The sequence below is a fragment of the Carassius auratus genome, unplaced genomic scaffold, assembly GCF_003368295.1.
Source record: "Carassius auratus strain Wakin unplaced genomic scaffold, ASM336829v1 scaf_tig00216901, whole genome shotgun sequence".
NCBI lineage: Eukaryota > Metazoa > Chordata > Actinopteri > Cypriniformes > Cyprinidae > Carassius > Carassius auratus.
Window position 1 is genome coordinate 330,072 of NW_020528794.1, and position 72,089 is coordinate 402,160.

General features: G+C 39.9%; 1 protein-coding gene across 1 annotated transcript; it reads left to right on the forward strand.

The window, feature by feature from the left end:
- The first annotated feature begins 50,557 nt into the window (after positions 1–50,557).
- Positions 50,558–51,496, forward strand: LOC113099327 (olfactory receptor 7C1-like). Its single transcript, XM_026264345.1, has one exon. It carries the CDS (start codon positions 50,558–50,560, stop codon positions 51,494–51,496), a length of 939 nt encoding a protein of 312 aa, XP_026120130.1.
- Positions 51,497–72,089: the final 20,593 nt, after the last annotated feature.

Genomic DNA, 72,089 nt, shown 5'->3' on the forward strand with positions numbered 1-72,089 from the left:
TTGTTAAATGCTGGTTTGTAAATGATATTTTTATTACTCCGTTAGATTTAGTCATCGTGTTCGGATAGCCGATGACACAATTCACATTTTTTATTTTAAAGACTCCTGTAAGTCCATGCTAACTCTCGCGTGGGAAAGAAAGCGGGGTGAGCGCATTCTATTCATTTAAGAAAAATTATTAAACATTTGACCCAACTTTTTTTTTTAATTATTTTGACAAAACACGACACGACGACATTAAAGAATGTTATCAGTTCCTACGGCCATCTTCTTCAATTCAAATAAAGCAAAATCTCTAGTGTACGTGTGTATGTGCTAAACATCTTTGCTTCTCCACTTCTCCAGATTTGTTAGATGGGCTACCGTTGTAATACAAACACATTTGAGAACTACGACGTTCTCACTTTTGTAACGGTTATAGAAAAATGCCGTACACACTTTTGCATTTCATATTTCGGTGATTTTAGCTGTAATGAGCACATAAGACAAAAATTGTCAACGTGTGACTCGTAAACATGTATCATTTTATTTATTCATTTATTTTTACCAGAGATAGTCGACCGATCTGTTGACACGTTGTTTTGCAGTTTTCCCTGACTGCGGTCAAACATACACTGCCTGTTCATAGTAATTTTACATCTAGAGCTCTTGTTCATATAGCCGATGACCGTATTCGCATTGTTTCAGCATTTGCCGCTTGACATTAAAGAGCAGGCCTATGCGTACTCCCCTTCGGTCGTAAGCATAATCATCTACCGTGCGCTGAGATTTTTCTGATTTGTCCACTTTTGACGGATTTGCTAGAGGGACTAGGTCACCTCGTTGTAACGTGATTACGTTTAAGATCCATAAGACTGAACTACATTCACCTGAAAAGGTTATAGATATAGACTTTTATACAGGAAATGTGTATCAGAATAACAATTACCTAATAGTGAAATCCACTCTTCTAAACTATTGTGAAAACTTTTAATGTTGATCCGGCCCACCAGCCGTGTATCTTTTTCATTGTTTTTTAGATAAAGACTATTCTCAGAGTATGTTCAAACAGACAAAAACATTAACAAAATAGAGTACAAGATGATTAAATGATTGTCAAGAGAGTGTTTAAACTGAGATTGTGATGCACTTTAGAGCTTTTTCTGGTCTACCTGTGTCACACAGACAAATAATAGCCACTACCTCGACTTTTAAAATGAGCCTTACCATCTTCTGTTATGACTCTTATACTTAATACAAACCCATCTACAACACTAAAGTTAGACATTAAAAGTCATTGATGTCATGGATGTGGTATTTTCATCGTATGCATCTCTAAACAGTACTTCAATAAATAAACCGCTGTTGATAAGTCGTTCATTTAAGTGAGAGGCGGGATGATTTTGACCGTTTTAGTCATTGATCGTGCTTAAGGTCTGATCCGGAAAACGCGCTACAACTGTAACTGCGCTGTCACGTCTACATAACCCGCTCTTCTTTAAGAAAACCGCGAGGCGAGCAGTTTCTGACATCTATTAATTCACTTCATTTTTTTCACCACCGCAAATGTTTTGTTTAGCATACATGTTAGTTTTAGTCATTTACATAGGTGTCACGCATGAAGTTTATAGTTATTTTAAATAATTATGATAGAGTTACAGGTTTAGGTAAGTGGGGTGCCTGTAAGCGGTGACAACTTCGAGCATCGGAGACGACGGTGCTACTCAAACAGCCCATATCTTTTAACAAAAACTATTGTATTCCATGTTACTAAGACAAAATCTGTAACAGCGTTCATCAATATGTTGAAATGAAAATAAACATACAAAACTTTATAATGACCGTGAGTTCAATATAGCCTAACACCGCATAGACAAATGTTTGTTCTAACGCTTTCGCCCTAAAATTGCGAGAGTTCTTTACTTCGCCGTGTTTAACGGACGCTAGAGCGAACTGTAAACCACACACTTCCTCATCGCATTACGCTAAGAAACTGCACATGGTTAAAGCTATTACACCATAAACTGTCTAAAGTTGTTAATGTACAAGCACAGTAAACTATTTCTACAAAAAATATCATTGCACTACTGTTTTTGCATATAATACATCGTTCAACAATACTTTTGCACACTCATTCGACTTTATTTATTACCGCCGTTCTCACGTTCCTGCTGTTCATAATGTATATATAATCCTTCATTGCTCGGTTCATCATGTACATACGATTCCTACATTGCATTCATATTTATATTCTGTATATACTCTGATCAATATCGTATATAGCAACTACACTGTATAGTCTGTATAGCTTTACTTACTCTGCACTTTTATGTATATAAAACACTATATTCTTGCACTTCTGGTTAGATGCTAACTGCATTTCATTAGCTCTGTACTTGTACTCTGCATAATGACAATAAAGTTGAATCTAATCTAAACAAGTACAATCGTACGCTTCCAAGACTCTGCTCATTCTTTCTGTTTCAATTTGTTTAAACAGACTTTCGCATTCTTATCTTATTTTCACCAACTAAGCGTTATTCCTAGGCCTCGCGGATTGTTTTCTAGTTTTGGCCTTCAACCTCTTTGTTCATACGTCGCTATATCTCTGTGAATTTGCTCGATTTCATAAAATATATTTTACGTTATATCATTATACTATCCTAGTTTATATCAGATACAAGTTTGTTTCTTCATATTTCTCGCAAGTCAAACCCCTAACCACGGCCCTTCACCCTCCTCCGCATTTTGAGCGCAACACCCACAACCTATTTTTTGGTAGAATGTACAGAAGATCCACCGCTACTTCCTCGTGACTATGGCTAGTCTTTATCCCCTGTGAGCAGGTGACCTCATAAACTCTGCAGTTATCGCAGGTTTTCTTATGATCTGCGAACAAGGGTTTTACAGCGCGGTCGATGGAGCTACTGCCAACATCTTGTGAATCAAAACACTAACTACGTGGACTGACAGAATCGGCTTCAACGATCAAATTTGTCTGAAACTGACGCACTCTCAAATTTTCAAATAATAAGGCTTCGACGGATCTGAACGCTTTGAAAAAAAAACACTGGATCGTCGTGGATTTAAAAAAAACACTGGATCGTAGATGCGTCTGATCCGAATCTTGATTGTACGACGGATTCCAAGCGCGTAACAAATCTCAAGAAAGAAATGGACGTTGTAAGAAGACTGAAAAATAATCCGTGGCCCGATTTGACGAGCTTGTATACGACCAGCAAGGCGCCGATTTGTGTAACGACCAGAAAAATTCTGTATGTGACGGCCGAATGTAGCGGCGAGATGTACATTAACGAGACTCTCTGTCTGTGTACGTGCATAACGGATTTGTGTGTGATGTTAGTCGCTAAACATTATGGTTTCGCCATACCTGAAATTATTGAAACCGTCGTCGATTTCATAGTAGAACAAAACTTGAGGGCCTGCCGAGATTTTCTTTTCTGGCTAGATAACTTGTGATGTCATGTCATCCCTATTGTTTGTAATAACAATTTGATCACTTTCTTCATTACTTCATTGTAAATTCAACACTGTTTTGTTGAAATAAAAGTTTGAATCCTCTCATCGGATATTCTTTCTCAGAGTTCATTTTTTGGATTTTAATGATTTAGCACATTACAATGAGTATACTGTCGCGGATACTCTAACGGGAGTAGATGTAAGAGAAATATGAAGAAACAAACTTGTATCTGATATAAACTAGGATAGTATAATGATATAACGTAAAAGATATTTTATGAAATCGAGCAAATTCACAGAGATATAGCGACGTATGAACAAAGAGGTTGAAGGCCAAAACTAGAAAACAATCCGCGAGGCCTAGGAATAACGCTTAGTTGGTGAAAATAAGATAAGAATGCGAAAGTCCGTTTAAACAAATTGAAACAGAAAGAATGAGCAGAGTCCTGGAAGCGTACGATTGTACTTGTTTAGATTAGATTCAACTTTATTGTCATTATGCAGAGTACAAGTACAGAGCTAATGAAATGCAGTTAGCATCTAACCAGAAGTGCAAGAATATAGTGTTTTATATACATAAAAGTGCAGACTAAGTTCCTTGCCGCTGTCGCCTCTGGCTTGCTTAGTTGGGGTCACTTCATCTACAGCGATATCATTGACTTGATTGCAAATTAAAACAGACACTATTTCAACTGAACAGAGATGACATAACTGAATTCAATGATGAACAGCCTTTAACTATCATTTTGCATTATTGAGACACTGTTTTCCAAATGAATGTTGTTCAGTGCTTTGGCGCAATGTATTTTGTTTAAAGCACTATATAAATAAAGGTGATTGATTGAGTAAGTAAAGCTATACAGAATATACAGTGTAGTTGCTATATACGATATTGATCAGAGTATATACAGAATATAAATATGAATGCAATGTAGGAATCGTATGTACATGATGAACCGAGCAATGAAGGATTATATATACATTATGAACAGCAGGAACGTGAGAACGGCGGTAATAAATAAAGTCGAATGAGTGTGCAAAAGTATTGTTGAACGATGTATTATATGCAAAAACAGTAGTGCAATGATATTTTTTGTAGAAATAGTTTACTGTGCTTGTACATTAACAACTTTAGACAGTTTATGGTGTAATAGCTTTAACCATGTGCAGTTTCTTAGCATAATGCGATGAGGAAGTGTGTGGTTTACAGTTCGCTCTAGCGTCCGTTAAACACGGCGAAGTAAAGAAATCTCGCAATTTTAGGGCGAAAGCGTTAGAACAAACATTTGTCTATGCGGTGTTAGGCTATATTGAACTCACGGTCATTATAAAGTTTTGTATGTTTATTTTCATTTCAACATATTGATGAACGCTGTTACAGATTTTGTCTTAGTAACATGGAATACAATAGTTTTTGTTAAAAGATATGGGCTGTTTGAGTAGCACCGTCGTCTCCGATGCTCGAAGTTGTCACCGCTTACAGGCACCCCACTTACCTAAACCTGTAACTCTATCATAATTATTTAAAATAACTATAAACTTCATGCGTGACACCTATGTAAATGACTAAAACTAACATGTATGCTAAACAAAACATTTGGTTCGGTTTTCTTAAAGAAGAGCGGGTTATGTAGACGTGACAGCGCAGTTACAGTTGTAGCGCGTTTTCCGGATCAGACCTTAAGCACGATCAATGACTAAAACGGTCAAAATCATCCCGCCTCTCACTTAAATGAACGACTTATCAACAGCGGTTTATTTATTGAAGTACTGTTTAGAGATGCATACGATGAAAATACCACATCAATGACATCAATGACTTTTAATGTCTAACTTTAGTGTTGTAGATGGGTTTGTATTAAGTATAAGAGTCATAACAGAAGATGGTAAGGCTCATTTTAAAAGTCGAGGTAGTGGCTATTATTTGTCTTTGTGACACAGGTAGACCAGAAAAAGCTCTAAAGTGCATCACAATCTCAGTTTAAACACTCTCTTGACAATCATTTAATCATATGTACTCATACTTGTACTCTATTTTGTTAATGTTTTTGTCTGTTTGAACATACTCTGAGAATAGTCTTTATCTAAAAAACAATGAAAAAGATACACGGCTGGTGGGCCGGATCAACATTAAAAGTTTTCACAATAGTTTAGAAGAGTGGATTTCACTATTAGGTAATTGTTATTCTGATACACATTTCCTGTATAAAAGTCTATATCTATAACCTTTTCAGGTGAATGTAGTTCAGTCTTATGGATCTTAAACGTAATCACGTTACAACGAGGTGACATAGTCCCTCTAGCAAATCCGTCAAAAGTGGACAAATCAGAAAAATCTCAGCGCACGGTAGATGATTATGCTTACGACCGAAGGGGAGTACGCATAGGCCTGCTCTTTAATGTCAAGCGGCAAATGTTGAAACAATGCGAATACGGTCATCGGCTATATGAACAAGAGCTCTAGATGTAAAATTACTATGAACAGGCAGTGTATGTTTGACCGCAGTCAGGGAAAACTGCAAAACAACGTGTCAACAGATCGGTCGACTATCTCTGGTAAAAATAAATGAATAAATAAAATGATACATGTTTACGAGTCACACGTTGACAATTTTTGTCTTATGTGCTCATTACAGCTAAAATCACCGAAATATGAAATGCAAAAGTGTGTACGGCATTTTTCTATAACCGTTACAAAAGTGAGAACGTCGTAGTTCTCAAATGTGTTTGTATTACAACGGTAGCCCATCTAACAAATCTGGAGAAGTGGAGAAGCAAAGATGTTTAGCACATACACACGTACACTAGAGATTTTGCTTTATTTGAATTGAAGAAGATGGCCGTAGGAACTGATAACATTCTTTAATGTCGTCGTGTCGTGTTTTGTCAAAATAATTTAAAAAAAAAGTTGGGTCAAATGTTTAATATTTTTTCTTAAATGAATAGAATGCGCTCACCCCGCTTTCTTTCCCACGCGAGAGTTAGCATGGACTTACAGGAGTCTTTAAAATAAAAAATGTGAATTGTGTCATCGGCTATCCGAACACGATGACTAATTCTAACGGAGTAATAAAAATATCATTTACAAACCAACATTTAACAAAAAAAATAAAAAATACTTTAACAATTGTATTCTGAATTCTATATGCGTTGTAAACGCATTTCTCACTATACTCTCTTTCTTAGTGATTTGGTCGCTCGAATACACGAAAGGTTATGGATAAAATGTATATCACAAGAGTGTGGAAACTGTAACACACTCAAACTTAAACGAGTGTACCGTTTGATTTGTTTAGGTTGAAATAGTTTTAAGGGTAAAACAGCTAGACTTCATTTTTGCGTCGATGCTTCATGCGATCACACTTTTGGACAGACACAAAGTTGAGCTAAAATAAATATCTCAAAGAGAAAAACTGTAACTTAATTTCTTAATTTTCATTTATTCCTATTACGATGACGCCGTACAAAGATCGCATAAAAACGTACGGTCCGACAAACAAATTGCGAACGTCCGTCCAAAATCTTGATACGGCTAAATCTCGAAGTGTAAGAAAAATGTCATTTACAAAACATTGGGATTCTTAGATGTGAAACACCCTTGACACGATCTGCTGGCCTGCGCAAAAAATAGTCATAAATGTTTTAGCACAGCTATTTACACAAATAGTATGAGAACTGTATATTGTTTCACTAGCTTAGAAAATTAATTACCGCTTTATCCGGGTCAAAGGGAAATGACGATAATAGTTGAAACATCCTTAGCTCGTACATTTCTTTCTTTTTGAAAAATCACAGCTGCTGGTGATTACTGTTTTTTAGTAAACCATTTAACATTACACGATGCCTACAAAATAGTCAAAGCCTATGTTTTCTGTTCTAGGTAAGAACATTTACACCGAGTGTTATAGGCCGGGTAAATAATTTGAAAATAGTATTTCTGTCGAATGAGAAAAGTTCAGTCGTACATTTAAAAAAAATTTCTGATGTAGAAATTATGTTTCTGCCAAACATATCCAAAGAGAAAGGGTTTTCCTCTCTGGAGAGAAAAGCACTCGGGTGCATAAATTATATGAAGAGACGATGCCGGTCATCGCGTTATTAAAAAAAATAAGACGATAGACGGTGTGCCTTGCTTTAGTGACACACAACGTGTTTAAACACGTTTCAAATTGTAGGTGTAATTATTTGACTGACTATAAGCAAGATGTATATTTGTTATTTTACAGTACGCATACAATCTACAGGATAGAAGGATGGGGATATAGTAAAATACAACTATAAACTTTTAAGAAAAGTTAACTTTCATTACACTGTTGTAAAGGGATCTTACAGTAGGCTAAATGAAAAGCACTACGTAATAAGCCTGAAGGGCAAACAACTGATGGAAAACACACATTGGGGGGGGGGGGGGGATACTGTCGGTTAAATACATTGTTTTAAATAAGGAATATAATATGGATAGTACTTTTAATACAAAACATATAAAATAGAACTACAGCCTGTTAGATGTACAGGCGGTCATTTTAATATTTTTGCTTTTAAATGGAGGTATTTTGGGACGGCTAAGCAGAGGGCCTGCAAATGTCTTTCCTGCTCTGTGTCTGAAAGTACCGTAGATATGTGAAAGGTTTACGACCGTAGCAACGCACATAAATTACATCTCTAGGACGCGTGGGTCTTTCCTGAACCATCTTTAATGGTTGAATACGATCGAGGGTCTTTCTTCTAAAAGATAAAGCAACTTCATCTAAACTTCACAGTCTATACTGTGACAAACAAACGAGCTCCTCAGCATAGATTTAAAGCTAAATCAATATTTTTTATTTTTTATTTTTAAAACATACAGAAAGACTTTGGCATCATGTTTCATATTGTGTGTGTGTGTGTGTGTGTGTGTGTGAGAGAGAGAGAGAGATAGAGAGATAGAGAGAGAGAGAGAGTGTGTGTGTGAGAGAGAGGGGGAGAGTGTGTGTGTGTGTGGGGGGGGGGGGGTGTGAGGGGGAGAGAGAGAGAGATGGTATGAAAACTTTGAAGATGGTGCTAAAAATAAGAACTTTAAAGAATCTAAAGTGATTAATGCATGACGCATCTGATATAATATGATCATATATATGATATGATATAATATGATATAAATAATTTTTTATTATATAATATTATATAAAAATATAAAATATTTTAGGTAATATATATCATCATTTTGTTGAATTAAGAATCAACGGACATCAGATGTACTGGGGGTACTGATTATTAAAAAGCATTACATTAATGTTAGCTTTGAAATAATGTATACCATTGACTTAGATCATGCGGTCTGGAACTCCACCCTCGCCTGCGCGGGGTGTGTGTGAAGCAGCCCCTCAGTTCTCACATACATTTCACTACGAGGACCTGTGAGATTCTGTTTATGATTTAATCATTTTTATTTTATTTTTTAAGTCGTATTATTTTATTTTGGGGATATTTCATTCATGTTTGGACATCTCTCACCGGTCTAAAACTGTAAGGGATAATTTTTTATATGTATCATCAGAAATGTTTATTGTATATACTATGCTATCACATTTAAAATAAGTTATCTTTTTTAAAAAAGAGGAGTATGGTGTGTTTTATAAGTTTGATTAACTTAAATGTTGAATACTTTTTTTGTTTAATGAATTGCTTTAGGATGATGATGTCATTATATAATTATTTATTTCCATATTCTTTAACCCCTGGAGTCTGAGTGGGTTTTGGGGGGACTGGAGATATTTTGACACCCCTCAGACGTTGGTGTTTTTCATTATCCTAAAACGTATTAATGGCTAGAAGTCTAAATATCCATAATATGTGATCAGCATGATTGTACATGTCTGTAATTTTGAGAAGGCTGCGTTTATGATTAGTTTTTGTTTAAAATATGTTTAAAATGTGTTTGTATATGTTGTATAAGTATTGATTGAATACATGATTAAAAAAAATGTATGATAAAATTATTTGTTTTGGTTTAGTAACATGTCTGTTACTGCGATGTGTTTTATAAAAACGATGAATACTTGTTTAAAATGTATGTTCCGGTTTAGTTACATGCCGTCATATATAATTTAATATTGTTTAAAATAGAGATAAGTCTCTTTTTAACTTGATATGTCCACGCGTATGTCCGCTTGTTTATATGGTTTATCAGAATACAAATTTGTATAGCGCCGTGGATATTATAGTGATATAACAAGGTACGTGTGGCTTATGATGAAATTTATAGGCTAGTCATAATTCAGATCGCTTAAAAGTGTACGTGCATGCAGCATTTTATTGTATGGTGGTACTGTAGGTGTACGGTTAAAATAAATAATTAAACAGCTTTTTGAAAAAGATATGATATAAAGATGGATATAAAAGGTTTTAAATATAATATAGAAAATGTCTTGCAACAAATAATGTGAAATGAATTTAACTGAATTGTGTCAATGACACGTCCGGGTTCCTCAATAGACCATATTCTTCATTCTGTTCAATTATATATTTTTTCCACGATCCTGGTAAAATGTATATTTTTAGTGATGAACAAAACTAATGTAAATGTTTTGTTTTATATTGTTTGTGAATGTATAATGTGTTTATATTCATTAAAAGAAGAAAATAAGACTTGGAGACGAATGTGTGTACACAGGCATTAGAGGGAGAGGGAGAGAGAGAGAGAGAGGTACAAGAGATGCTAGCCGCGCACCAACCGTAATTCATAGGTCAACCGTCAGAAAACTGTCAAAATCATGGTACTCCCGCGTGAGATACGTTTGGTTTTAATTAAAAAATGGCTTTGAAGATATTATGATTGGTTGGTAAATTCCGACGAGTGTGCACTGTGGCGTGCAAACGCAGACAGTGGGGACACAGAGGGTCAGGATCAAAGGTGTGTGAAAACATCTCTTTTCTGCTCTCTAAAAAGAAAAAAAAATTGCATCTTGTTTTATCTGAAACAGTCGGTTTCAGTATATTTTTTATACAGTTTAATTTATAAACTTTTTTAAAAGAACAGAATGTTTTTTCAACCTTAGTTAAATTGTTTTTAGATTATGTATATTATATAAACTATATAATGTTTTATATATAAATGTGAAATAACTAAAATGTGTTTTAGATTATATAAATTATAAAATGTTTTATATATAAATGTGAAATAACTAAAATGTGTTTTAGATTATATAAATTATATAATGTTTTATATATATATAAATGTGAAATAATTAAAATGTGTTTTAGATTATATGAATTATATAAATGTGAAATAACTGAATGTCACATATATGATAAAGTTCAAACAAGCTAACTGACAGAAAAGTTCAAACAAGCTAACTGGCACAAACTTCAAACAAGCTAACTGACACAAACTTCAAACAACCTAACTAACACAAAGTTCAAACAGATTCTGTCAAAACCACATGATCGATGTGTGGGGAGTCTTTCATGTTCCGTTTAAACTAGCTGTCAAAAAATATAATTTAGAACTAACTAGGTCAATAGGGTAAAACTTTCTGTCAAAACCGCATGATCGATGCGTGAGGAGTCTTTCATCTTCCGTTTAAACTAGCCGTCAAAACCCTGATTTAGAACTAATTAGGTCAATAGGGTAAAACTTTCTGTCAAAACCGCATGATCGATGCGTGGAAAGGTCATAGGTTAACCCTTGATCTCATTTGTTCCGCCCATCCATCATAAGGTTACCGGAAGTTCAACCTGTCAAAAGGTCAAAGGTCAAAGTCATAAATCATCATGACAGAAGGTATAGAATATCTACTACTTGTATGATAGATGCACCACTCAGGTGAATGGCAACAGAAAGTTTCAGATTTCCAGATGGCATGCTATCAAGGATAGCCTGGCTATTCCATTGTCTTGAAAATGTGCAATGGGGGCACAGCTGTTTCACAGACAGGAATGTCCCCAGCCTTTGGGTCCTCACATCACATGCCCGATGCAGACCGGACATAAAGTCCATGCAGTTCTTGTACACGATGTATTTTTTGCTGTTTTGCTGTTCTCTATTTCAAAACATAGAGAAAGGAAAACAAATTTTTAGTTTGATTGAGCTTCTGTCTGTACTGAACTGTTAACCACCACCCTGTTTTCAACTGGTTTAATAATTATTATGCACATAAAAAAAATCATAAAAAATGCTATAAACAACAACAGTCTCACTGAGACTAATCCTTTTTGTTAGAATGAAAGCCACACATATATTTAAACACTTAGTAACTTACGACTGTAGACTAGACGGCGGGTTTTGCTGTTGTAGTGTTTTCTCTGCTTCCTGTTGGCCTGCTGGCCTTGCTGCTGCTGATTGTAGCTCCATGTAGCTTTTTTTTCTCTAGAATCTTTATCTTACTATAAGATATAACTTAATACACCATATTTCTGATATTATTGATCAATCTTATCAGATTAATTTTGATCGTTCACGTTTATTTTATATCCTTGAGTGCAGTACACCTGCATTGTGTTAGCACTCGTTAGCTTGTCATTAGCATTTTCATTCGAACCTATCGCTATTTTCTTTTCTCCCCTCCTCTCTCCCGTCTAATTATAAAGTGAACTCGAAGTGAGGAGATGGGGTGGAGGAGGGATGCTGATTAACCGTCAATGGATAGAGGTAAATCAGCATTATTTATACTGTGGGATTGATTGTTAGATTGTTGTCCACCTGTGTTGATTAAGCTAAGTATTTGACGTGCTCCTCCCGAACCTTGTTAACAAGAACATCATTTCACAAGTTCACGCTTACATATAATTATCTGAGGTAAGGCATGCGTATTTGCCGTGCTGTCCGGGGAAGGGCTCCGAGCTCGGGAATGGCCCGAACCTAGAGTACCCCCCAAAAAGCAAATGGACAAGAGGACAGCCGCCAGATTAAGAACGCCCCCAAAAATAGTATTGAGTACTAGCGGGGATGATTTTATTTTCTGAGATGTCATCTCGTTGGCGGGCCGGAAGAGTCTACGTACTCCAATGGGAGCGACTTAAGCATTATGAAGGTAGGCCCTACCTGCTGCAGGTACTGTACTATGTGGTTAGAGGCGCCTGGTCGGTAGGACAGCGTTGGAACGGTGAGTCCTACTGGCCGATGAGGAGAAGCAGCGTGGTTGTATAGCCCGACCGGGAGGGCGCGAGTTGCCTCGACTGGAATAGGTCACGGTGTCGGCATACGGGCCCTACTGGCTGATAAGCCCCTGCTATTTAGAGGCCGAAAGGCAAATGGCTGACCGATAGGGCCCATGAATCCTCCGACTGGAAATTAAGACTCAGGACGACGAACGTCTGGGTCCTCTCATTTTGGCAGATAAAAAGGTTTTTGGGCTGACCGACAAGGAGACTCTTGCTACATCCGACGGGAGGTCGATACTCACAACATCGGATGGATGAGACTCGCTTGCGGCCAGCAAGTATGGAACCCGACCGGGAGAACTCTCGCCGACGTCTGATGGGAGCACATGCATCAGAAGGGTAAGCCTCACTGGACGGGGAGAGGAAAAGAAAACCCGTGCTGGTAGGCTCTTGCTGCATCCAATGGGGTATCAACTCAGAACATTGAACGGGTAAGCCTCGCCAGGTGGGGGGAAAAGATGTGGGGGAAGCGGAGGGTATTTTTATTTTTTTTATTTTATTTTTTGACAGTATTTGATGGGAGGTTGAGACTCGTGGCATCGGACGGTTAAGCCTCGTCTATCGTCAAATGAAAAGGTAAAGTCAAGTAGCCGGGAGACTCTCGTCGACATCTGACGGGGGCTCACATGATCGAACGGGTAAGTCTTTCAGACCATAGATTGGAAAGTAAGGTTGTCTGGCCAGGAGGCTCTCGCTGACGTTCGACGGGAGCACACACGATCGAACGGGTAAGCCTCTCTGACCATAGAAAAGGAAAAGGTAAGTTTGTCTAGCCGGGAGAATCTCGCTGACGTCCGACAGGAGCTTGTACTCATGGCATTGAATGGGTAAGCCTCTCCGGATGAAAGATGTAATTTGGTCAGGAGGCTCTCACCAGCATCCAACAGGAACTTCGTGCTTGCTGTATCGGCTGGGTCAGCATCGCAGGCCATAGGATGGAAGAGGTAAGTTTGGGTGACCGTGGGACTCTCGCCGACGTCCGATGGGAGCTTGTACTCGCAGCATCGGACGGGAAAGCCTAGACTACTGTAGAAATGGAAAAGGAGGTTTTCGCCAGCCTCCGGTGGGATCTGGAAAGTGCATGGTGGAAATGACAGTTTGCGGCTATAAGGAGAAAGGAAAGGTAGTCTGGCCAGAAGGCTCTCGCCGACATCCGATGGGAGCATACGCATCGAATGTGTAAGCCTCGCTGGCCGAAGAATGGAAAAGGCAAGTTTGTCTAGCTGGGAGGTTCTTGCCGACATCCAATGGGCACTTCCTACTCGCGGCATCGAATTGGTAAACCTCTCCGGGCATAGAAGGAAAGGTAAGTTGTGTGGCCGGGAGGCTCTCGCCGGCATTTGATGGGAGCATGCACATCGAATGGGTAAGTCTTGCTGGCCGTAGGAAGAAAAGGTAAGGTTTACCTAGCCTGGAGACTCTCGCCGACATCCGAAGGGAGCACACGCATCGAACGGGTAGCCTTATTGGCTGTAGAGTAGAAAGTATCTTAAGTTTGTTTAGCTGGGAAGTTCTCATCGACGTATGATGGGAGCGTGCGGCATCAAACGGGTAAGCCTATGCTGGCTGTAAATCGAAAAGGTAAGGTTGTCTAGCCGGAATGCTCTCACTGGCATTCGGTGGGAGATCAATGTTTGCGGCACTGAATGGGTACACCCGTCATCAGAAGTGAAGGCCAAGGATGCTTGACCAGGAGGGCTATTGCAGCCTTTGACGAGAGTTCAATATTCGCGCACGGACGTGTAAGCAAAACCGTTAGTTGTTAAAATCCACTCGACCGGGACAGCTCTTGCGGCATCTGATGGGATTTAAAAACCTGCAGCATTAGATGGGAAACTGCTCCGATAGTTTGGTCGGAAAAGGCAAGGTTTGCTCGACCGGGAGGCAATCTGACAGGAATTCAATAGTGATTGTATTGGATGGTTGAGCCTTGCCAGTAGTTGGAGAGTTTATTTATTTGTTTTATTATTATTATTATTATTATTATTATTATTTATTTATTTTTTTATATTTTTTTTATTATTATTTTTTTTTTTATTCTGGGAGCGCTTTGCAGCACCTGGCGGAGAGTTCAATACACAGAGCAATTTAAGTTGTCTAAAGGGGATGCTATGAGGGTTACTTGCGTAGTGGTTTAGCAAATCCAATAAGCTGCTTCTGATAATGTTAAAAAATCTTTGATCGGCTTGCATTCGAAGTTAAGTGTACGATGAAATGGAATTCCCTGTCCTGTCAGTATACCTCGAATAAGTGCCATGAATCTGGATGCATGGGCATAGCTTAAAGCAGAGGTGATGTCATCCTTTCCCAGCCGAGAGCTTAAGAATTATTATAAAAAGCAGACACTGTTTGCATTGATTGCGTGATCATTGTTCTATGGTTCTGAGAGAGAATTCATCGAGAGCCATCGAGGTGATTATGCTTTTAAATAGCATAAAATTGCTATTTCAATTCAAAAAATTGCTTTTGAATAGCTGAAACGTATAGCAACATTTGAGGTCACAAATTATGATTGCTGTAGCATGCCTGTTGTAAAGAATTGTCCAAAATTAAAGATGGTGTACATTTGAATTAAATGTTTAGCAGAACGAGGACTAGGGCCCTTGAAGGCTTTTGATATGATTAGCATGTACATTAGATTGTTAGCAATGCATTACGTTAAGTTGGTTCTATGGAACAGTATGATTATTATTATTTTTTTTAAGGCTCCTGCGGGAGCGCGAACTGCTACGGCAGTAAGGAAAATACAGAAAAGAGATACAGACGCTACTGCGGCAGTGGATAAATAGAGACAGAGACTCCTGCGGGAGCAGACACTGCTGTGGCGGTGGAGAAATATAGATAGAGGCTCCTGCGAGAGCAGACCCTGCTGCCGTGGAGGAGAATTATAGATAGAGGCTCCTGCGGGAGCAGTCACTGCTACGGCAGTGGGGAGATATAGATAGAGGCTCCCGCGGGAGCAGACACTGCTGCGGCAGTGGAGAAATATGGATAGAGGCTCCTGCGGGAGCAGACACTGCTGCAGCAGTGTAGAAATGTGGATAGAGGTTCCTGCGGGAGCAGACACTGCTGTGGCAGTGGGGAGATATAGATAGGGGGTTCGGTGAGCTTCTTTGATAAGGCATTGGTCTGACCGCTAATAGGTCTTGAGGATGGTTAGGGTTTGGTCGGAACATAGAAGTAAATGGGAGCATGAGAGGAGGAGAGATAGCTTCTTGAGCCGACTGTGGCTTGAGCCTGCTTCGGCTGCTGTAGTTGTTGGCTACAGGAAAAGTAGAAGGGTTAGTAACAATTGATGGAGCAAGCTAAAAAAAATAAAAATAAAAAGTGCCTGGGTAGCCTACTGTGTTGCCAGCTTAGCAATTGGTTGCCTGGTTTGATAATTCCTCAAGCCTTTTCCACATTAGTACATTCCTGCTGTTTTACACTCGTTTTGGCCTTCTGGCTTTTTTAAAAAGTCTCCAGAGTGGATAACTTTGGAATGCTGTTTTCACGTTGTAGTATGGACTGTGGAAACAGAGGCTTTGAAAACGATGAAGCATATTTATTCTTGTAAAACATTGGACCAACAGATGTGGTTATAACGGTAAAGATAATTGCAGTTATGTGCTATTCACTTTCAAGCAGATTCTAAAGATATTTACTTTGCGTGCTTTTCGTATGACAGTCCTGAAAAGACAACATAAATTTTACTCACCCTTGCTGTCTTGCGGCAAAACACGAGGGTAGTTGTGTTTTAGATAAATTGGACGCAAGTAAACGGTGAAATATGTCCCTTAATAAATTGCAGATATGTTCACTGAATATAAACCTAACAGAGCACTCAGATCACTAGGATCGAGTCAGTATGAAATACCAAAGGTTCACGCAAACAAGGGGAGTCCGCTTAATTACTATGCCGCCCGCAGTTGGAATCAGCTTCCTGAAGAGATCAGATGTGCAAATACACTAGTCACGTTTAAATCTAGACTTAAAACTGATATGTTAAGCTGTGCATTTATTGAATGAACACTTGTGCAATGTCCGAACTGATTGCACTATTTTTTGTTATTTTTTTTATTATTTTTTTTTGGCAAAATCATTTTCTGTTTCTAACGGTTTTTAAATTCATTTTAAATAAGTAATTTTTTTTAAATAATTTGAAAAGTAAAAAATGTGCTTGTTTTATTTATTATATTATTATTTTCCTTCATAATTATTTTACTTTTGTTTTATGTAAAGCATGACAGACAGACTGATTAACCGTCAATGGATAAAGGTAAGTCAGCGATATTTATACTGTGCGATTGATTACTAGAGTGTGGTCCACCTGTTTTGATTAGGCTAAGTATCTGACGCACTCCTCCCGAACCTTGTTAACGAGAACATCATGTGATAAATTCAGGGAAATAGTTAGGCTGACAGAGAAGATTTCAGAATTAGAGACACGCATCCAAACTTAAATCGAGGGCAGTAAGAATGTTTGGGCTCTAGATACAGCCTTGGATGCATCTAGATCAGGGATTCCTGTACATTGTTCGGTTCCAGCAACAGAGGTCCTGCAGCAGGGCAACTGGGTGACAGTGAGGCAGCATAGTCGTGGGTCAAAACACCGCTCTTCTGTTCTGAAGTGATGCACCCACTGAGAAACCTGATGAAAGTGCTCTAGTTATTGGCAATTCTATTGTACGGAATATAAATATAGAGAGTCCAGCCACCATAGTCAAATGTTTGCCGGGAGCCAGAGCGCCTGACATCTTGGCAGATTTAAAAGTGCTGGCTAATGCTAAATGTAAATACAGTAAGATTGTTATTCATGCCGGCGCTAGTGATGTTCGACTTTGCCAGTCGGAGATCACTAAAAATAACATTTTTAGAGGTGTGTGAACTTGCAAGCATGATGTCAAACACTGTAATATGCTCTGGTCCCCTCCCTGCTTAACATGATGACGAGATGCATACCAGATTGTCATCACTCAATGGCTGGATGTCTAAGTGGTGCCCACAGAATAACATAGGTTTCATATACAATTGGACGAGCTTTTGGGGCAGACCTGACCTGTCTTAGTGTTGATACTTGACTAACTGGGGCCCAGGTCAGGAAGCAGACAGACTGGCTAAACCGACCGTCTGCTAGCTGCCTCCCGTCACAGAGGTCAGTTAATTTATGTAATAACCTAGAACACCGTCTAAGACTTGATGGCTGCCCTGACAATTCTTCATCATCAGTTAGGAACCTAGGTGTGCTATTTGATCGCAATCTTACCTGAGAAAGCCACGTTCCTAGCATTTGTAAAACTGCAAATTTCCATCTCAAAAATATATCGAAATTATGGCCTATGCTCTCAAGGTCAAATGCAGAAATGTTAATCCATGCATTTATGACCTCAAGGTTAGATTATTGTAGTGCTTTATTGGGTGGTTGTTCTGCACGCTAAGTAAACAAACCGCTAGTCCAAAATGCAGCAAGAAGAGTTCTTACTACAACCAGGAATTTATGACCATATTAGCCCGGTCCTTTCAACACTGCACTGGCTCCTTATCAAACATTGTATAGATTTTAAAATATTGCTTATTACTTATAAAGTCATGAATGGTTTAACTCCTCAGTATTTGAATGAGCTCCTATATACAATTATAACATTGTTCGGTAGGCAGACACACTCTTGCAGTTTAAATCTACATTAAAGACCCATCTCTTTAACCTGGCTTACACATAACATACTAATATGATTTTAATATCCAAATCCCTTAAAGGATTTTTAGACTGAATTAATTAGATAAACCGGAACCGGGAACACTTCCCATAACACCTGATGTACTTGCTACATCATTAGAAGAATGGCATCTATGCATCTATCCAGACCAGATGGTGGATCAGCACCTAGAAAGGACCTCTACATCCCTGAAAGACAGCGGAGACTAGGACAACTAGAGCCCCAGATACAGATCCCCTGTGAAGACCTTGTCTCAGAATGACCACCAGGACAAGACCACAGGAAACAGATGATTCCTCTGCACAATCTGACTTTGCCGCAGCCTGAAATTGAACTGCTGGTTTCGTCTGGTCAGAGGAAAACTGATCCCCCAACTGACCCTGCTTCTCCCAAGGTTTTTTTCTCCATTCTGTCACCGATGGTGTTTTGGTTGCTTGCCGCTGTCGCCTCTGGCTTGCTTAGTTGGGATCACTTCATCTACAGTGATATCGTTGACTTGATTGCAAATAAATTCACAGAAACTATTTAAACTGAACAGAGATGACATCACTCGGTTCCTTGCCGCTGTCGCCTCTGGCTTGCTTAGTTGGGGGCACTTCATCTACAGTGATATTGTTGACTTGATTGCAAATAAATGCACAGACACTATTTAAACTGAACAGAGATGACATCACTGAATTCAATGATGAACCGCCTTTAACTGTCATTTTGCATTATTGAAACTGTTTTCCTAATGAATGTTGTTCAGTTCCTTTGACGCAATGTATTTTGTTTAAAGCGTTATATAAAAAAAAGTTGACTTGACTTGACTTGACTACACTGTTAAAAAGGTATTGTAATTTTACAGGAAATTCCTGGCAACTAATTCCCGTGAATTTACAGCAAGTAATATACAGGTAATATATTGTTTTTTAATACAATAGAGTCCTGTATTTATTCAGTAGTGCTACTGTGATTTATTACAGTAAAATGCTGTAATTTATTATAATTTACTGTATATTTACTGCAACTCAGTTGCCAGGAATTTCCTGTAATTTTACAGGAGACAATTACAATTGAATATTGTATTTCAAAATATATTGTACTCATCTTGTAATTTCTAATTGTTATAATACAATTCTGTAATCTTCCACAATTAAAATGAAAACCATGGCATCTTTTCTTTCTTTTTTTATTAACACACTATGCAACATCACATTACAAACTTATTTTATCTTATTTTATCATACAAACAATATTAGTTTCACTGATGTCCAGACAATGTATCATCAAGGGGAACATGGTGATAAATAACAAAGTGCCCAGCTAGTCTTGAACTGGGGAAGCTGTGGGGTGTGGGGGGCATCAATACTAGCCCATCAATTCAAAGTCCGGGAGTTTTCTTAAGATGGTGCAGACAGGTGCGTTGAGCCCATGTCTCTTCTCTGCTTTGCTGCCCAACTGGGAGTTGATTCCACAAAAAGCTCTGAAAACAGAGAGATTTAAAAAAGTTTTCTTATCTGTTAATGAAAAAAAAAAAAAAACAAGTAAACTATTCCTACTTGGTCGCTGAAAAATAAATGACGTTGATGTATTATTTAACATTAACACATTTAACAACTTAACATTTGCAATCACATTGGCTTTAACATTGTTTTTCTTAAATATGTAATGCCACTGTATGCACTGTAAATTGTATTTCGCTTTGGACAAAAGTGTCTGCAACGTACCTTAAAGGGGGGTCATATAACATTGCTAAAAAGAATATTATTTTGTGTATTTGGTGTAATGAAATGGGCCCTATCTTGCACCCAGCGCAATTGACTTTGTACACCGACGCATGTGTCGTTCCTATTTTGCACCAGCGCAAAGCGCCCTTTTACCTCCACAGAAGCACGTCGCTAAACTAGTGAATGAACTTGCGCTCCCTGGGCGGTTCAGCGCAAAAAAGGAGGCGTGTTCTGGTGCAAACAATCCCTGGTGCTATTTTGCTGTTCCATTAAACAATTGCGCCACTGACCGGAAAAAACCTAGTCTAAAGTCAGTGGCGCGTTGCGCGTTGTTCATTATGCTATTTTAGGGGCGCATGCTTGACCATAATGTATAGCGTGCACAACGCGCATACACTTTGCTCATGTAATCTACACAGATGCAACAGTTATTTTTGCAAATCATAAATTGTTACACTAAAAAAATATTAACACATGAGATGACGGAAATCATGACGCTATTTTGGGTGGGTTTCTCCCATCCCCATACAACACAACTTCTCTGTCTTTCACTGCTCTTACAAGAACATCAGTCTCATCGGCTGTGAACCGCTCCTGGCGTGCGCCTGGTAAATACGCCATAATATTAGCAATCCATAATGGAACTTGCGCACCTGCTTTTAAAGGGAATGTTGGATGACGCTCTGATTGGTTTATTTCACATTACGCCCAAACCACACCTATGAATAATGAAGCTACTTCAGACCAACCCATTTTAGATTTGCGCCGGGCGCAAGAGCCATTTATCCCGCCGGGAAAATAGCAAACAGCGCCGAGACCCGCCCACAAAGTTACTTTGACACTTGCGTTTCAGATCGTTAAAATAGGGCCCAATGTGTTTATGCGGTTTAAGGTTCAAAAAACACATTATTGTTTCTCCTTTATGCCCCGCCTCTCCAATTATAGGGTTTCTTTGCCAAATTTTTACGAATGTACATAAAAGACGCAAAGGAATTGGATAGTTTTTTGTCTTTTGACATAAATGAATAGAGTATATCAAAGAGCCTAACAATACTGAACAAAAAGAAAATGATTCATGGGTAGCTCCATATGAGAATGATGGTTCTATTATTTTTATTACCATATTTTCCGGACTAAAAGTCACACTTTTTTTCATAGTTTGGCTGGTCCTGCAACTTATAGTCAGGTGCGACTTATTTATCAAAATTAATTTCACATGAACCAAGAGAAATGAAATAAGAGAAATGAACCAAGAGTTCACATTGCCGTCTACAGCTGCCAAAGGGCACTCTATGCTGCTCAGTGCTCCTGTAGTCTACACTGAAAACACAGAGCGCCCTCTCGCGGCTCTAGACGGTAATGTTTTCTCTTGGTTCTAAATAAATGCGACTTATAGTCCAGTGCAAGTTATTTATTTTTTTTCCTTATCATGACGTATTTTTGGACTGGTTAGACTTATACTCAGATGCGACTTATATTTGAAAAATACGGTAGTGTGCACACAGTTTAAACATACCTTTGGAAAAAAAAGTGCTTGAGGCATCTTTAGGATAATGCAAGTTAAACACATAGTAGGCAGCAAAGGTCGCTGCCACTCCAATCAGAAGGTTGTTGTGGGGCCCCATCACAATTGTTCCTTCTATGGACATCATCCACGTGTCTGCACTTAGTGTTTCTCCTGAAATGCATTAACACAATATGATAACTAAAAGAGAACTAGAAAGCTGAACTACATCAACACATACACGCATGAGTGGTATTGTTGGCATGAGCTGACAGTCACCACTGATAACTACTAAATATTGTAGAAACTTAATTTTCTGTAAAGTTGCTTTGCAATGATTTGTATAGTAAAAAGCAATATACCAATAAACGAGAATTTAATTTAATTGAATGATGGGTGAAAGTACCAATTTTATCGGGTGGGAGACAAAGTTATTGTATGGTTTTTGCTAATTTGGAGTAGGCATTTAATGGATGCAATAGGCTTATGTTGAATTACAGTATTTCCTAACAACTATTAACAGGGCTTAAATGAAGGAAACTTTCTGTGCTTGACATATGTTCAAGGTGCAATAAAAAACAATTCAGTGTGCCTATAAATTAAAATAAAAATTACCCAGTTTAAATTTGGCTGCTATCCCCTTGTGCAGTGATTCATAGCTCTCAGTTTTCCTGGCTTGGTTGGAACACTCCCTGGAAGCCTTGCTATTTAAGCCTATCCAGCACCATGTGAGATGTGTTTTGTATCTCCTCTACTGTGTCAAAATGGTATCCCAGTTTTCATTTTTGAAAACTAGTCTCAATACTTTGATTTCATCTCACAATAATTTTTTTAATCTACAACGACCATGTGCCAGAATTCAGGCACAGTGCTGAAAAACCTTAAAGGGGTCATATGATGCTTTTTTAAAGATCATTATTTTGTGTATTTGGTGTAACAGAATATGTTGACATGCTATAATGTTCAAAAAACTGATTATTTTTCAAATTCTGTACATTATTGTAGGTCCTCTATGCACCACCTCTCTCAAACGCAAAAGTCCCTCCTTCTGACAAGCGCAGTTTGCATTTGGATTTGGTCTCGTTGAATTTGTGATAGCTGACTGTACCTCTGACGACATCTTCTCCCAGTTTATTTTAAAATTTGCAGACCATTTGGAAGAAGTCTTCCTCTGGTCTTGAATTTTCCGGGTGTACCTGGGTAACACAGGGTTGAGGAGGTTTGTGGACTTTCCAGAGAAAACAGAGCTGATGAGAGTTCTGGACCTCCTGGGGGAAATGGTGCTGAAGAGGGATCTGTAATACACATTTTGATCATTGGAACCCTATGATCCAGACACACTACAGTTGTACTTTAACACCCACTATGATATTTTCTACTTAACTCAAAATCATCTACATTTTTTTTTTTCATTTAATTCAACATTTTCAGTGCTGCTAGTCTGAACTTGGACGATAAAGTGAAATCTACAATAGAATGGTAGCTACATTATGATATTTCTAAGAAGAAAAAGCTAAAAGAAAAATGTTAATTATTTTGAAGGACAACCCTAAGATGGAATATAAAAATTTAATGCAATCATTTACATAAAATGGAGGGAATATTCTCAAAGATTGTCTGGACTTCACTCTTATGTCAATAGACCTTGCACTCTGCCACAATTTATCATTGAATAGGTAATATAACTTACTTTAAGCAGTGACCACTTGTCTTTTATTTTACTACCTTTTGTTCTTTAAGTGTAAACGGATCTCTATACTGGGAGATATTAACAGAACCATTACCTTTTGGTGTGAAGGCACAAATGAGCCTTCTGCACTGGACTGGACGGAGATAAATCATCTTTCCTCAAATAGAAGAGGTCCTCCATACTCTGCACACCAAGGCTCTCCAGGCCTGTCATCAAGGATGCCAATGTATCTGTGGGGATCTGGATCGCCGCATCACAAGGCGGGCTTGAGTCCTCGGGAGATGAGGGTTTGGCTGCGTTGCCTCCCTTGGGAGTGCCAGCATTGTCCGAGTCCAATTCCTAGCTGACGGCCGTGCTTTCCCGAGCGCTCGAGGCTGGATGATTGGTTCCTGGGGGCTGCTCATGCGGATCGCCAGCACCCCCCTCTGGTTCCTTTCTTCCCGGAAGTGCAACAGGAAGTAACCAGTTCATGGAAGGCACCTTTAACTAGAGGTCGACCGATATATCGCTCGGTGTTATTGGTGCGGTGGAAAGTGCTGCTGCAGCCACTGCATGTGAAGCACGCCGAGCCAAAACTTTTGGAAGATTCAACAACAGACATGCGAGATAAAGGTAGTCAGAGAATTTCACTCTGTAAATGGGGTGGAGAAGTTGTCAGCTCTTACAAACACTGCAGCGTGATTGAGGGCTCCGTTACTCTGCCCCGCTCACAGACAGCAGCGTGCTCTGAGAGACAGACGTCCTGGAGCTGCCCAGAACGGTGAATCACATTTGTTCAGAAGCATGGTTTGATGCAGACAATAACCATTTTTCCATCCAACTCATTTGTATTTAGGGATGTCAATATTTGATAATTTCCATGATCGATCGTCGTTTAAATTAACGATCAAGTAATAACCTTAATGCTGCAAAATGCGTCTGCAGCGGTATTATTATTATGTGCAAAAGCCACTTGGAAAAAAAGCTTTCTCACCTGAATTAAAGGGGTTTTAGTATTAATAAAATGCTAGTAGCAGGACTGTAAAATGAATAAATGTGATTATGATCGTTTGATAAAATGAAGAGAGCGCGCCATACGTTCGAGGTCATTTTACTTTGCTGAATGTTTTCTGTCAAGGAGACCGCTGAATGCGCCTCTTTAAATGGTTTCGTGGTGCTCGTTGTTGCTATAGTAGTGGTGCAACGGATCATCATTGATCCGTGATCCGTTCAGATCAATATCTTTAGTTCGGCACACGCGTGACCCGCGGATTGATTTATGAAAAAAAAAAAAAAAAAGTTGCGCATGTTCAGTCCACACTCAGTGATAATGCCGAGCGGAGGAGCTTGAACGCCCCGCGTGCCAGATCTTTATGAACAGGAGAAGAAAAAAGTTGTGGATGAGCTATCCCGAGCATCCTCTGTTGCGCTGACGACAGACGGGTGGACGTCCAGGGGGACGGAGAGCTCTGTGATGATAACTGCTCACTTCATCACAGCAGACTGGGAGATGAGAAGTCCTTATTATTATGCTAAAAAGAAGATATTATGCCATGTGCACTAAGTCCATATTTTTTGGAGGTTATTGGTCACGTCTCGTTCTGCACATATCCAAATGTTTCCATATTCGCAATGTATCTGAATGTTAAACTATAATATTTTTTTTTTATGTAAACTAGACGGAAAAAATCATCCTCTTCACATGAGCAAAAACGTCTTTTGCATAACAGCAGAGAGGACCGGTATAGGGTGTATTTAAACTGACCAGTGTAACTTTTTAAATGTTTGGTTGACTGTACTTTATTTTAATAATGAACAGACTGCGATGTAAGTTCGAAATTAGAATGCACTTTAGGTGTTCTGTGTCATTTATACCAAACACAAATGTTGCTGGTTGCTAGTGTCTTTGCAGCACCACTGTTATTTATTTTTTATATATTTATTTTTTTATATTTTTCAGTTTAATTGATTTTTATTTCTAAAATTGTATTTATTTAAATGTATATTTAAGTTTACATTTATGTTCCAACAAACTTGAAAAATTCTACTTGATGAATGTAAATGCTCTAAAACTTTTATGTAAAGGATTGACATATATATATATATATATATATATATATATATATATATATATATATATATATATATTACCTATTTTATATATTTAATACTTGGTCAGTTTATTAATTTGATTTGTTTGGTTAACTTTGGATACATTTTTTTTTTATTTTAATACAGTGCAGTGCACTAAATTAAGATGAAAAAAAAAAAAAGTGAAGTGAAAGTGAAGTGACATTCAGCCAAGTATGGTGACCCATACTCAGAATTTGTGCTCTGCATTTAACCCATCCGAAATGTACACACACACAGAGCAGTGAACACACACACACACACACTGTGAGCACACACCCAGAGCAGTGGGCAGCCATTTATGCTGCGGCGCCCGGGGAGCAGTTGGGGGTTCGATGCCTTGCTCAAGGGCACCTAAGTCGTGGTATTGAAGGTGGAGAGAGAACTGTACATGCACTCACCCCACCCACAATTCCTGCCGGCCCGAGACTAGAACCCACAACCCTTCGATCGGGAGTCCAACCCTCTAACCATTAGGCCACGACTTCCCCACAATGAAGAGATGGTTCAAGTCAGTGCTCAATAAATTATGATAGGTTTAGAAAAAATGTGTTGTGCATCCACTTATTATTAGTGTGACATTTTAGCATGCAAATCAAGAGGAAAACTCCAAGATATCGGCCCTAAAAATCGGCAGCATCGGCTATAGAAAAACCCATATCGGTCGATCTCTACCTTTAACTGCTGAAACCATTCTGGTACTTCCTCCACCTTCACTGCCCACGATGGCGGGGCGGCCTAGGGGTATGCTGGGATTCCCCTGGTGGAGCGTTCTGTTGCTATGCAACTGTGTCCACAGAGCACCTCCGCTTGGCGTGGTGGACCCAAGCTGCCCTCCAAGGCCTGTAAGTTCTCATCCAGGTTTGTGGCCAAGGCTTACAGAGCTGCAGGCCAGGCCGCTTCTGCCCTGCATGCCATGGTCTCACTTCAGGTCCAAGGCCAAGCTGATCCGGCAGCTGCACAAGGGCAGTGCTGACCCAGGGGTTTTGCAATAGGCGCGCACTGCTACCGACCTCGCTCTCCGGGTGACGAAGGTCACTGCGCGCTCCTTGGGTCAGGTGATGTCCACTTTGGTTGTCCAGGAGCGCCACCTATGGCTGAACCTGGCAGACATGAGGTAGTCTGATCAGGCTCAGCACCTCAACTCCCCGGTTTCCCAGGATGGCCTCTTCGGTGATGCGGTATAGAGCTTTGCCCAGCAGTTCTCTGCCGCCCAGAAGCAGTCTGAGGCCATCAGACACATCCTGCCGCCGGCGCAGCCGCCTCAGACTGCTCGTCGTGGAGGGCTCCCCCCTGCGGCCTCTTCCACTCCCGCTCGGCCACAGCAGCAGCCTTCACCCCGGCTGTAGCGAGGAGATGGCCGCAGAAGGGCGGCGCAACCCGTCTCTGCCCCTAAGCCTGCCAAACGCCAGGCCAAGCGGCGTTCCTGAGACCCGGCGACCCAGAGTTGGAGACGTCAGCTCATCAAGAGATGGTAGCAGGACCATTCCTTCCCCCGGAGGAGGGCCGGGGGAGAATCCTTTGTTCTCATTTTCTTTTTGTTCCGCCACTGGCCCTGCGGCCGGTGGTACCCAAACATTCACTAAAAGAGAACGACAGTCGGCGACATGCTTCCTCGCCGCTCTCGTTCTCCTCTCCCCTTGCCAGTTTCCATGCAAAGCCGGCTCAAGAACGCTTCGCTTTCTCATGCCCTCTTTGCTACTGGAGTCAGACGAGTGCCCGCACTCTGCCCCCGCTAAGGGATGCTATGCCTCGCATACCGGGGCTTTCTGCTCCACCACACTACCCCAATGTGGGTACGCCTGTAGTCCCCTTGACCCCACTGGTTCGGTTCCTGGGAGCCTGGCTAGAGCTCCCCAGGCCTTCCCGCTGGCTCATACGGACGCTCAGGCTCGGCTACACGAATCAGTTTGCCCGGCGTCCCCCCAGGTTTCGGGGTGTCCATGCGACGATGGTGGGCAAAGATGCTAATGCCCAAGCGCATTTTCGAATGCATTCGTCCAATGGATTGGTTTGCAGCGATCATCCTGAAGGACGCGTACTTTTATGTCTCCATTCTTCCTCAACACAGACCGTTTCTTCGGTTTGCTTTCGAGGGGCAGGCATATCAGTACAAGGTTCTCCCATTCGGGTTGGCCTTGTCTCCCCGCATTTTTACGAAGGTCGCAGAGGGAGCCCTGGGTCCTCTCAGGGAACAAGGTGTCCGTATCCTCAACTACCTCGACGACTGGCTGATCCTAGCTCACTCTCGAGAGCGGTTGTGCGAGCACAGGGATCTGGTGCTCAGACACCTCGCCCGACTGGGTCTTCAAGTCAACTGGGAAAAGAGCAAGCTCTCCCCTGTGCAGAGGTTCTCTTTTCTCTGTATGGAAATAGACTCGGTCGCCATGTTCGCCATATGGCGTCCGCGGCGGCGGTCATACCGCTCGGGCTACTCCATATGAGATCGCTTCAGCACTGGCTTCATGACCGAGTACCGAGATGGGCATGGCAACAGGCCATGCTCCGAGTGACCATCACTCCGGCCTGCCGCAGATACTTCACCCCGTGGTTGGACCCCTCGTTTCTATGGGCCGGCCCCTTGAACCGGTATCCAGACATGTTGTTGTGTCAACAGATGCCTCTGCCACGGGCTGGGGTGCCATGTGCAGCTGGGGTGCCCTTGCTCTGCACCGCTTCAGGGCCCTGCTGAAGGACCAGCACGTTCTGGTCCGTACGGACAACACTGCGACCGTAGCGTACATCAACCATCAGGGTGGTCTAAGCTCCCGCCGCATGTCGCAATTCGCTCGCCATCTCCTCCTCTGGAGTCACAAGTGTCTGAGGTCACTTCATGCCATTCAAATTCCGGGCAGGCTCAATTGAACAGCCGACGAGATCTCACGGCAGCAGTCTCGCCCCGGGGAATGGAGACTCCACCCCCAGTCGATTCAGCTGATTTGGGAACACTTCGGAGACGCTCAGGTAGACCTGTATGCCTCTTCAGAAAATTCCCACTGCCAGTTGTTGTACTCCCTGACCGAGGGCAGGCTGGCCGCTGGGCCTGCGCAAGTGTGCGTTTCCCCCAGTGAGCCTTCTTGCACAGATGTTGTGCAAGTTCAGGGAGGACGAGGAGCAGGACCTGGTTCCCCAAACTTGTACTCCTCGCAACAGCCCCTCCCTGGCCAATTCCTCTGAGGAAGGACCATCTTTCTCAGAGACGGGGCACCCTCTGGCACCCACGTCCCGATCTGTGGAACCTACATGTGTGGGTTCTGGACGGGTCACGGAAGGTTTAGGTACCTTGCCACAACAGGTGGTAGCTACCATCACTTCAGCTAGAGCCATGTCCACCAGACATGCCTATGCTTTGAAGTGGAACCTCTTCGTCACTTGGTGTTCTTCACGGCGTGAGGACCCCTGGAAATGTCAGATTGGGTCAGTGCTTTCCTTTCTTCAGGAGGGGTTGGAACGAAGGCTGTCTCCTTCCACCCTCAAGGTCTATGTGACCATCAGGTTCCTGAGAGGAGAAAGGAGGCTTAATCCGCCTCGCACTCAGCAAGTCCCCTCTTGGGACCTCGCAGTGGTTCTATCAGCACTGCAGAGAGCTCCCTTCGAACCCTTGCTCTCAGTAGAGCTAAAGTTTTTTTATCTTTGAAAACTGCACTCCTGACGGCTTTGGCTTCGGTGAAGAGGGTCTGGGACCTGCAGGCATTTTCAGTTGACGAAGCGTGCCTGGAATTCGGGCCGGCTAACTCTGATGTTATCTTGAGACCCCGACCTGGGTACGTGCCCAAAGTTCCCACCAATCCTTTTAGGGATCAGGTGGTGAACTTGCAAGCGCTGCCCCTGGAGGAGGCTGACCCAGCCCTGGTGCTGCTCTGTCCAGTACGTGCACTCCGCACCTACGTGGACAGAACTCGGTGCTTTAGGACCTCAGACCAGCTCTTTGTCTGTTTCCGAGGCCAGCTGAAGGGAAAGGCTGTCTCCAAGCAGAGGTTATCCCACTGGATAGTGGATGCTATTGTCCTGGCTTATCAGGCTCAAGACCTGCCATGCCCCCTAGGGGTGAAAGCTCACTCAACTAGGAGCGTAGCTTCCTCCTGGGCACTTGCGCATGGCACCTCGCTAGCAGACATCTGTAGAGCTGCGGCCTAGGCGACACCTAACACATTTGCGAGATTTTATAATCTCCGTGTAGAGCCTGTGTCCTCCCGGGCACTTGCCCCTTCAGGCCAGTAAGGACCTGCTCGGTGTCAATCCACTTGCCGCGCCATTCCACTCCACGGACTGGATGCATGCGCTATTCCCCTCAGGTAAGTTCTTCAGTCAGAACCCTGGGTTCCTCCAGCACTGTTGATGTCCAACACTTGTGTACATGCCCCTTGGTCAGCCCTGTGTGGGACTAGGTGCCTCCATGTGTCATGATTCTGGGTAATCCCACGTGTGTACGTCCACAGTAAATCTCTCCACAGCATGTCTCTTTCCCTTGGCAAGCCCCTTGCCAGCTCTGTCGTTGAAACTTCCACCCTGCGAGGCTGAATACCTCAGAGTTCTTATGTATCACCACCTTGGTAGATACCTGCCTTTTGTAAGTCCTCCCAAGGACAGGCAGCCTGCTAGCATACATCCAGCTAGAATATGCTACCCAGTGTATTCTGTGTAAGCTATAGGCCCTCACTCGTGCTGGCCTCACGACAGGGTGTTATCACTCACACGGGCCGCTGGAAGACAGCCATGTGGCATTTTGTAAGGGACCCCATTTGTAACGTCGAATGTGACCGACTGAAAGGGAACGTCTTGGTTACGTTTGTAACCCTCGTTCCCTGAAGGAGGGAACGGAGATGTTACATCCCCTTGCCACATCCTTGTTCCGCTGAATGGCCGGGTCACTGGCTCGGCTCCTCAGCGAAGACTTGAATGCGAGTTGCTTGCGTTGCTCCTTATATACCCACTCTGCGGGGCGGAGCTCGCGATGCAAATCCCGCAGACCAAGGTACTTTGTGTACCATTGGCTCGTTTTGTACCACTCGAAGGTGATTGGGCTCTCAGGCGAGATCCCATTCGTAACGTCTCCATTCCCTCCTTCAGGAAACGAGGCTTACATACGTAACCAAGACGTTCTGGGCTGCATTTCCAGTAAGTTTATTGCTACCTGGTGAAACATCAGCTGGTTTGTCATGGCCATCATTCCCCTGATACTTGAACTGATTTATGCACCTGTTGAGATGTAGATAATTCAAATGTTTATCCTTAACTAAATAAGAAATAAACAAATCAAGGTCACTCGAAACAATGCCTTCAAACAGGTCATGCCCAAGACATGGGGGTAGCCCAGGCTGACAAACATGAAAGAATGATAGTTGGTAAAATGGAGAATCTGATTTAACGCCGCACTGAGAATTTCTGCCACTGGTGCGTAATTCCTTCAGATGATTCTGATAGGACTTTTCTGTTCGTGTGGTGCCACACAATAGTGGAGAGTTCTGAAAAGTAGCTCTTTCTACATCACAGTATCTGCAGAAGTAATGTCTCTTACTGAAGTTCTCAACAAAACCGCCGATACTGTGAGACCCTAAATTGTCACCTGAGATAGCACACAGTCGACCTTTGACAATTTGCCCATCACCTGTCACAATACCAGTCTTCTCAAGAGCTTTCAGGTCTTTTATGAGAGGCTCAAATACCTTGTCTATCCCCAAATATTTAAAGGCCTGCTCGTTGCACAAGAGAACAAGTTGTATTTGATCTGTGGTGGATCTGTTATGAGGCAAAATATCTGTCAGAGTTAAATAAACTGCTACAATCTTATGTTTCTTTCTTGAAGAGCCAAGTGGATTGACAACTTCAAACGCATCCTGATAGAGTATCAGACCAAGCAAGGATGGCTCCATTTTATATATATATAAAGGGTTGCACTGAGCTCCCTTTCCATCATTAATGTCCTGGAAAAGACCATCTGATGATGCCTTGGAACGTGTTGCTGCATACTGTTCTTGAATAGACTTGCTTTTAAAAAGTGTAGCCAATGTTTCTTGAACAGGTACATACTGGGAAAATGATTCCCTACCTTTATCATCATTACCTAAAAACAGAGGTACAGGCTCAACATAATTAAAATTTTTCTTAAAAGCTGTCTTTCTTTTCTGGTCTGTGCTCAAAGGTCCACTGTTACAGGCAGAAAGGAGGTCTTATTTTCTGAGTTCCACCATAATGTTATTGATTGTGGCCTCTGGGACTCCAAGGACAGTAAGTTTGTCACTTAAGTTGTTAAGCAAATTTGTCAAACTGATATCATGGACATCTTGATATCCCTCAATGATAGTCTGTATTGTAGTAGCAGGTAACAGTAGTTTAGCCTGAAGTTTAAAATAGAAGAGAGTGATATTTTGCAAGTGTGACCTCAAATTACACACTAAAGGTGAAGATTCACACCTTACAGCACAAAAGTCACATTTTATAGGAGTAGCATCACATAATGGTGGCTGACTATTCCTTAAAGGTCCATCTGCTTTGTGGTCTCTGTACACATGAGCTTTAAGGGAAGTTGTGGCCTAATGGTTAGAGAGTCGGACTCCCAATCGAAAGGTTGTGGGTTTGAGTCCTGGGCCGGCAGGAATTGTGGGTGCATGTACAGTTCTCTCTCCACCTTCAATACCACGACTTAAGTGCCCTTGAGCAAGGCACCGAACCCCCAACTGCTCCCCGGGTGCCGCAGCATAAATGGCTGCCCACTGCTCCGGGTGTGTGTTCACAGTGTGTGTGTGTGTGTGTTCACTGCTCTGTGTGTGTGCACTTCGGATGGGTTAAATGCACAGCACAAATTCTGAGTATGGGTCACCATACTTGGCTGAATGTCACGTCACTTTAAGGGCAGTAAGTTTAAAGTATGTTCTTGGGCATTCTGTATGAAGTTATTTTTGATTCAAAACAACTGAACACCTGTGGCAGTGCGATTTGTAGTTGTAAAGAAAAGCCACACATTAGTCAGTTAGATGACTTACCACTGGCGCAAACTGAGCAAGCCAAAATAAAATCGCAGACGTCACGAGCCATACGTGGCCACCAGAATCATTGTCTGTCGGTGGACAACCGGACGGAGGCGTTATCCCTTGTAAGGCCGTCTTGACCTTCGACTCGACCTCCCATTCGAGTGCTGAGACCACTAACTTCTCAGGTAAAATACACTCGGGAGTCATCGGGCGGGCGGAGGAATCAAAAAGGCGTGATAAAGAGTCGGGTTTGACATTTTTGGAACCCGGGCGGTACGATAAAGTAAACTCAAAGTGACCGAAAAAAAAGTGCCCACCGAGCCTGCCTGGAATTGAGTCTTTTGGCAGTTCTAATGTACTCTAAATTCTTATGATCGGTCCAAACAATAAAAGGAACCCCTGAACCTTCCAGCCAGTGATGCCACTCTTCCAATGCTAATTTGACGGCCAACAACCAATTACTTTTCTAGATTGCTCCAGGACTCATTTCAGGGTCCATACGTATTCCCTCGGACGAGACGATATACCCTAGGAAGGGAACAGACTGTGCATGGAATACACATTTCTCCGCCTTGACAAAAAGCCCATTCTCAAGTAAGCTCTGAAGCACTCGTCTGACATGTTGAACGTGTTCCTGGAGAGATGTAGAAAAAATCAGTATGTCATCCAGGTAAACATATATAAACTGATCTACCATATCTCTCAACACGTCATTAACGAGTGCTTGGAAAACTCCGGGCGAGTTGGAGAGCCCGAACGGCATCACCAAGTATTCAAAGTGCCCTCTAGGGATATTAAAGGCAGTTTTCCATTCATCCCCCTTCCTGATGCGGACCAAATGATAATGCATTACGTAAATCCAGTTTTGTGAATATGGATGCTCCCTGAAACCTCTCGAAAGCTGAAGACATGAGTGGTAATGGATAGGTGTTCTTTATCGTGATGTTGTTCAGCTCTCGGTTATCAATGCAAGGTCGCAGAGAACCATCCTTTTTACCCACAAAAAAGGCGGAGACTTACCTACACTAAATCTATGGCACAGTCGTAGGGACGATGTGGAGGAAGAGAAGCAGCACGGGACTTACTGAACACTTCCTTCAGGTCCAGATACTCTACGGGCATGTTTGGCAACACCATGTTCTCCTTCTGAAAGACAGAAACAGGGATAACAGGACAAGCAGAAACCAAACAAGACTCATGACAACTTTCACTCTACAATGTGACAGTGTTTGAACCCCATTCCACTTGTGAATTATGTTTAGATAACCAGGAGTGACCTAACAAAATGGGAGCAACAGGAGAGTCCATGAGAAAAAAGGATATGGTTTCGCAATGTTTTCCAGACGTGAGCAGTGTGATGGGTTCAGTATGGTGAGTGATGTGAGGCATCCGGTGTTAGAGATGCTCTCCTGCTGCTGATCCATGCGTTGGCCACTGTGGTGCATTAAGTCCGTCAGGGTGTTGGTGCTCGATGCTTCCATGGTGGTGAGATCGTTCTGTGACAGTGGAGTGAAGGAAAGTCAGGAAACAGGTGCGAGTTAACAGTTTTAATGAAGTGAGATGAACAATAAGACCCAAAGGAACAATGAGACTGAGAAGACGACACTCCGTGGTGGTGGTGAGGAGGTGAGGAATCCGGATGATGGCGGAGAGAAGGTGAGTAGTCCGGATGATGACGGTGAGTAGGTAGCAGGAGAGGATGGCACAGGAACTGCGGGGAATAGAGCCGAAGGTAAGTGTCAATCAATCAATCAATCAGTCAATCACCTTTATATAGCGCTTTACACAAAATACATTGCGTCAAAGCACTGAACAACATTCATTTGGAAAACAGTGTCTCAATGATGCAAAATGATAGTTAAATCAGTTAATCATTGAATTCAGTTATGTCATCTCTGTTAAATAGTGTCTGTGCATTTATTTGCAATCACCTTTATTTATTTATATAGTGCTTTAAACAAAATACATTGCGCCAAAGCACTGAACAACATTCATTTGGAAAACAGTGTCTCAATAATGCAAAATGATAGTTAAAGGCAGTTCATCATTGAATTTAGTTATGTCATCTCTGTTCAGTTGAAATAGTGTCTGTTTTAATTTGCAATCAAGTCAATGATATCGCTGTAGATGAAGTGACCCCAACTAAGCAAGCCAGAGGCGACAGCGGCAAGGAACCGAAACTCCATCGGTGATAGAATGGAGAAAAAAACCTTGGGAGAAACCAGGCTCAGTTGGGGGGCCAGTTCTCCTCTGACCAGACGAAACCAGTAGTTCAATTCCAGGCTGCAGCAAAGTCAGATTGTGCAGAAGAATCATCTGTTTCCTGTGGTCTTGTCCTGGTGGTCATCTGAGACAAGGTCTTTACAGGGGATCTGTATCTGGGGCTCTAGTTGTCCTGGTCTCCGCTGTCTTTCAGGGCAGTAGAGGTCCTTTCTAGGTGCTGATCCACCATCTGGTCTGGATACGTACTGGATCCGGGTGACTGCAGTGACCCTCTGATCTGGACACAGACTGGATCTGGTGGCCACGGTGACCTCGGAACAAGAGAGAAACAGACAAATATTAGCGTAGATGCCATTCTTCTAATGATGTAGAAAGTACGGTGTTATGTGAAGTGTTCCGGTTCCAGTTTACCTAATTAATGCAGCCTAAAAATCCTTTAACGGATTTGGATATTAAAAGCATATTAGTATGTTATGTGTATGCCAGGTTGAAGAGATGGGTCTTTAATCTAGATTTAAACTGCAAGAGTGTGTCTGCCTCCCGAACAATGTTAGGTAGGTTATTCCAGAGTTTAGGCGCCAAATAGGAAAAGGATCTGCCGCCCGCAGTAGATTTTGATATTCTAGGTATTATCAAATTGCCTGAGTTTTGAGAACGTAGCGGACGTAGAGGAGTATAATGTAAAAGGAGCTCATTCAAATACTGAGGTGCTAAACCATTCAGGGCTTTATAAGTAATAAGCAATATTTTAAAATCTATACGATGTTTGATAGGGAGCCAGTGCAGTGTGGACAGGCCCGGGCTAATATGGTCATACTTCCTGGTTCTAGTAAGAACTCTTGCTGCTGCATTTTGGACTAGCTGTAGTTTGTTTACCAAGCGTGCAGAACAACCACCCAATAAAGCATTACAATAGTCTAACCTTGAAGTCATAAATGCATGGATTAACATTTCTGCATTTGACATTGAGAGCATAGGCCGTAATTTAGATATATTTTTGAGATGGAAAAATGCAGTTTTACAAATGCTAGAAACGTGGCTTTCTAAGGAAAGATTGCGATCAAGTATCACACCTAGGTTCCTAACTGATGACGAAGAATTGACAGAGCAACCATCAAGTCTTAGACAGTGTTCTAGGTTATTACAAGTAGAGTTTTTAGGCCCTATGATTAACACCTCTGTTTTTTCTGAATTTAGCAGTAAGAAATTACTCGTCATCCAATTTTTTATATCGACTATGCATTCCATTAGTTTTTCAAATTGGTGTGTTTCACCGGGCTGCGAGGAAATATAGAGCTGCGTATCATCAGCATAACAGTGAAAGCTAACACCATGTTTCCTGATGATATCTCCCAAGGGTAACATATAAAGCGTGAAGAGTAGCGGCCCTAGAACTGAGCCTTGTGGTACTCCATACTGCACTTGTGATCGATATGATACATCTTCATTCACTGCTACGAACTGATGGCGGTCATATAAGTACGATTTAAACCATGCTAATGCACTTCCACTGATGCCAACAAAGTGTTCAAGTCTATGCAAAAGAATGTTGTGGTCAATTGTGTCAAACGCAGCACTAAGATCCAATAAAACTAATAGAGAGATACACCCACGATCAGATGATAAGAGCAGATCATTTGTAACTCTAAGGAGAGCAGTTTCAGTACTATGATATGGTCTAAATCCTGACTGGAAATCCTCACATATACCATTTTTCTCTAAGAAGGAATATAATTGTGAGGATACCACCTTTTCTAGTATCTTGGACAGAAAAGGGAGATTCGAGATTGGTCTATAATTAACTAGTTCTCTGGGGTCAAGTTGTGGCTTTTTTATGAGAGGCTTAATAACAGCCAGTTTGAAGGTTTTGGGGACATATCCTAATGACAATGAGGAATTAATAATAGTCAGAAGAGAACCTATGACTTCTGGAAGCACCTCTTTTAAGAGCTTAGATGGTATAGGGTCTAACATACATGTTGTAAGTTTAGATGATTTAACAAGTTTATACAATTCTTCCTCTCCTATAGTAGAGAATGAGTGGAACTGTTCCTCAGGGGGTCTATAGTGCACTGTCTGATGCAAAACTGTAGCTGACGGCTGAATGGTTGCAATTTTATCTCTAATAGTATCGATTTTAGAAGTAAAGTAGTTCATAAAGTCATTACTGCTGTGGTGTTGGGAAATGTCAACACTTGTTGAGGCTTTATTTTTCGTTAATTTAGCCACTGTATTGAATAAATACCTGGGGTTATGTTTGTTTTCTTCTAAAAGAGAAGAAAAGTAATCAGATCTAGCAGTTTTTAATGCTTTTCTGTAGGATATGCTACTTTCCCGCCAAGCAATACGAAATACCTCTAGTTTTGTTTTCCTCCAGCTGCGCTCCATTTTTCGGGCTGCTCTCTTTAGGGTGCGAGTATGCTCATTATACCATGGTGTCAAACTGTTTTCCTTAACCTTTCTTAAGCGTAAAGGAGCAACTGTATTTAAAGTGCTAGAAAAGAGAGAGTCCATAGTTTTTGTTACATCATCAAGTTGTTCTGAGGTTTTGGATATGCTAAGGAATTCGGATACATCAGGAAGATAACTTAAAAAGCAGTCTTTTGTGGTAGAAGTGATGGTTCTTCGATACTTGTAACAAGAAGTAGAATTTACAATTTTGGCTATATGAAGTTTACACAGAACTAAATAATGATCTGAGATATCATCACTTGGCTGAATAATTTCAACACTATCAACATCAATTCCATGTGACAGTATTAAATCTAGAGTATGATTTCGACAATGAGTAGGTCCTGAAACGTGTTGTCTAACACCAATAGAGTTCAGAATGTCTATAAATGCTGATCCCAATGCATCTTTTTCATTATCGACATGGATATTAAAATCACCAACTATTAAGACTTTATCTGCAGCCAGAACTAACTCGGATGTAAAATCACCAAACTCTTTAATAAAGTCTGTATGGTGCCCTGGTGGCCTGTATACAGTAGCCAGTACAAACATAACAGGGGATTTATCATTAACATTGGTTTCTCTGGATAATGTTATATGAAGCACCATTACTTCAAACGAGTTATACTTGAAGCCTGCCCTCTGAGAAATCCTGAAAACGTTATTATAAATTGAAGCAACTCCTCCCCCTTTGCCTTTTAGACGCGGCTCGTGTTTATAACAATAATCTTGGGGGGTGGACTCATTTAAAATAATGTAATCATCAGGTTTTAGCCAGGTTTCTGTCAAGCAGAGCACATCTATATTATGATCAGTTATCATATTATTTACAAAAAGTGTTTTCGTAGAAATTGATCTGATATTCAATAAGCCAATCTTTATCATTTGTTTATCCATATTGCATTTGTTTTTTATTTGTTGAACCTCAATTAAATTGTTAACCTTAACTTGGTTTGGACGTTGACAATCATTGACAATCAAGTCAATGATATCGCTGTAGATGAAGTGACCCCAACTAAGCAAGCCAGAGGCGACAGTGGCAAGGAACCGAAACTCCATCGGTGACAGAATGGAGAAAAAAACCTTGGGAGAAACCAGGCTCAGTTGGGGGGCCAGTTCTCCTCTGACCAGACGAAACCAGTAGTTCAATTCCAGGCTGCGGCAAAGTCAGATTGTGTAGAAGAATCATCTGTTTCCTGTGGTCTTGTCCTGGTGCTCCTCTGAGACAAGGTCTTTACAGGGGATCTGTATCTGGGGCTCTAGTTGTCCTGGTCTCCGCTGTCTTTCACGGATGTAGAGGTCCTTTCTAGGTGCTGATCCACCATCATGTCTAGATACGTACTGGATCCGGGTGACTGCAGTGACCCTCTGATCTGGATACAGACTGGATCTGGTGGCCACGGTGACCTCGGAACAAGAGAAAAACAGACAAATATTAGCGTAGATGCCATTCTTCTAATGATGTAGCAAGTATATAGGGTGTTATGTGAAGTGTTTCCGGTTCCGGTTTACCTAATTAATGCAGCCTAAAAATCATTTAACGGATTTGGATATTAAAAGCATATTAGTATGTTATGTGTAAGCCAGGTTAAAGAGATGGGTCTTTAATCTAGATTTAAACTGCAAGAGTGTGTCTGCCTCCCGAACAATGTTAGGACGGTTATTCCAGAGTTTAGGCACCAAATAGGAAAAGGATCTTCCGCCCGCAGTTGATTTTGATATTCTAGGTATTATCAAATTGCCTGAGTTTTGAGAACGTAGCGGACGTAGAGGAGTATAATGTAAAAGGAGCTCATTCGAATACTAAGGTGCTAAACCATTTAGGGCTTTATAAGTAATAAGCAATATTTTAAAATCTATACGATGTTTGATAGGGAGCCAGTGCAGCGATGACAGGACCGGGCTAATATGGTCATACTTCCTGGTTCTAGCAAGAACTCTTGCTGCTGCATTTTGGACTAGCTGTAGTTTGTTTACTAAGCGTGCAGAACAACCACCCAATAAAGCATTACAATAATCTAACCTTGAAGTCATAAATGCATGGATTAACATTTCTGCATTTGACATTGAGAGCATAGGCCGTAATTTAGATATATTTTTGAGATGGAAAAATGCAGTTTTACAAATGCTAGAAATGTGGCTTTCTAAGGAAAGATTGCAATCAATGGCTGAGTGGATGTGCGGATGTGCAGAGAGTGGATGAGGTTCTGGAAAACATAGACATCCAACGCAGACAACACTAGAGCCAACAAACAAGGTAACCGACATTAAACAACGATTTCACAAACACAAGACGTGAGACAAGCCGATATATAGGGGATGAGTAATGAGTGACAGCTGTTGCTGATGACAATTAATGGAGATGCCCACAATCTAATCAATGCAGACGCGAAACACAGACTTCACCACAAAGTGCAAACACCCCGAGATCACGGTTTACCAACCATGACAGCAACTTGTTAGAAGATAGAAGCATGTTTAGTGAATAAAATTAATACTTAAAATTAGATCTATGAAATGACAAAATTATATTAAATAATTTATTTGTTTACATAATTTATATTTCACATATCTTGAAATTATATATATATATATATATATATATATATATAATGTATATATATATATATATATAATGTATATATATATATATATATATATATATATATATATATATATATATATATATATATATATATTGTGGTATACATCTGAAACAGACTTATACAGATTTGTGCATTGTGTACAGCTCTATGAATAAAATTTGCATGTTAAAAAAAATAATTATTGCTTCTCTCTCACATGCTGGTAATTTTAAAATCGGTGTTAATTGCTGTGTTAGCGGTTTAAGCTGGAGATAGCATGGGAGAAAAACTATGAAAAATTGATGTTCTAGTACACAGAGATCTGTAACATCTGTAATTTGTCTTATTACAATTACATCAAGCTCTGTGATCTTGAAATGCGGATATCGCGCGCCATATAACCAACAGGAAAAGGGTTATCCAAATAACGAATTGTACAACACTTGCGTTACAGTGTGTGTATTCACACACATACTTGATGCTGTCTACCTTTAAATTAGCGCAAGTAATTGCATAATGTTAGCTGCATAGCTATGTGTAACAAGCTAAGTAAGCATAAACAGTAAAGCAACACACTTATATAACATTAGTTGACTTGTCCGAGGTGTGTAACGTTAGTTGAGCCAAAGAGAGTTGGTACTCATCCAGACTTTAGTTTCAGACGTTCAGCAAGCCCAGCTCTGTACTGACCCAAGTTGAGGAAAAGTCGTCAGTGAAATGTTTGCCACAACATGCAAAACTTTTGGAATTTGTGTTGGCGCATTTCCAGAGAAAATGAAATGAATCCACTGGTTCTTCTGGGGCTTGGATGAAGGAACTAACAAAGGCTGCAGTGTTCATTTCTACATCCAATAATTATTGAGCAATTATTATGCTTTGCTTTCTCAAAAGCCATGATATCTCACGTCTTGTGGAAAAACTAAAATCCTTAGCTTATTTTCTCATGGGATGGAAATATTTTCTGGGCGGGCAAAGCAGAGAAAGGGGAGGTAACATTTCTCCTTATAACGTCATAAGGAGGATATTCAAGATCTCGATTTACACCGATTAATATTTTTAGAAACTTGGGGTCCGTATACAGGCTAGGGGAACTCATATTAATGTTAAAAAACCTCAGAAAGTGAAAAGTTTATGTCATGGGACCTTAAAAAGCTGTATATGAAAGAGTTGGTTGGTTAACTTGCTTTCAGACAGATTGGTGCATGGATTTGATTTACAACATCCTATTGTCTTGGGCTGTTTTGTGGAATTCAGCTCCTCATGTTTCAAACATGCTCCTGATCGAATATTTAATTTGTCTGGTTCGGGACTAATACGCTACTCTCTCTCTCACAAACACACAAACAAAATGCGATAATCTATGTTGCACAAAATTCTGCATTTGAACAGTCAATAGCAAAAACTGTTAAGAAAACATAATTACAATAGCTGATTCAGAATAAGCGTCAGATTGTTGCAGCAAAGTAAATTTATTTTGTTTTGTAGAAATAGCCTTTGCACAGCCAGCCTTGTAGGCTACTCTCCTAGGTTCACGAAACTGTCATCCATAAAATGTGTCGCACAAATGTGAACATCTGGGTTGCGCTGTTCTGTTGTAAATAAATCTTAAACAATGATTTCTCATTTCCTCTATTTTCGTAAAGGCCAAATAAAGTGCTTTTGCTTTCAGACAGAAACACGCACCATCTCCCTGACACGGCTGCATCAACACTACTGCGGTTCCTGAAACCACACCTTCTTTCTTTGCATGAATATTTTGGTGGCATTATACAAATACAGGTGCATCTCAATAAATTAGAATACAAGGAACAATGAAAAAACTGAAGTCACTGCATTTAGAAACAAAGATAAAGTTCTCAAGGTGAATGCATACCTTGACTCTAGGGGTCAAACTACTAAAAATCAAGTCAGGAATCTTGGTGTGATTCTGGAGACAGACCTTAGTTTCAGTAGTCATGTCAAAGCAGTAACTAAATCAGCATACTATCATTTAAAAAAAAACATTGCACAAATTAGATGTTTTGTTTCCAGTTAAGACTTGGAGAAACTTGTTCATGCCTTTATCACCAGCAGCGTGGACTATTGTCATGGGCTCCTCACCGGCCTTCCCAAAAAGACCATTAGACAGCAGCAGCTCATCCAGAACGCTGCTGCCAGGATTCTGACTAGAACCAGAAAATCTGAGCATATCACACCAGTCTTCAGGTCCTTACACTGGCTTCCAGTTACATTTAAGATTGATTTAAAGTACTTTTACTCATATATATATGTCACTAAATGACCTAGGACCTAAATATATTGCAGATATGTTCACTGAATATAAACCTAACAGAGCACTCAGATCATTAGGATCGAGTCAGTTAGAAATACCAAGGATTCACACAAAACAAGGGGAGTCCGCCTTTAGTTACTATGCTGCCCCCAGTTGGAATAGCTTCCAGAAGAGATCAGATGTGCTAAAACACTAGTCACATTTAAATCTAGTCATCTGTTTAGCTGTGCATTTATTGAATGAGCACTGTGCTATGTCCAGAGATGTATAGTAACGAAGTAGAACTACTTCACTACTGTACTTAAGTACTAAAAGGCAGTATCTGTACTTTACTAGAGTATTATTTTTTTCTCCTACTTCCACTTTTACTTCAGTACATATTTTCGCTGAGTTTAATACTTTTACTCCGATATTTTTTTTATGTGCTGCACCGTTACTCGTTACAATTATAAAAATGTTACGAATCATTCCATTACAAACCACTGCCAGAACTGTAGATGGCATGGCAGGTTTTTGAAGCTGGCACATCATTGAGCGAATCAAGCGATTAAGAAGACTGCGCATGCTGACTGAACTGCTGTGAAGAGAGAAATGAACACCGAGCCGAGCCAAATAATGACTCGTTCACGAGTCAAGAACCGGTTGCATCGGTTTTCGGATCACCGGTAGTTCTTTATGACAGTTCGATTCAATAAACCGGTTGAAGAAAACAGTTCACCGATTCTTTTGCGCTCGAAGCAATGGCGTCATTGGCGTTGACTGCACCTGGGCTCATAACATTAACACAGAATTAGTTCAGAATCAATCACCAAAAGAATCAGTTCGTTTCAGACGCTCTGTGTGTCGGTTTGCTTCACGCTAAATCACACATGCGCAGTATCATCAGCTCCTCGGTTCACGAATCGGACGCGTCTGACAGAAACGGTTCTTGACTCGTGAACGAGTCATTATCTGGCTCGGCTCGGTGTTCATCTTCAGTTCTCTCTTCACAGCAGTTCAGTCAGTTTGAGTCAATGAATTACTCCGGGATATTGGTTTGTTTTAACTCAGGGAGTGTCAGACACATTAAACAAGTTAACAACTTAATTCATCTGTGGATTAATGCGTATTGGAGACGCGAACCGTTTAAAACTACTCAGTTCGATTTGGTGAACTGTTTCAAAAAGATCCAGTTACATCGAATGATTCGTTCGCGAACCGGATATCACAAAATGCTTTGTTTTTAACTGTCTTACAACAGACACGGAAGAGAAGACAATGCTGAATAAAGTCATAGTTTTTGCTATTTTTGGACCAAAATGTATTTTCGATGCTTCAAAAAATTCTAAATGACCCTCTGATGTCTTACGGGTTTGAAACAACATGACGGTAAGTTATTAATGACATAATTTTGCAAATTGGGCTAACGAACCCTAGTAACCGTTTTTTGTTTACAAGAAGTTACAGTCAAAGGAATTGTGATTGTCCTTTAGGTTAATCATTTGAAATAGTAAAAACAATATGTTCAAACTTTTGACTACTTTCTTTAATAGCTACATAACACAATACTTCTACTTTTACTTTCAGTACTTGAGTAGTAAATTTTAAAATAGACTACTTGCAATACTTAAGTACAAAAAATGTTGAATACTTTAGTACTTCTACTTAAGTGTGGTACTTAAAGAGCACTTCAACTTCTCAAGTCACTTTTTTGATAGAGCACTTGTACTTTTACTCAAGTATGGGTCTCTAGTACTTTATACATCTCTGGCTATGTCCGTACTGATTGCACCTCTTTTCAGATGAGAGCAGGGTTTTGTATTTAATTTGGAAACAAAGGTCCTAGAGTCTGCAGGAAGGGTGGAGAAGCTCATAGCCCAAGTTGCTTGAAGTCCAATGTTAAGTTTCCACATGCTGTGATGATTTGGGGTGCAATATCATCTGCTGGTGTTGATCCATTGTGTTTTCTGAAAACCGAAGTCACTGCACCAGTTTACCAAAAAAAAATTGGAGTACTTCATGCTTCCTTCATCTGACCAGCTTTATGAAGATGCTGATTTCATTTTCCTGCAGGATTTGGCACCTGCCCACACTGTAAAAAGCACCAAATGTTAAATGACCATGGTGTTGGTGTGCTTGACTGGCCAGCAAACTCGACAGAGAAGAACCCCATAGAGAATCTTTAGGATATTGTCAAGAGGAAAATGAGAAACAAGAGACCAAAAAATAAAAATAAAAAATGCAGATGAGCTGAAGACACTGTCAAATAAACCTGGGCTTCAAAACTACCTCAGCAGTGCCACAAACTGATCATCTCCATGCCAGTCCGAATTAAGGCAGTACTTATAGCAAAAGGAGCCCCTATCAAGTATTGAGTACATGTACACTAAATTCATATACTTTCCAGATGCCCAATAATTCACTATTATTGGGCATCTGGGGGGGGGGGGGGGTTATTAAATGTGAGCCAAAATCAACACAATTAAAAGAACCAAGACTTAAACGACTTCAGTCTTTGTGCATTGAATTTATTTCATATAAGAGTTTCACAATTTGAGTTGAATTACTGAAATAAATTAACTTTTCCATGACATTCTAATTTACTGAGATGCACCTGTATTTCAACCATTGTGAGATGTGGGGGCGTGATTGAATGAGGTGTTTTAGCCCGGTCTGGATCAGACTTCTCTTTTAAATAGAATTAATCCTTTTGTGGGAGACTTTGAGTTTTGTAAATCTGCATATCTTATACTTGCACAAATAAGCTATACACTAAAGAAAATTAAAAATAGAAATCACATCATATTACCCCATTAAACGAATTTTTATGCAGCAACAATTAGGATTAACAGAACTGGAAACACTACCCATAATATCTAATGTACTTTTAATTTTTAAGAAGAATTACATAAATGCTTATATCAGTTGCTTATATACTGTCTCCCCCTTATTTCTAGGTTACAGTAGTCAGCTGATCCAGTCTGTATACAGACCAGACGGTGGACCTGCATCCAAGAATGACCACAACACATTCCTGAATGTCAGCAAAGAACATGTCAACTAGATGACAGAACCCCTTGTGAAGACCTCATTGATGGCCCCAGCCCAGATCCTCAGCAAAGACTACGAGAACCATACAAGCCCTCTGCACAGACCCTATTTACCAGCTTCATCTGCTGGCATGATATTTCTTCAAGCAGAAGTTGGATAAAATATTCTGGATGATATCAATCCACAATTTGATTTGCGATCCAGCCTGGAATAATCACACCACATTCATTTGTTTGGCCAGAAGAGAACTGGTTTCCTGACTGAGCTTTGTTTTGATATGGTTTGGGTTCTTTGTTCTGTTTGCCTTTCTGTTTGCTTAGTTGAAGACACAGAATATTCAGCAAAATTATTGACTTGACTGCACTGACACCATTGGATACAAACTAAATTGACCTGAATTATGAATATACTGTAAATATAATTTACTTATTTTGTGCTTTATAAAGTGTGTTTATGTTTATATTGTAGTGTATTTTTTCATTGTTAATGTATGTTTATATTAAAATATTTCATAATTTTATAATTAAAACCTTCAATCTTTTTTAAAGGTGTAAATTGTTACACCACTGAAATACATTTAGTTTACATTCAGAAAAGAAAAGAAAAGGTAAGTGCTAGTGTTAGTTGGTTAAGTGCTGACGAAAAAAATATGAGTCTTTAGATGTTTTTTGAAAATCAGTAAAGACTCAGCTGTTCGAATTGAGATTGGGAGGTCATTCCACCAACTGGGTATAGTCCAGGTCCGTGAGAGTGATTTTGAACTTTGGCACCACAAGGGCGTCGTTCACTTGCCGAGCTCAAACTTCTGGAGGGCACATAAGATTGAACTAGTGAGTTTAGGTATGTTGGTGCCGTGCCAGTGGTCGTCTTGTAGGCAAGCAAATTTGATGCGAACGGCTACTGGTAGCCAGTGTAACCTGATGAGGAGAGGAGTAAAGTTAGCTCTTTTTTTTTGGCTCATTGAAGACCACCCTCGCTGCTGCATTATGGACCAGTTGCAGAGGCTTGATAGTACATGCAGTAAGGCCACCAGGAGAGCATTACAATGCCCAGCCTTCTAGGCTGTCCTAGAAGGAGTTATGGTTGATGAACCCAGCTGTATAGAGAAGTTGTGATGAAACGATGGGTTAGCTGGAACCACCAGCAGTTCTGTCTTAGTAAGGTTTAGCTGAAGGTGATGGTCATTTATCCAGCTAGAAATGTCACTCACACAGGCTGAAATGTGAGTAACTACCATTGGGTCATCTGGTTGGAATGAGAAGTAGAGTTGAGTGTCATCAGTGTAGCAGTGATAAGAAAAGCCATGCTTCTGAATGACAGATCTTAATGACGTCATGTAGATGGAGAAGAGAAGTGGTCCAAGTACTGAGCCTTGAGGAACCTCAGTAGCAAGTCAAGTCAAGTCACCTTTATTTATATAGCGCTTTAAACAAAATACATTGCGTCAAAGCAACTGAACAACATTCATTAGGAAAACAGTGTGTCAATAATGCAAAATGATAGTTAAAGGCAGTTCATCATTGAATTCAGTGATGTCATCTCTGTTCAGATAAATAGTGCCTGTGCATTTATTTGCAATCAAGTCAATGATATCCCTGTAGAGGAAGTGACCCCAACTAAGCAAGCCAGAGGAGACAGCGGCAAGGAACCAAAACTCCATCGGTGACAGAATGGAGAAAAAAACCTTGGGAGAAACCAGGCTCAGTTGGGGGGCCAGCTCTCCTCTGACCAGACGAAATGTTGTTCAATTCCAGGCTGCAAGTTGTTGTGACTTAGAAACTTCATCCCTCCAAGACTAGGATCTATCAGAGAGGTAGGACTTAAACCACAGGAGTGCGGTTCCAGAGATGCCCATCTTTCTGAGGGTGGACAGGAGAATCTGGTGATTTAACAGTATCAAAAGCAGCAGACAGGTCCAGCAAAATGAGCACTGAGGATTTTGAAGCTGCTCTTGCCAGTCGCAGGGCTTTCGTAACTGAGAGCAGGGCAGTCTTAGTTGAGTGGCCGCTTTTGAAACCAGATTGGGTGCTGGCTAAGAGGTTGTTCTGTATAAGGAACATAGAGAGCTGGTTAAACCCAACTCGCTCAAATGTCTTTGCAATGAATGGAAGAAGAGATACCAGTCTGTAGTTTTCTAGAAGTGCTGGATTTAGAGATGTTTCTTTAGTTTCTTAAGCAGTGGGCTTACCCAAGCCTTCTTAAATGCTGAGGGAAATGTTCCAGAGTGAAGAGAGGAGTTGATAATGTGAGTAAGTGAAAGTATGACTAAAGAAGAAATCGCTTGAAGGAGGTGAGTGGGGATCGGATCAAGTGGACTAGTAGTAGGATGATTGGACAGGATACGTTTGGAAACATCAGTCTCTGAGAGTGAAGAGAAGTAGAGAGAGTGCATTAGTCATTGTGTAGTTATCCTCGGTCTGCAGTGTGGAGAATTGGTCACTGATGGTTCTTGTCTTATTTGTGAAGAAAACTGCAAAGTCATCAGCTGTAAGAGTCGATGGAGGAGGACGTGGAGGTGGATTAAGAAGCGAAGAGAACGTTTTGAAGAGTGTCCGAGTGTCACAACAGTTGTTAATTTTGTTTTGGTATTTTTTTTTTTTTTTTTTGTAGCAGTGAATACATTTGCAGAGAAGGAAGAGAGGAGAGACTGATACACACTGAGGTCAGTAGAGTTTCTTGATTTATGCCATTTCCTCTCTGCAGCCCTGAGTTTAGACCAATGTTCATGGAGAACATTGGACAGCCAGGGGGCAGATAGGGTGGTGCATGCTGGTCTAGATGACAGTGAACAAAAGTTGTCCAAGCAATAGGTTAGAGTGGAGCAAAGAGTGTCAGTAGCACTGTTCATGTCCAGAGCTGAAAACTGAGAGACTGAAGGAAGTGAGAATGAAACCACAAAAGATAGGCGTGATGGAGAGAGTGAGTGTAGGTTCAGTCGAAAGGTGACCTGCGCTGCTGTGTATGCCGCTTCAGGAGTGTAACGGTAAGAAGGTTGTGGAAGCAATTGCAAGTGAATAATAGTATATAGGAAAGATACACAAATAAACAGTAGTAATCAGCAGGGACAATGGGATTGAGAGAGATGATGTCACGTGTCCAGGAAGTAGTAGAAACACCCATTATCCTAGGTCACCCTTGGCTGGCTAAGCACAATCCATGAGTGGACTGGGGTTCCAACTCCATCACCACGTGGAGCGAACTTTGTCATGAGTCCTGTCTGGTGTCTGCTTGTTCTTCTGTATCTGGTTCTGTGTTTAAGGAGAAGGCCAAAGCTGTATTCGCCAATCTCAAAAGTCGCTTAGTTTCGGCTCCCATCTTAGTCGCCCCTGATCCCACATGTCAGTTCGTAGTGGAGGTCGACGCATCAGAGGTGGGGTTAGGTGCAGTACTTTCCCAACGTGCTTTCTCAGACGATAAGATGCACCCTTGCACGTTTTTTTTCCCATTGTTTATCACCCGCCGAATGTAACTATGACATTGGTAACAGAGAATTGTTGGCCGCTTCAGGAGTTTAACGGTAAGATGATCGAGGAAGCAACTGCAAGTGAATAATAGTTCAATGAAAAAATACATAATTAAACAGTAGTAATCAGCAGGGACAGCGGGATGGAGAGAGATGAAGTCCAGGTGTCCAGGAAGTAGTGGTGGGATGAGGCAGCAGGAGAGCGTGACACAGGAACTGAGATGAGCAATCCAATGTTGAGAGTGGATGGGGTTGCAGAGGCTTTAGGATCCAGCGTGGAGAAGAACAGGCATGTAACAGGGAGATTCAAACAACAATCTGACAAACACAAGATGAAAGACAAAGGCAATATATAGGGAGCAGGTGATGAGTGGCAGCTGTGGCTGTTGAACAATTAATGGAGACGCCCACAAGAAATTATAAGTGCTGACGAGAGACATACAAAACTCCAACCACATAGTGATCAAGAGAAGTTTTACAAACCGTGACAAAGAGTAAGTGCTTTTCAAGTTGTTCGTTCATCACGTGACAGACCCAGAAGCGCAACCAATGCAGTCTTGAGCCGAAAAGAGAATTAATTAGTTCATCTATCGAGTATTCAGGTTTTTCAAGTTGTTTATTCATCACGTGACAGCCTGTGGCGAAGTCAAGGCCTCATCATTCAGCTATGCCAGGGCCACTGTCCACGATCCCTACTCCCCACTCATATGGCAAGCCATATATATATATTAAACTATCCTCTCCTCCAGAGCTCCCTCCATTGCCAGCCCACAGGTTCATGGACATGGCATTACCCCCAGGTTTCTCAGCACCCATCCTCTTCCCTTCCACTCTAGGGCACTACGCTGAACCTCCTTCATCTCCCAAGTGTTATTTGCTTCTTCCGGTTCCATCCAACCCTTCTTCTTCTCCTGAGCACCCTGAGTTAAGCCCACAGTGGGTTCCTGTTGTCAAATTAAGCCTAGGATGGGCTCCCGATCTCCTGTTAAGTCCATAAGAGGCTCCTGTTCCCAAATTAAGCCCAGGATGGGCTCCTGATCCCCAGTTAAAACCCAGGATGGCCTCCGGATCTCCTGTTATGCCCAGAAGAGGTTCCCGATCTCCTTTTATGTCCAGAAGAGGCTCCTGTTTCTGAGTTAAGCCCTGAAGAGGCTCCCAATCCCCAATTAAGCCTAGGATGGGCTCCTGATCCCAAGTTAAGCCCAGGATGGGCTCCCAATCTCCTGTTAAGCCCAGAAGAGGCTCCTGTTCCTGGGTTAAACCCAGGGAGGGCTCCTGATATACCATCAAGCACAGGGAGGGCCCCTAAACCTCAGTTAGCTCCAGTGTCAGCTCCAGCCCAAGAGCTCGCTCCAGTGTTGGCTCCAGCCCCAGAGCTCGCTCCTGTGTCTGCTTCAGGCCCTGAGTTTAAGGGTTTGCAGTAGGGATCCAGCCACGAGACTGCTCCGCCATGGGCCCCAGAGTCTATCAGATCCGCAATGGGCCCCTGAGTCTCCAGATCTGCCATGGCCGCCCGATTCTCTAGATCCAGTATGGTCATCCAAGCTTACTACTTCGCCATGGAGGCCTTCGGGGAGGGGGGAGTAATGTCACAGTTATGGACTTCTGTTCTCCATGTAGTACCCTCTCTCCATTGACACGTACTGTCTCACAACCCTAAGCATTATAAATAATATTTTCAAACATTAATTAGAAATATTACATACATTTTTGCCATTATTTGGGGAGGAAAAAATATAGGTGGGTTCTTTTTAATTAGCAACACCAGCCATATTCAACGAAGTAGTTTACCATACTAGTGTAACCAATGTAACCAACCAAACCCACCAATCACAGCAGAAAGAGTTGTATATACATTTTCACTCTTGGGGTATGATGTCAAATCACACATCAAACGGCCAAGACATATAAACACAGAATCAAGCATGATGTGCTCCTGAACCTGATGATAGCACGGATAGCACAAAAAGAGGTTGCAACAGCTGCTGCATCTATAAATATCTTCTAGTCATCTACTTTGGTAAGCTAAGAATATTTCTAAACTAAATACAATTTGTATTATAAACCTGCATATTACTATTTATTACTATACTTTAAGTTAGTATGGATGAGAAAAGTATTAGCATTGCCAAAGAACTGACAACTAGTTGAAGACAGCATTCTTAAAAAAATAAAATAATAATAATAATAATAATAATAATAAAAATATTCCTGTTGTCACTCTATGTTTCTCTAGCTTTTGTTTTGGTCACAGATGGACAACCAGACATTCAGATACAGCATACTCTTAGTGGAAGGACTGAATATTACAACTCAATCCAGCTATTTCGCATTTGTCATCCTTTTGATGGCTTACATATTTATAATGGTATCTAACCTTTGGATTTTGATTCAGATCTCAGCAGAAAAAGGCTTACACCAGCCCATGTACATTATTTACTGCAACTTGCCACTCAAAGATGTTATAGGAACCACTGTTATTGTGCCTCGTTTGTTGAGGGATCTTGTAACAAACCCATCTGAACGCTACATCACATATGTGGAGTGTGTTTTTCAAGCTTTTTTTATACATATGAATGGGACAGCATGCCACACTATTCTAATGATTATGGCCTTCGACAGATATGTGGCCATATGCAATCCACTGCGATACACTGCTGTAATGAGCAATAATTTGGTGATTAAATTGTCAGCTGGAGCTTGGGGTACTGCATTAGTGATGGTGGGAATTTTGATCACCCTCAGTGTGCGCCTGTCCCACTGCAGATCTGTGATTCAAAACCACGTTTGCGATAATGCTTCACTATTTAAACTTTCTTGTGAAAATACAGTGATAAATAATGTATATGGATTATCTTTTACTGTAGTTTTATTAGTCTCTTCAATGGGAAGTGTAGTACTAACTTATCTCAGAATTGCAATTGTATGCTTAACCAGCAAGAACAAAGCAACAAACAAAAAAGCCATAAAAACATGCTGCACTCACTTGACACTTTACTCAGTTATGTTAGTCTCTGGATTTGTTTCAATTTTTCTCCACCGTTTTTCTGAATACTCTGACAATAGAAGAATAGCAGGTATAGTTTTCAGTGTTGTGCCACCAGGATTGAATCCCATAATATATGGTTTACAAGTCAAGGAAATTAGACAGAATTTGTTCAAGTTTTTAAAAAATAAAGTTAATTCTATGTGATTTTTGATTACATATTAACGAACAAAGAGATTTTTGTTGCAATTGGTGACTTTTGATGGTAAAAAAAATATTTCTGTTAACATTTGAGCATTGCTTATGTTTATCTGCTTGTGTAAAATTAATACCACTGAGAGAATGTTCAATATAGTTCAATATAATAATATAGCGAATATTATTCATATAGGGCAAAAAGCTTCATTAGCAAGTAGAAACTAATCCAAGGCTACTTAGACTGTATACATTTTATTAAACACATATTTACAGCTAAGTTGTTATTTGCAATATCTCAATGAAGAGTTTGAGGTATACTTAAAAAGCACTAGTAAAGTAGAAAAACAACAAATGTAGTTTAAGCTTTTCTATCTCTGCTACGTACATTGGGAACAAGAAAGGTGTGAGTAATTCAGTTACATGCAATCCTTTAGTTCAGCTTCTACACCATACTGCTAAAGAATGTATTAATTTATGATATAATCACAGTAATGACATAAGCAGAAACGTTGCATTTTAAATGGGAAATATATGACAATCTACATTTCTCTTACATTGTATAACATAATTTGTGTGAATAACCTAAAACATAATTGGTATATGGTATATCAGCTCACATCTTTGCGATAAAAGTAATAGAACTGTGAAACATTGTATGTGTAATAATTATAATTGTAACTTCTGAACAGGAATTTAAACGAGGAATTAAAAGTTTAACCCTACAAATCTTTCAGTCAGAAAAATTAATTAAATTAGATGACCACAGGCCTGGGAAGATTGTCAGGAAAAGACGATTCAAGAACTTCGGAGAGCTTCAGAAGGAGTGGACTGAACTTCAACTTCAACTTCAATTTATTTGTATAGCACATTTATACACAGTAGACATTACACAATTTAAAATACAGAATTAAACAAGAAATAGTTAAAAAGCCAAGCTAAACAGATAAGTCTTCAGCTGAGACCTAAAGACTTCCACCGATGGGGCTTGTCGAACATAAAGAGGGAGATTGTTCCACAGTTTTGGGCCTGCTACTGAGAAAGCACGATCCCCTTTTGACTTCTTTTTGGACTGAGGAGTAACTAGCAACAGTTGATTTGACGATCTTAAATACCTAACTGAAATGTAGGGCTCTATAAGATTGGAAATATAGTTTGGAGACAAATTATGTAAAGCTTTAAAAACAACCAGTAAAATCTTGAAATCAATCCTAAACTTGACTGGTAACCAGTGAAGAGAACGCAGCACCGGAGTGATGTGCTCTCTTTTTTTGGTGCCCGTCAGAAGTCTAGCTGCAGCATTCCTACAAGCTGCAGACGTGACAGTTGTCGGTGGCTGATCCCTACATAGAGGGAGTTACAGTAGTCTAGTCACAAAGAAATAAATGCATGAACATCGGTCTCCAAATCATTAAAACTAAGAAAAGGTTTAAGCTTAGCAATACATTTAAGATGATAAATGCATTTTCGCAGAGGTGAGCAATGTAGTCTAAGTTAATTCAAATACTATTTTAACATGTATAAGTAATGTAGTATTTCTCGTTTACTAAACACATCCTAGAAAAGCTGACTATCGGAATGGCATGTTTTAAGAGGAGAGACAAGAAATGGGCAAAAAAACTGGAGCAATTGAAAGATCCAGAAGCCACAATCTCTCCTTCCATTGTGACAACCAGCCCAGTGCCTCCCATGTCAACCCCTGGCTTTTCTCCAGCCAACCATCCCAGCACATCTACATTTACATTTAATCATTTAGCAGATACTTTTATCCAAAGTAACTTACAAATAAGAACAATAGAAGCAATCAGATCATCAAGAAAGCAAGAACAACATTTTACAAGTGCCATGACAAGTCTCAGTTAGTCTAGTACAGAACACACAGCCAGGTTTTTTTTTTGTTTTTTTGTTTTTGTTTTTTTTTCTTGATGGGAAGAATTGGAAGTATATATTTCAGTGTTGTGCCACCGGGATTGAATCCCATAATATATGTTATACAAGTCAAGGAAATAAGAGTTTGGGGAGAGTTTGAGGTATATTAAAAAAGCACTAGTAAAGTAGAAAAACAAAACAAATAACAAATAACAATACCGTAAAGCAAACAACAAATGTAGTTTAAGCATTTCTATCTCTATGTACATGCATAGGGAACAAGAAAGGTGTTAGTAATTCAGTAACGTGTTACGACCAGCTCGTATCAAGCCGCAACACAAAAGAGGGATCAAGCAGAAACGTTTGAATCAAAAACAGGTTTTATTGAATTAACCATAATCAACCAATAATTATAAACCTAAGTCTAAGGGTAAGGGAAAACAAAATCTTGATGCCGCATGTGTAAGAAAAGCCAAATTTGAGAGTTTCCCCATAGAGTGCCTGTCTACCATTAGTACCATTCTCTAAAGAACCAAAAAAAAAAAAAAAAAGTATGGATGCAAAACAATCATTTAAATGTGAATGTACAATAACTTTAATATTCTTCTCCATAAATCTCACTCCATTTTGCTCCTGAAATCCTGGGCCCTAGGACATCAGAAAGAAATAAAGGAGAAAGAAGATAGAGAGAGAAGAGATCCCAGACACTACTGGGATAGCTTACATACGCGAGAGAGCATCAGCAATTCTGTTATACTTGCCACCTATTTGTTTAATCTGTAAATGGAAAGGTTGAAGAAAAAGGCTCCATCTCATTATTCTCTGATTCTTACCGTGCATTTGATCTCAGAAAGTCAACGGATAATGCTCAGTGTATACTGTAATAGGACCACATACAGACTTCAAATAGACCTCGAAATGTTGAATGGCTAAAAATAAGGGCTAATGCTTATTTTTCCACCGTAGAATAAACTTGCTGGTGATGATTGATTTTTTTTTAAGAAAAATAACTGACTGGATGTTCAATTCCATTACAATCTTCTTGTAAGAGAACAGCACCAGCACCATAAGCACTGGCATCAAATGGAAGAATAGAAAATGCTTCTCAAAATTAGGAGAAGCCAACAGCGGAGCATTTGCCAATAAAGATTTTGCATTCTCAAAGAAACACTGACATTGATCTGACCACTGAAAGGGTTTCTTAGGGCTTAACAAATTGGTTAGAGGGGCAACTACACTTGCAAAATTATGACAAAACCCTCAGTAGTAACCCACCATCCCAAGAAATCGTCGTAACTCCCGATGGGTATCCGGTTTGGGAAAACTACAGATTGCAGTTACTTTAGCATGAATCAGCTTCACACAACCCCTGCCAACCACCTTTCCTAAGTATGTCACAGTGGCCTTTCCAAAGTTGCACTTGGTAAGGTTGAAAGTTAAATTGGCTTTGGCTAGACAAAGAACTCTCTACTCATCCACCAACACAGCAATAGGGCCCCTAACAGTGTGTCCAAACACCAACTCATGAGGGCTAAAACTTATGCTCTCCTGTACATCCTCACATATAGCGAGCAACATCCAAGGAAGTCCTTCCTCCCAGTCACAGTCAAGTTCGAAACAATAAGACCTCAAAAGTGACTTAAGAGTCTGATGGAATCTTTCCAGACATCATTGACTTTGAGGGTGATAAGCACTTGATATATTAATGTTTAACTTTAAGTTGTTGCATGACCTTAGAAAAGTTTTGGGACATAAAATTTGAGCCCTGATCAGACTGAATGGTTTCTGGAATGCCATAAATGGACATGAAACTTGTTAAAGCCTTTAAAATAGCTTTAGAGGTTATTGATCTCAGAGGATAAGCTGCGGGGTAACGTGTAGTCTGACACATTACAGTGAGTAAATATGCATGTCCAGCCTTAGATCATGGTAAAGGACCAACACAATCAATAGTCAAATGTGCAAAAGGGGTTGTAACAGCAACAATAGGCTGTAAAGGAGCTAATGGATCCTTTTGATTAGGCTTTCCTGCCATTTGACAAGTATTGCAGGATCGTATATAGTTAATCACAACTCGCTTACACCTAGGCTAATAAAATTTCCTTAGGACTCTATCATAGTTCTTTCGTACCCCAATATGACCAGCCATGCCCTGATGTGATAGTTGTAGGAGGTCTTGACGGGACTTAAGTGAAACCACAATTTGGATCCTAGGATCGAGTGAAAAGTCAAAGCTCGTAGGTTGTTGTCTATTAAGCAATCCATCTTGAAGAAAATAGAAGGGAGATTACGTCTTGTTTTCTCCTTCACGAGCTAAAGAGAACAATTCTTGAAGAGTATCATCTGCCTGCTGTGCTTTGATAAGATCGTCTCGAGTCACACTACAGAGCGGAGATAAAGAACCAGATATGTTCACAGGGTCATCACAGATACATGGACATTCTGACACGGAATCAGGCTTTTCAGTCTTATGGTCATCAACAGCATGTGATGCATGCACAGGGATCACATCTTCCACATCCGTACACACAGTACTTACTTCTGTCTGAAAGGAATTTTCAGAAACAATAAAAGGTGTCACAAAGAATGTTTTCAGTTTCATCTGGCATTCTTTTCTTAGCCATTGCTCGAGTTATTGTGCATGCAGGGTATAAATTCGAACATTGAGAAGATCCATCCAATGTCTCAAGAGCAGAAACCACTATAGGTGGAACACAAGAATTTGACTTTTCCCAAAAAAATTTCCCTGCCTAAATCATTGCAAAGTATGAAAGTGACAACTGAGACGGGAAGCATAGCACAAACTCCAACTACCTCCTCAACTGACATGAGTTAAGAATCAAGATGAATGCGTTGTAGAGGAACTTCCATGAATCCCATCTCAAGTCCTCTTACCAGTACATGTTTTCGTGTATCATAATGTTCAGACAAGGGCAAAAGTCCTTCCAACAAAAAGGATTGCCCCGCCCCAGTTTCTCGTAGGATGCGTACAGGCAGTCTTATCTAAGTTAGGCAAAGCCACGGCCCCTTCAGTGATGAGTGGTGCAAACTCAACACCATTTTTAACACTCTCCTTCTCAGTAATATCTACCCATTCAATCGGTTTATTAAAATCGAGCAGGAGTATGATTCACATTCGATGTAGAAATTAAAGCGACAGGTTTATCACCTTTCTCTTTATTTTTGAGAGCAATACAGTCTGAAATGTTATATCCTGATGTCTTACAATAGAAACAAACCATCTCACCTTTCATACGTGTAACTGAAATATTAACAGCAAAATTTTACACCGTATTCTATCGTGAAACAATCTTTTTAGGTTTAACCGGAATGCTCAACTTATATCTGCTCGAATCATTGAAGTGAGCAAATTTGATGAGTAAGAACAAATTCATCTGCCATAAGAGCAGCATCTGATATTTTACTCACTTTATGCTCATTTAGATCCATAGGAACAGCATTTGGAACACAGTTTTTGAACTACTCTAAAAGAATCAGTTCTCTAAGCTGTTCCTTGGTGGTTACTTTTACTGAGGTACACCAGTGGTCAAACAAATTTTGGTTGCACTTTATTTCACAGTATGTCTACTTACATGTACTTATAGTGTACTTACAGTGTATTTACCTAAGAAAGTTATGGTAATACAAGGTAACTAAATGGGGTAGGGGTAGGTTTAGGGGTAGGTTCAGGGTTAGTACCTAGTGTGATGTTCCCAGGGGCTGGTGTACTTTATTATTTTGTCCAGTAGGTGTCTCTGGGTAACACTTTTTGGGTCTCCAGGTTAATTGCTGTGTCACAGGTGTAGAGAATTGGTTGATTAACCATGCGGCTGATAAGATGCTGGTTTTCTCCCCATCGAGAGGGACAATTGGGCTTGGTCTCTGCTGGTCTCGCTGCTGGGTGGACATGCTGACTTTTCACTCTCTCCAGTCCAGGGCTTGATGTTGTTGTTCTTGTGTTTGTATAATTCTTTTTTCTTTACCTTAAATATAGTTATGTCTGTTTTTATTGATTAAATATTAAAAGTTTCAAATTTGATTATGTGTTTGGGCTCCCCATTCATGTAGCTGCCCCTTGAGCCAAGGGGTTGTAACACTAGTTATTACATAGTTATTGTAATTACTATAATAAGTACATAGTATGTACACGGGGAACAGGACTGTAAAATAAAGTGCTACCCAAATTTTCTTTCTCTCTAGCAAACTCAAGATATGTACCGTTTTCAGCCCTAAAATGACTTCTAAATCTCTGGTGGTATGCTTTAGGTGCCAGTTCATAAGCCTGCAAAATAGCAGACTTAACAATTTCAAAATCACCATTTTGTTCATAGTCAGCACTGAATAAACTTCCTGGGCTCTTCCTACTAAAACACATTGCAACAGTAAGGTCAGTTATTAATTTGGCCATTTCAAAGACTCTGCAACACGCTCAAAATGTTGGAAATACTTTTCTACTTCCTTCTCCATAAACAGCGGCACTAAACTAATGTTTTTGTCAATGTGACCCGTCACGGAAACCAGTGACACAAGTCGGCAACACAACTTTCGAGCAAAATGAGAAAGAAGCGGGGGGTTTTTTTTTTTCAAAATTGGTGATTTTCGTTTTTTTTGCAGAATCTGTTAGTTGATATCACAAAGAAGCCTCTCCGTGTTTGAGATAGCAGTATTGGTATATTTAAAAGTGTAAATTTTGAGGTTGAAATCAGGTTGTTTGTCGGAGATTCTAGCACGCAGTAGGGCCGTTTCATTGTCTGTCTGTACTTCCATACTAGATAAGCCGGCTTTTGTTTCTTTTGTTATTGTCCCTGCCCTCCGAGGGAATCGCTCACTGATTCTGAAGACGATCTGAGCGACGATGACAGTGGCATAATAAGACTGTAATATCCCTAATCTACAACTGAGCGAAGATGATGACGAGGAAGAATGTATTGGACTGGCGTCAGACGAGTTGGACTGTAAGATATCAGAGGCTATATCGTTTCTTATAGAGTGAGTTTCCATAAACATCAAAGTTTGTCGTTTTGTGTTCATTCTAAGAACACGTACACGTTATCTCATGTTTAGTCCATGTTTAGACCTTCCCATATCTACCTATTGTTATTAGCTAGCTCATCGGTTATCACAGAATCCTGGTAAAAAAAGTCCTAATGCTACACAATGAAATCAATTCACCAAGTTTTATGTAGAAATCCATCAATTAAACAAATAAAATTAGCATCAATATGTACTTTTTGTTTACATAAACATTAAAATAATAACATTAAAAATGATGGCCACATTTTAAAGATTAAAGATTTTTTATAAAAAGATAAAACTCACATATTTCAGCCTCTAAATCATTTTCATAAAAGTCAAAAAAGATAAATTACTGACATTCACAATGCCCATTCTCCTTTATTATTAATAGTATGCGGTCCGATTTTTCCCGTTGTGTCTGTCGTTGCTATGCAGGGGGTATGGCTTATCTAAATTAGATGTAAATGAGCCCCATTGTCACTCGCAGCAGTGAGAACTGCACAATCTTTAAAGGCTATGTTCTGCTTTTTGTGCTTTTTTGAGTGTCTACCTTCAAATGGCCACAACTTCTCCAAATATTATCAGATTTCCATGTGTTACACATCGTAGGAAAGCTTGGAGACTACACTTTCAGAATCTGTGAATAACTCAAAATGCCCCAGAACCGACTTGACTCCCTACTTTCCGTGATTGGTCACAAATGTCAAAAACAGGTGCCGCAAACACAGGTTCAATAGTAGAAATACAAATCCCATCAGCCAACCCGCATTAGTTATGAGATAAACAAAGACTTACCAAAAGTCATCACTCAAATTATTTTCATACTCAGCAGGCATCAAATACAAAGATACAGAAAAAACAAATTGTCACCTTAAATGAAAATGAGAGACTCCAGTTCCTAACTATAAACAAAACAAACTAAACCTATCTAATCTTCAAAGGTGTACCGGACTCGGGGCGGCATTTAAACGCTGAACTCAAGAACAATTGACATTTCAAACCAAAAGCCAGAAGCGTACCCCCAACAGAGATCTAAAACCCCCGCTCAGAATAACCTTCAAAAATAAGAAAGGAAAAAACTAAAAACTAAAAAAAACAACAACAAACAGTGCCTCGAAGGAAGGATTTTAAACCCAACTGAGAACACTCTAAATACCTGAAGTCTCCTCAATTAGAAATTGTAAACACACTAAAGACATGTATTTACTTACACATGTAGCAATCCCAGACAAGCGCCCAATTTTATGTTACGACCAGCTCATATCAAGCCACAACACAAAAGAGGGATCAAGCAGAAACATTTGAATCAAAAACTGGTTTTATTGAATTAAACCTATCATAACAAATAATAATAAACATAAGTCTAAGGGAAAACAAAATCATGACACCGCATGTATTAGGAGGCTTTAACACTGGCAGTTTAGTGCAGAACGGGGCACGGTTCACATGAAAAATCGCTAATGTGAACGCTGTCATCAGACCCTGGTGCGCACTTTGTTACCGAACCCAAGACTACCTGGAGAAGGTGGTCTGTGTTCGCTTGCTCCCGAGCTGTGGCACGTTTTACGTGAAAGTGCAAGCAACACGGACTCGGGTGCACACTTGTTCAGGAAGTAAAGTATACCGCACATGCGTAACACGCGTTACGCTTAACATGCGTTATGACTTACAACTTAGGAAAATATATCTAAAAAAAATTTAATATTCTGTTTTGAGCTTGATTAGTTTGATTAATTTTGAGTATAAATACTGGGTGCCTTTTGGGCTAGTTTAGAACATGCAGCCACAATTATGGAAAAGACTGCTGACTTGACAGTTGTCTAGAAGACAATCATCAACACCCTCCTCAAGGAGGGTAAGCCACAGAAGGTTATTGCTGAAGGGGCTGGATGTTCACAGAGTTTTGTATTAAAATGTATTCATAGAAAAGTTGACTGGAAGGAAAAAGTGTGGCAGGAAAAGGTGCACGAGCAACAGAATTTGGGAGAGCTTCACAAGGAGTGGACTGAAGGACGCATCAAGAGTCACCACACTCAGACATCTTCAGGAAAAGGGCTAGAGCTGTCACATTTGAGAGCCACAAACACAAAATGCCTGTGAGAACTGGCAAGTGGAATTTGCATGCCATCCACTCCCCCATACCAAGCCTTGTGCCAGAGGGTGGAGGGGTGGGGCTTGGCCCTACCACGGACATCCCTATAACCCCACTTCAGACCGAGGAGTACAGTCGGACTTGAGTTTAGCATGTATTATAATCTTACTCATACAACTTCCTGCTGTTGAATCTGCTTACTTTTAGATGGAAAAGCGGCTTAAAACTAGTATAACAAAATCGCTTTAGCAAGCAATCCATTGTATCTTCTTCTTTGGAAAGCGTAAAATAATTTTACAGTGCATTTTCGCAGAGGTGAGCAATGTAGTCCAAGTTATTTGAAATACTATTTTTAACATGTATAAGTAATATAGTATTTCTCGTTTACTAAACACATCCTAGAAAAGTCTGAATGGCATGTTTTAAGAGGAGAGACAAGAAATGGGCGAAAAACTGCAAATGAAAGACCCAGAAGCCGCAATCTCTCCTTCCATTGCCACGACCAGCCCAGTACTTCCCATGTCAGCCCCTGGCTTTTCTCCTTCCAACCATCCCAGCACATCTACATTTACATTAACATTTAATCATTTAGCAAGACAGTTTTTTTTTTATTATTATTATTCTATTAATTTAACTTTTACAATAACCGTATAAAGATATAGCAGAATCCTGAAAAAATGCATATACTTTTTTATACCCCTTCCCACCCCCTAGAAGAAAAAAAAGTAAATCACAATAATAAATTAAGATAAAAATTATAATAATAAAATAAATTAAAATGTAGCTAAACCAAATAGAACATAAAAAACACAATACCTACTGTAATACAAAGAATGTCAAGCATTATCACAAAAAATAATAACATCTTAATCCTTAATTTGACATTCTAGAAGTACAGTTATATTCAGAAAAATAAATAATAAAGGGATTCCAGATCTCAGAAAACATACCAGTGTTACCCTTTAACGTATAACAATTTTTTTCCAAATAAATGAAACTCATGACATCTTTCAACCAGTCATCGAAAGATGGAGGGAGTTTTTGTTTCCTCAGCAGGAGAATGCTCCGTCTGGCTAATAATGACTTCTGACGAAAGTCCAAAATGTGCTACCAACGGGCAAGGCTCAATCTGTTTCTTTGTCACTAAAGAAAAACAATTAAAGATCGATATCCAAAAATAATTTAATGATGGACATGTCCAAAACATATGCATTAAAGCTTTGGTAGGTAACTTTTGACGCTCTAGCGGTTAATAAACAGAACTGCTTGCGTCTTGCGGAAGAACATCGTAGCCGGAACAACTTCTCTCTGTTTATGTCTATGAAGAATCACAAAGGTTCTGGGTACTCCGGTACCACCGGTACCACCGAAGCAATCTAAAATAGTCAGAATATAAACACTTATTACAGGTGCACCCTAGTGATTCAGGACAAGCTAAAAACACGGTTTGGAAAATGGATTCATGGTGTACTCGCTTATTATATAAATTTTTCTACATTTTGAACACAAACAAAGTTTCGGACCGCAGCTCTGATTGGTTATTTCTTACCGGGAGCGGATGAATTTTTGCACATGGCAATAGGACCACTGGGAGGAGCCAGAGGAGCTTGATTTTTTCACAGATTATCTGTCTCATATTCTACTGTCAGGACATAATGACAGGTTTAACAAATATGTAAAAAATATATTTTTACAAAAGTTACCTACTGCAGCAGCTTTAAGTCTGCCAGGGCCTGATGGTAACGGTCACAGAGAGGGTCAATACCAGGCTTGATTTTTGCCAATCTCACTTTTGTCCAGTAAATTCAATGAATAAATTTTAACTGGATAAGACTATGACGTGCACAAATCAGAATCAGAAATCAGAATCAGAAAGAGCTTTATTGCCAAGTATGCTTACGCATACAAGGAATTTGTTTTAGTGACATAAGCTTCCAGTACACAGAGACAACAACACACTGACAAAAAAAAAAAAAAAATTACAAATTGGCAAATAAATAAGTGTATAAACAATTGTGCTATAAATGATAATGGAATAGGATTGAGTGAGATGCAGGAATGTTCTAGGATGGAGGGTTAACAAATAAATATAAGGATATTGCACGTTTATAAACATAAGTAGTGAACATTTAACTGTTCATGAGGTAGATTGCCTGGGGGAAGAAACTGTTCTTGTGCCTTGCTGTTCTGGTGTTTGCGGCTCTGAGGCGCCGGCCAGATGGCAAAAGTTCAAAGATGGGGTGACTTGGATGTGAGGGATCCAGAGTGATTTTCTGAGCCCTTTTCCTCACTCTGGATGTATACAGTTCTTGAAGGGTGGGCAGGGGAGCACCAATAATCCTTTCAGCAGTCCGAACAGTTCTCTGTAGTCTTCTGATGTCTGATTTTGTTGCTGAACCAAACCAAACAGTTATTGAAGTACAGAGGACAGACTCAATGACGGCCGAGTAGAACTGTTTCAGCAGCTCCTGTGGCAAGTTAAACTTCCTCAGCTGGCGAATAAAGTATAACCTTTGTTGGGCCTTTTTAACAATGGAGTCAATGTGATTGTCCCACTTCAGGTCCTGAGAGATGGTTGTTCCCAGGAATCTGAATGATTCCACTGCAGTCACAGTGCTGTTCATGATGGTGAGTGGGGAAAGTGCAGGTGGGCTTGGAAATAGAGGAGGTATGAGCACAGGACAGAATCTGGTTCCAAGTCTCATCATCAAATGTAAGACAAAGATCCGACTCCCATTGTTGTTTACTAAAAGAGAGCGAGGAAGTGGACATGGAGGAAATTAGCTTGTATAGCGTAGACAACACACCTCTTTTATTTATGGCTACTTCAAAAATCTGATCGAGTGTAGATTTTGGGGGAAGATTAGGAAATTCAGGGAATGAGTTTTTAACCAAATTTCGAAATTGCAAATGTCTAAAAAATTGTGCACTAGGGAGAGAGAATTTTTGTGTCAATTGTGAAAAACAGGGAAAAATATTATCCATGTAAATATCATTAACAACTGAAATCCCTGCTCTCTGCCAAATATTAAATGCTTTGTCATTAAGTGAAGGGGGGAATAAGGGGTTGCAGTTTATAGCTGAAACCAATGGTAAGTGCTGAAGACCAAAATGGGTTCGGAATTGGAACCACATTCTTAATGATTGCCGGACAATATAATTACCATAAGGGCAGCGCGAGATAGCAGTAAGAGGGTCGCACAATAGTGCGGCAGGCGAGGCAGGAAAACAGGAACCCTCTTCAATACTGACCCAAGACGGGACCCAATCACTGAGCCCAAAATGACTTTGGAACCAGAATAATGTAGAATGTATATTTGCTGCCCAGTAGTAAAACAGGAAATTAAGAAGGGCAAGCCCGCCTTCAAGCTTTGGTTTCTGAAGTATTTCTCTAGGAATTCTGGCTGGTCCTTTTTTCCAAATAAAAGATGAGATATTTTGATTTAGAGTCTTAAAGAAAGATTTGGGTATAAAAATTGGGACACACTGAAATAAATACAGAAATCTAGGTAAAACGTTCATTTTCACTGAACTCACACGTCCAGCCAATGAAAGGGGAAGAGCCGACCAATGAGTAAAATCTTTCTGAACTCGTTGGAGGAGTGTAGTGAACTAGCCTTGAATAAATCTAAACACTTACGTGTAATTGATACTTCTAAATATTTAAAACTATGTGAAGCTACTTTAAACATTGAAGTATACATTGGTACATCAGAAACTTTAAAATCTATTGGAAATAACTCACTTTTGTTTACATTCAATTTATAGCCAGAAAAGAGGCTAAAGGAGTTTATAATTCTCAGAGCTTCGGGTAAAGAAACAACCGGATCAGAGATATAGAGCACCACATCATCTGCATATAATGAGATTTTATGAACAGCACCAGTTCTCCTAATTCCCTGTATAGCCTTGTCAGTACGAATGGCAATTGCCAATGGTTCAATTACCAATGCAAAAAGCAAAGGTGAAAGTGTATATTAAATATACACTTTGAAAGTTATATTAAATGCCCTTCTAATGTTATGAGACAGTAATCTATTTTTAATAAACCCAGTTTGGTCACCGTGTATGACTGCTGGTAAAACTGATTCAAGACACCTTGCGAGCATTTTAGCCAGAATCTTTACATCTACATTTGGAAGACTAATTAGCCTGTACGAGCCACATTCTGAAACAATAATATATCTACAGCCAGAATCAACTAAAGTTTTTGAGGGAGAAAATGGTATACATTTATTGATAATAATTGCCACCCCTCTAGATTTACTGAAAAATTTAGAATGAAATACTTGACCAATCCATTTCTTACAAAGTCTGGCATGATCTGGGTTTTTTTTAAGTGGGTCTCTTGCAAAAAACCAATATGAGTATTTAAATGTTCTAAATGTGATAAGACCTTTTTAAGTTTAATTACATTGTTTAAACCTTTGACATTCCAACTGGTAAAATTTACACATGAATGCCCAGACTGAGCCTTGCTTAACCTAGTGGTCATTGGTTATAATAGCCACCACAAAAATATATAAATGAAGAAAACATGAATACGGCTTTCGTCTTGACAAATATGAAATGATGTGTAAGAAAAAAAAAACACCCATGTACATAAGTAGAACAAACTTAGCAGATGGTTTTATCCAAAGCTACTTACAAATGAGAACAATAGAAGCAATCCGATCATCATGACAATATATAAGAATATGAAAGATAAGAAAAGGTAAGGTAAGGTAAGTGCTAGTATTAGTTGGTTAAGTGCTGGCGAAAAAGATGAGTCTTCAGATGTTTTTTGAAAATGAGTAAGGACTCGTTCGAAAAGAGATTAGGAGGTCATTCCACCAGATGGGCACAGTCCAGGAAAAGGTCCGTGAGAGTGATTTTGAACTTATTTGGGATGGCACCACAAGCCGTCGTTCACTTGCAGAGCGCGACATAAGATTGAACTAGTGAGTTTAGGTATGTTGGTGCCGTGACACTGGTCGTCTTGTAGGCAAGCATCAGTATCGTGAAATTGATGCAAGCGGCTACTAGTAACCAGTGTAAACTGATGAGGTAGGAGTAACGTGAGCTTTTCTTGGCTCATTGAAGACAACCCTCGTGTCACGTGCGGTGATACAGGAACGAGAAGAGATCCAAGTGCAGGTATGATTCTTTATTAAGGGTAATCCAAACGGGTAAACAAGCCAGGCAGGGTCAAAACCAGAAGATCCAAAACGAAACATAGGCAAGGCAAGGCAAGGCAAGGCAAGGCAAGGCAAGGCAAGGCAAGGCAAGGCAAGGCAAGGCAAGGCAAGGCAAGGCTGACATGAAATAACTTTTACATTAAACAAGGACTCCGTAACAAAGACAGAAACAAACCAGGTATTTAAAGACAGGTGCAAACGATGTAAGTGGGGACAGCTGAATACAATGAACAGTGACGATAAGGGGAAGTGAGACCTCTAGTGGACACCCAGGGATACACAGACCAGACACTGTGACACCTTGCTTCTGCATTCTGGATCAGTTGCAGAGGGTTGATAGTACATGAAGGAAGGTCTTATCTTCCAAATGTTGTATAAGGCAAATCTGCAGGACCAGGTCGTTGTAGCAATATGGTATGTGAAGCTGAACTGATGATCCATCACAACTCATAGGTTTCTGGCTGTCCTGGAAGGAGCTATGGTTAACAACATGGTTGACGTCTTAGTAAGGTTGAGCTGAAGGTGATGCTCATTCATCCAGCTAGAAATGTCACTCAGACAGGCTGAAATGTGAGCAACTACCGTCGGGTCATCTGATTGGAATGAGAAGTACAACTGTGTAATCAGCGTAGCAGTGATAAGAAAAGCCATGCTTCTGAATGACAGATCCTAATGATGTCATGTAGTATTTGGACCAATCAGACACACAACTTTTTGCTACATTTAACAAATAATATCTAACCAAAGGGTCTATGGACCCTTCCCTCAGAAGGTGCCTATTACCTCAAAAAGGACAGAACAGGCTTCTGGTTCCCTAGCAACCAAAGGTTCACCATCTGATAACACTAGGTTTACGACGCCCCGGGAATGCTGCTGAGCAACTCTTAACTCAAGTCTCTCAGAAACAGACACATAATGCACATAAAAAGGGACTCTTCTCTAATTAATTCATAGAAAAACCTTTCTTTGAATTAATTCAAATATACTTTTGGGCATTGTGTATAGTGTTACTGTTCATATATATTGTGTTTTGTGTATTGTATATGTTTTATACATGCTTATGATGGATCACTAGTTAATATTACCTCATCTATATGATGTTTGGTATCTATGAGTTTGTATTTTCATGATCTAAAGAAAGTGAGAGGGAATAGTATATGTTGATGCCTATGCGACACATTAGTTTTATAAGAATCTTAAAGATTCTTCTCTTGAACCTGTGGGATTACAGATTTATAAAATGTTAAATCTAGGTCCCAATATTGTTGTGTTTTCTGTGGAGTTCTGTCATTTCTGAAGTTTGTTATTTCTTATTTTATGTTTAATCAAATGGTAACCTTAAACTAGAGCTACAAAAGTAGCATTTATGGAAAATGTTTGAGGTTTAGCAGCCCAATAGTGTAGTGTTTCTTTAAGAGAGGAGTGTGCTTGTGAGTACATGTGACCGGTGTCTATTAGTGAAAAGGAAGCATGAACTTCATTTGTTTGTAATGACTTTCAACCCGGTGTGCAGCCACTTGGTAAGCTCTCTTAATTTTAAATGGTTTCTTGTCTGTTATGATGTACGCTTCATGTTGTTTGCTGTCACCATGCTATGTTGTTGTATCATGTTATGTTCATTGCATGTTAAAGATAACATTATTGTTTGGTAGATCTAAGCAGTTTAGTTAACTGTTAAAGATAATGCTATATTCAAATGTTATAATTGGACGGGGTGGCGAAGCCTTGAGACATAGTCAACATTTAGACTTCTAACATTGTTAAATCATATGTGTTTATTTGTGTTTACTTTCTTTAGTTTTGTAAATGTTTGATAAAGTATGAATCGCAGATCGGTATTTAACATACTTCCTGGTTTACCGTGGGGTATTTTGGAAGCTGTAGTTTTCTGCTTTTGAGAAGACTGTATGCATAGGTTCTTTGTAGGATTTGAGTATGTTGAATAATGTTTGAAGTGTGAAGCTTGTACATGAAAATGATGAAATGATGATTATGATATTATATATTTGTATTTGATTAATGTTGCTTATTGTTATTGGGCTATTGAGGTAAAGAACAGAAGCTGTTTGTAGTATGCACTTGAAAAGTGAAACGTTGTATTTCTTATTGTTTCAGGTTTATTACCTGGTTTGATTATCCTTGTGGAAAAAATAAACAAAAAAATGTGGAATACCGAGTAATATCCTTTTGTACACTGGGTTGCCCTTTCCGTGGGAAGAAAACGGAACAGATATAATAGTAGACTTTTTGGGGTAATAAAGCTGACATCCAAAAGAAGCTCAAATCAGGAAAATCAAGTGTCTGAGACATTAACCTTTTGTCTTTGTGTTCTTCCTTGAAGCTCAAGGCACAGCTGTGCCTTTTGTCTCTATGATAATGTGAAGGTATCAGTGATACTGTCAGGCACCTCTGTATTTAAATGACACTGTTATGCTGACAAGATCAAGGCTGGGAAGATGCCAGTGTCTGGTACTTTCCTGATTGCATTTGCATGCTTTGTTAAAATGGTTTCCACCTCTACTGTATGGATCCCTCCCACTTGAATGTATATAATCTACAATTTCTTAAGGACAAGTTAGACTGTTGATGACTGCAGTGCCACGCAGATCGTTCTCAATAAAGAATCCTGCTGAAGATTACCCAAGAGTCTCCTGGTCTTCGTTTCTGAGTTCCCAACAAACCCCCCAATCTAATTTCACATGCAGTGCACCAGATTGAATACAAAGAAATGTAAAACTTCCCTCTAAAAGGTACCATTCCATATTAGCGCATTCTAAACCTGAGGGTGTGACATCATCCACCTATATAGATCACTGATCACCAGATCAGGCGGTTCTTTTACATTCGGGAATTCCAGGAGAAGATGCTGAGCTAAGGGACTTAAAAACCACGCTAATCTTGTGCCAGGCTTCGGCCTTGTCTTTCCATTCATCAAGAATATCTGATTCAAACTGGTCTCATCAATTCATGTCAGCAGAGACCAACTGGATCCCCAAAGTGCATCAGGACTCTTTTATCAAACAGGCGAGACTTGCAAGAATAAAACTTAGTCTTATTAATTGATACATTAAGTATCACATGAACCTTTTAAATAGGCGTGTTTGAACTAAGAAACTGATGTTTCCATTAGGTTGTAGATCTGCTGAATATCTAATTGTACCATAGCTCCATGTCTTTATTTATTTTCTTTACTGCTTAAGCTTTAACCCTTTTTCCTATGCCAACTGAATGCATGTGTGTGTTTGTATGTTAGACTAGTTTAAGTGTTTATGTAGTTAATAAAGTCTTATTCTTATAACACTTGAGGTTGTTCATTGTTTGCCCATAACTACGGTGGAAGTCCTTAAGCATGCAAATTTTAGCTACATGGTCTGAGTAGTATTGTACAGTAAGAAAGTTATTTTCCTTAACCAGGAAATTAATGTTCTTAGAATTGACAGACAGTTGACACTGAGAGGTCAAGTAAAAACTTACGGTGGATCTAAATATTTATAATTTATCATAACTAGCTACGATTATTCATATTTCCCCTCATATTTGTTCATATTCAACCATTGATGGTTGCATGCATTGAAAATCATATTTGTAATCTTTTTCATTTACATTATCAAAGATTAATAGATACTGTAACGCATGTATTGTTCATTGTTTGTTCATGTTAATTAATACATTAACTAGTGTTTACCAATGACACCTTATTGTAAAGTGTTACCTCTTAAATTGACCTTCATATGTCTTAATATGACTTTTTGGGGACAGAAGAGTCCCACTTCATGTGTCTAGAATAGTAAAATTTTCAAATTGAAAAAAAATTAAACTTTCAGGCCATGCTTTCTCAAGCCAAGCCAACCTAAATTTTGACTTGACAAAATGTATTAATTTAGTTGATGTTAATGCTGGTTATAAATTAAATCTCTTAGGTAGTTTACAGACGAAGCAAATAACACTTTTTCTAACACCATGCTATATGATCTATTTAAAAATACATTTAAAATATTTTCCTTGTATAGCTCTTCTGCCTTTCTTCAAAATGATTTAATATTGCTTTAGTATTGTTTGTTCTTTTATGTAAATTAGGTGTGGTGAACTGGAGTGCATTGCCTGAAGAATACAACCTGGCGTTCCAGGTGTCATTTTCTCTGACCCAGTGCCTCCGGTGCAGTGAGATATTTAAAGACTGTCCACCTGGCTGTGTGAGGAACCGCAGGAGGATAGTCCTGTGTGGGTTTGATTCATTCAAAGAATTTGAGGGCTACTGCTTGATTTATTGTTTTATCAGTGATGGAAATGAATTTCCGATATTTTTTTTTTTTCGTTGTGTCATGGCTATAGTCTTAGTCTATATTTGTATATGCAATTATATTTTCTGTTTTGTTCTTTGAAATAAATAAAAAAAAAGATCTGTCATCAGTTTTTTTTGTTTTTTGAGGCACCTTGCATAAAATGGGATGCAGACACTGAAAGTATACTGTATGTAGTCAACTGAAATTAAAACTATTTTATTGGCTTAAATGTTTCACATGCGGAATTGCCAAAGCAAAAGAAAAATGTCAAAATGTATAGTTAAAAAATAGATAAACAAGAACCATAGCAAAAGAAAGGTTAAGATAAGAAAGGCAGTGGCTATTTACACTTATCAAATGGCTATAGATTATATTTATACTATGTTAAAATAGCAGGATTTTCTGCTATTTATATTACTTATTGCAAATAGGCAATTATTTGCACCTCTGTATTGTAGTACATTATGCAATAATGACTGAGTGTAAATTATAATTTTAAGTTTATTTTTAATTTATATTTTTAATTACTACCTTTCTAATCTTTTTGTATTCTATTTTCTTTTCATTTATTATGCAATTGTATGTGTGTGTGTGTGTGTGTGTGTGTGTGTGTGTATTTAAAGATCTCTAACACTAGCTTGCTCTATTATTATTATTTTTTTTTATTCTATCTGTTATGTTAAATCCAATGCTACATGTACTGTGTTTACCTAATTGAGACTTGTTATAGCACTTATATATCTTTGTTCTTTTTCTTGTTTTTTGATTGCTTCCACTGTCCTCATCTGTAAGTTGCCTCAGATGTCGCAAGCAATTAACTTAATATGGTGTACTGGCGTTACATTTTAAAGGGGGGGGTGAAATGCTATTTCATGCATACTGAGTTTTTTGTACTGTTAAAGAGTTGGATTCCCATGCTAAACATGGACAAAGTTTCAAAAATTAAGTTGTACGTTTGAAGGAGTATTTTTGTTCCCAAAATACTCCTTCCGGTTTGTCACAAGTTTCGGAAAGTTTTTTTCGAGTATGGCTCTGTGTGACGTTAGATGGAGCGGAATTTCCTTATATGGGTCCTAAGGGCACGTCTGCCGGAAGAGCGCGCGCTCCCATATAGCAGAGCACTGAGAGGCTGAGCACAGACATTCATTCACTGATCAGAGCGAGAGCGTCGCGAAAAGTCACAAAAAAAGTGTGTTTTTGGTTGCCAGGGCAAGACAACCCTGCACAGATTACCAAAAAAAAAAACAGCATTAAGGGACCAGTGGATGGAGTTTATTTTTACAGAGCATCAACGGAGTTGTGCAAGTGTTTTTGTTTGTTCCCTGCATTTCGAAGATGCTTGTTTTACAAACAAGGCCCAGTTTGATGACGGATTTGCGTATCGTTTATTTCTTAAGGATGATGCAATCCCAACGAAAAAGGGTCACGATCGTGTGTTGGAACCGCAGGCGGTGAGTAAAACTGCTTAAAATATCTCTGCCTCCTTGTTAGTGCGTCCACCTCCCATGCCGGAGACCCGGGTTCGAGCCCCGCTCGGAGCGAGTCGTTGCTGCTGCTGCTCTCGTTCAGTTTCAGCCTCGGGATCTGATTCTGGATCATAAATAAACGGCTGAATCTGACTGTTAGCCATGGTTTGTTTTGGATGATGTTTTTTTTTTTTTTCTCACGGTAATGTCACAACTTCCAAACGCTCTCAACGCAAAAGCCTACTGGCGCTCGTGATTCTTTAGCTCCACCCACACGTCACACCTCCAGCCGGTCGTGTTTTTCCGGGAAAAATCGGTACAGACTATCTTTCTCTTATGAATATAATAAAACTAAAGACTTTTTGGAGTTATGAAGGATGCAGTACTACTCTATAGGTACTCAAGATTAACAGGATATTGAGTGAAAACGAGCATTTCACCACCCCTTTAAAATACTATACAAAATAATTAATCAGAATACTTACTCCTGCTCACTCACGCCAAATAACTTCCCGCTCAAGTTCGCCGTCTCTGCAAGATTAACAATGGCAGTTTGCACGCACAGCTACTAGAAGATTTACATCTGTCAGACAGGTTGCATACGTCGTCAAGCTTAGTTTGAGTCAGCGCGTCAGAAACGGAAGTGCTAAAAAACACTAAATATGGGCTTCACTTGTCTCAATTGAGTTCCAATGGGGTCGC

Coding starts and splice junctions, on each gene's coding strand:
- LOC113099327 (XM_026264345.1), top strand. CDS start 50,558: ATGGACAACCAGACATTCAGATACAGCATACTCTTAGTGGAAGGACTG.